Genomic DNA, 72,089 nt, shown 5'->3' with positions numbered 1-72,089 from the left:
TTCTACTTGACTATTACAGCATAAGATGATACAGCAGGTATTCAAACTTCTTAAACCAACAGTGTATATTTTTACATGTGGCAATTCTGGTTTTAACATTAGCTACGTGGTAGTGCAACGCCTATATAAATCTGCCCAACAACAAAAGTGAATGCTACAACATCTGTCACTGTTTTTCCTCAAAAACACTAAGAGCTGTGCAGACCGATCTCATAGGAGCAGACTGATCTCATCCTGTATTTGATGTCCTGAGAAATATCTACTGATCTGTAAAACTTATCACCAGTTACGACAGAGAAAATCTGTCATTAGTTGGTTACTAAGTGTTAGTAGTTAGCTTTTACAGTAAAGCCTAATAGCATTGGAGAGTACATTGTCCACAATTTTTTTAATCAAATAAAATTTTGTCTTAACTTTGCTTACTTACTACTGGAGGAGATCTGATATTCAGACACTCTGTAAAAATTATGCCTACGTTTGTTGATGTCAGAAGCTATACAGATGAATTCCTGTTGGTGCAATGAAAGCAAAAATTATGGCTATAAATTGAATTGGTACTATTTATTTTAAGTTCCATGTGGTTCATCTTCTTTGGTTATGTTATTCTATATCAGAAAAAAAGGAAATGTTAGGTCTGAGAGCTACAGGGACACAGTTGGATTCTATTGTTCTATATCATTCATTTAAAAACATGAATGCTGTGAAAAAAAAAATTTGGCCTTCCTCATGTACTTTATATTTTCTCTGACAAGTAAAAACTAATTGAATGTGTGAAGGAAGGACCTGTAAGTGAATAAACAAACCAACCATTCAGGTAAAAATTATTTTCTTTACACATTAAGAGTTGATTAATGTAAAGGCATCTGGGTGGCCCAGTAGGTTAAGTGGCCGACTTCGGCTCAGGTCATGATCTCGTGGTTCATGGGTTCGAGCCCTGTGTTGGGCTCTGTGCTGACAGCTTATAGCCTGAAGCTTGCTTTGGACTCTGTGTCTCCCTCTGTCTCTGTCCCTTCCCCTCTCACATTCTCCCTCTCTCCCCACCGGCCTCAAAAATAAATAAACATTAAAGAAGTTTTTAAAAAGAGTTGATTAATGTAACAATTACCTTTAGCAATATTTAAAATGTTCTAGTTTACTTAAAAATCTCTTGTTTACTTGATTCTCCTACTTGTTGGGCACTGAGAGGGGTTTCACAGTTATTGAAAATCTATTATGCATGAGATATTGGCTCATAAAATTATTTAAACCTTAAAATGATTGTAGCATGTTAGGCAAAGATGATTAATAGGAAAAAGGCTTTTGGTGTCAGATCTGTGTTTGAGTGTCAGATGGAGGTGTGAGTGAATCCAGAATCTCTGTATAGAAGGGATATTCAATTTTTAGGGGGTCACAAATAAAACTCATCTTGTACATGGGAGATAAAGCGATAGAATGAATATGTCAACTTTATTGTCAATAAAACCTACATTAGAAGATGTGGCCTAGGTCGATGGCCAGATGGTCTGGAAAGCACTCCGTTCTTTATTTCCACTCCCATCCCCACTTTAGACATCAGGATAACCCACTCAAGGAGAATTTGAAGTCTACTGAGGGCAATCCCACTTACCATGATTACTACCACACACATCTCTGGGATAATAATGGAAGGAAATAGAATGAATAGCGAAGCACTCCCCAGTGCTTTTAAACTTCAAATCACTTAATTCCATCTAGTTGAGCACAATGCCAGACGCATAATCTTTAATAAATAATAGTTATCACTACCATAAGGCACAAATATTCTAATTTTGCTATGTAAGAAACTAAGTCTCCAGTAAATGATGTGACATCTTCAAGTATCAGAGAAGCAAGGATTCAGATCTGAGTCAGACTCTGCAGTAGGTGGAAGAGTGCCCCCTGCCCCAAAGATGCCCACGTCCTAATGCCTGCAACCTGTGAATATGTTCTGGTACACGACAAAGGGAAATTAAGATAGCAGATGGAATTAGGCTTGCTCATTAACTGACCTTAAAATAGAGTATCCTGAATTATCTAGGTGGTCCAACGTAACCGCAACGGTCTTGAATATGGAGGAGGGAGACAAGAGTCAGAGTGATGCACTGTGAGAAAGACTGTATCAGCCATTATTGGCTTTGAGGATGGAAAGGGGCCATAAGCCAAGGAGTGAGGGTAGCCTGTAGAAGCTGGAAACAGCAAGAACACAGGTTCTACTCTCAGGACTCAAGAAAGGAATGCAGCCCTGCCGACATCCTCATTGTAGACATGAGACTATTTCAGAGTTCTGACCTCCCAAATTGTGACCTAATAAATTTGTGTTTCGAAGTACTCAATTTCTGGTAATTTGTTACGGCAGCAATAGGAACAAATACAAACTGCAAAGGCAAGCGTGTCTACCCCATACCACACCTGTTCCCAGATGGACTCTGACTCCATCGAAGGCTGAGTTCTAAGGGCTGGGTGAGAAGGTGAGGTGGCGTGGATTCCAGATGTCGTGCAGGACTGGCAAGAAAGATGATTTGATGAAGAGGGGTTATTTGCCACTAATAGACCTTGAGGAACATAATAGAAGAGACTTTGGTGAAAGCAGTATGAAAGAGTGAACCCTCTTACCTCAGCACCGTGTCCACAGAAGCTGAATAAAATGGCAAAGAAAGAGCATTTCTATGGCATTCTTTGTCATGAGACATTGTGCTTCATAGGCAGTTTTAAGCCACACTGTCATTCTGTGGCTCTGTCAGTAAAAGCTGGTTACAAAAATACAGATTACTCCAAAGCATAAAGCTCCAAAACAATGTATCATGTCTATTTAACTCTGCCTTTTAATCTAGCCCTAAACCAAAACATTTTGTGAAAAAATTCAACGGTAAGACTAGCTTGTTCTATTTTAGAAACTAGTGAAAATGGCTATTAATAGTTTAGGTTAGTTATGGCCTTTAGAGCGTGTTACCCTCCTGAAATGGAGCTGCCTTATGTTCATTACATTGAGTAGAAATTGGATATTTTATTTGGGTTCCATCTGGAAAGGGAACCAACGCCACCCAGGAGACTTGACACGACATGGGCTTCGAGTAGGATAGCATTAGGAAATTGTAAAATAGTGTTTTCACCTCTCGGTCCCTTCATAGCGGCTTATAGCAATATATGCTTAAGATGTTCATCTGGGCTATATTTTTTCATTGTTTCTTAAGAACGAGTTTGTGGAAATGTCTAGCTATGCTTTGACCCAGAATTCTGGATCCTCGGGACACATTTTATTTGCTCACTGACCCATCCCTGACCACCTTTGCCTCTCCTTGGTGTCTGGAGGCTAAAAATTAGGAAAAGAATTTCAAAGGGCTTCTGCTCCCTAAGACCACTACCTCTGCTCTCAGACAAACACGGAGTTTTGAAATGATGACTTCAGGATCTGAGTTCACTTTCTCTACCAACGTTTCCAGGAGAAGCGACTTACGAAACACATCTGGAACAGCTCCGATGAAGTGGAAATTCCCTGAAGTGAGTGCATGTGATTAGTGATAAATATTTTCTTATGTATTCATTCAGAATGGCTTGAACATTTTTGAGTCATCATCCAGGAAAAACACATACAGTGTAAATAAAGGTGGTATTAATAAATAGATGTTGTTTTCACAATTTCACAGTTATTTCTGAAGAAGTGAAATTTGAACGTAGATGTTCTCCTGACTCCAGGAAAGCCTCACTTCAGATCAGGCGCATGCTATTTCTAGGTCTTTTAACATGAATTTTATGTTTTCAAAATCCTCAAATTAGGAGCGCCTTGGTGGCTCAGTCAGTTAAGCAACTGACTCTTGAAATCAAGAGCCTGCTTGAGATTCTGTCTCTCCCTCTCTCTCTGCCCTTCCCCTGCTTGCATTCTCTCTCTCTCTCAAATAAAACAGTTTTTTAATAAAAAAATAAAATCCTCAATTTACAGATTTCCCTCTATTTGTTCATATAGGTAAAGTTTGTTTTCTCTTAAACTAATCAATGAGCCTATTGGCAACAGACCCTCTATACCTTTTATTGTCCTCTATCAGAGAACACCCTTCTCTCGTGCATCATTCTGAAAGCTTTTACAGATTAACTAATTCAAACAAATGAAGAATGCCAAGGGTTACTTTTCCCAGAATAAGATTTTCTTTCATTTTAATAATGAGGGCGTATCCTCAATTTTATCTCGGCATACCTGAAAACCCCAGCCTTTTATTTTTTGATGGGGCAATGAGTTGCCTTTATGGCCACGAGAAAAGTGTATCTTTCAGCACTAGCACAAGGCTTGGTGAAGGACAAGTTGATGGGCAATCAGAAGGTGTTCATTTTAGGCAAGTGAGTTAGAAGAAAGGCCACCTTTAGACAAACCCTAGTAGATCGAAGGCTGGATTTAAGCCCTCACTCACACCCAGGGGTATGTACTCGGAGACAGCACCTGCACTGCCCATAGGTGCCCAGGAGCCTCGTACAAAGTAGACCCTCAGGAAGTCATCTCTTTGCTTTGACTTCTGAAAGGACTTTTTAAAAAGTACTCTCCTCTTCTTTGGCAAAGAGCAGTTGCTATGGGCTCCTCAGCCGATAGCCCATTGAAAGGATGGATAGACGGCAGGTGATGATGCAAATGAGAAACAACACAAACACCACAGTAATTGCTCAGAGATAAGTGTCAGGATCTTTGATGAAACTTTATGTACCATAAGGGCTGTGGACTAATACAAATAATCAGTTACTCTTGTGGGGCTCTTTATCATTTAGAAAAATCTTTTCCCTCTGGGGACTCATTATTTCACCAGATGATCATAACGACTGTAGGAGTTTCCTGATTTTTACAGAGTCAGACTATAAGTCACTTGCAGTATGCTGACCATGTTGAAGGTATGATGATGATTGTAATACAAAGCAGTAGTCAAAGGAAAGTTCAAAGGTTGAAAATGGGTAGATTGTGGAGTGTTAGGTTCCTACCATTAGTGTTTCATTTTGTCTGGAAAGTATTCCCAAAGAAATGTGGGCAAACATTCAAACGTGGTAAATTCCACATAAAAATTCTGATTTTTCCACCAGACTGTTGGAGGTGAGCAGTAGCAACCCTTGTAGAAAAGGCGTGTGCCCTTTCAGTGGACACAACCTCTGCCACTAACTCCAAATATAGGTACGTGCATTTACAACCAGCAGGTTTCAAACAAAAAGAGGGTCTTGCCAGTGCCTTCTCTCTCTCATCTGGAAGTTGGGATTTTCCCTGATCATTTACCTAGCGTACATATATTTACTGAATGTCTACTATGTGCATTGTTTTAAGGCTGGGACAGAGCAATACACAAGACAGACAAAGTTCCTGCCCGCACGGAGCTTTCATTCTACTAGATAGAGATCGTGATGGGGTTTAATAAGCTCGTCTAGTTTGTTTCGGTGTAAAGACCATCTGCGATCATTTTGAAAGACAGTCATTCATTTAATACATTATGGTGTTTGGGGCTCTGTTGATGAGTTAGGTGTTCCAGGTGCTTTGACAAGCATGCTGCATATCTTAATGACAGGAGAAAGCCCACAGTAACTCTCTTGAGGTCGGGGTGATTATGATCCTTATCTTAAGCATGATTTTACAAACAAAATCTCAGAAAGGGAATCTTGCCCATAGTTTGCAAGCTATGAAGCAGTGAAGCCATGATTCATAAACAAGTCTGACGAACACAAAAGACATTCTTTCTTGTAGTAACTTGTGCTGCTAAAAGCAATTAGCTCAAGTGTCAACATTTTGCCCAGAAGCCATCTTGCCTCAAAGTACAAGTTAATTGGGTGAATTCACTATCTTTTTAGTTGGAGCCGTACATTTTTACTGTGGGTAGGTGACACGGGGTCCATTTTGCCAATATCCTCTTTTCCTTTCCATTTTTGAATTTTTTTGCAACCTGTTTTCTTGCCTTTCACTATCCAGTCCCAAGTCCAAGAGCCACTATTTTAGGGTTTTGTTACAGCAGCAGCACACTGCTATGAACTGCCTCTCTTGGTTAAGAGTTTACCTAGAGAATATATGCTTAAACACAGAAACTTTCCCCTTTTAACCATGTAAAACCAATGGACGTATATTTGTGGTGCCGAGAAGAGTGTAGGAAAACAGATATGAGACCAGATGAAATAATTTGAGTGGTTAAGGAACATTACGCTCGGTAATATTAACCCTATCACATTGAACATGTAGCTGTCAACAGATTCTGCTTTATTTGCATGAATGTGAGAATAATGAGGCCTTCAAGAAACTAATTGCTAAAACAGTATCTGGCTGAGCTGCTTTATGGCTACAGCAATTTCTTTTGTTCACGGACGGAAATTCTCATAAAGCAAATGAAATACTTTCTGATGCTCTTTTTCTTAAGAGCTAATGCTCTTTTTCTTAAGAATAGAAACAACTTTTGAATTCTCATCTTCTTCATCCACAGTATATAGATCAAGGAAATTTGTGTTTGTATGTTAAAAAACAAAAAGCTGCTGGAGTAATATTTACTGTTATCTTCAGGGTATAATTTAATTGCAAGTGAAAACATGAATGCATCCCTCCATATACATAAAATATGTGTCTCTCTGATTCATAGCCCCATATCCATACAAACATTCTGAGGAAATGTATTTCTTTTAGAGAACAACTGGGCGTGGTCCATAATTACTTACAAAATGAAGCAGTAAGAAACGAAGGCAATCAATTGATAAGAAATTTGGAAATGTTGAATTAACAGTTTCAAGAACATCTGTATAATGTTCAAAACAGTATTATAAAATATCTTAACACATCAATTCTTACGTTTTCTCACTGAAAACTTGGAAATTTTCAAACTGTAAATGTGCATGAATATATATTCATATGTATATGTGCATATATATATATATATATACACACACACATTGATTCATATATGCTTTCATATATGAACATTAAAGCCCATCATCGGTACGAGCTGTATGGTAGGACCACTTAGCACTCCATTTGACATTCACAGCTTTTCAAATTTTGACTTCACCACTACCTCCAAATAATCTTGTACATATAATTTCAGAGATACATTGATGGAATTTAAATGAAATTATGATCATACTTCTTTAAAGACACAACTGATTTTGGGGTACCTGCGTGGCTTGGTCAGTTGAACATTCGACTTTAGCTCAAGTCATGATCTCAAGGTTCCTGAGTTCAAGCTTCACAATGGGCTCAGTGCTATCAGTACAAAGCCCGATTTGGATCCTCTGTCCCCCTCTCTCTGACCCTCCCCAAATTGTGCTCTCAAAAATAAATAAATATTAAAAAAATTTTTTTAAAGATAAAAAAGAGACACAGCTGATTTCAAATCTTATTTTTATATATCCTAATACTAAAAGTGAAAATGAAAGAGATACTGGTTTCTACCAAACTTTTAAGAGACTGATAATGTGGTCTTCTTTAGTGGAGGATTATTTTTTGAGAATACATATATATAAGATCATTTATCCAGTTTTTTTTTAACGTTTATTTATTTGTTTTTGAGACAGAGACAGAGCATGAACCGGGGAGGGGCAGAGAGACAGGGAGACACAGAATCGGAAGCAGGCTCCAGGCTCTGAGCCATCAGCCCAGAGCCCGATGCGGGGCTGGAACTCACATACTGTGAGATCGTGACCTGAGCTGAAGTCGGAGGCTTAACCAACTGAGCCACCCAGGCGCCCCTCCAGTTTTTAAATTGATTTGTATCACAGTCCCAAATTTCTATTCATTCATTCATTCATTCATTCATTCAACAAACATTTATTTAGCATCTATAGGGGTACCCACTGTGCTGATACTAAAGATAATAGGGCAGGGGAGCCTGGGTGGCTCAGTCAGTTAAGCTGCTGACTCTTAATTTTGGCTCAGGTCATGATCTTGCAGTTCATGAGTTTGGGCCTCACATCAGGCTCTGTGCTCACAGCACGGAGCCTGCTTTGGATCCTCTGTCTCCCTCTTGATGCCCTTTCCCCACTATCTCTCTCTCTCTCAAAAATAAATAAATGTTAAAAAAAATTTTTTTTAAGATAATAGTGCAACATTTTTATCCTCAAGAAATATACTAAATGCACTGTATTGTAAGGGGAGAAAGACATATAAACAAACAAACACAAATGTTATAGTTGATTTGAGAAAAGTCTGTCCTACATACATGACATTGTGAATGGCAAAAATGAATTAATAACTTCTAAGAATCAAGACAATGGCACAGATCAAGTTACACTTGAAACAGAATTTATATTTTAGGTATGGTTTTTTTTTGGTGGTGGTGTTTTTTTTGTTGTTTGTGGTTTTTTTTGTTTTTTTTGTTTTTTTTTTTTTTCTGGAGAGGGAGAGAGAGAGTGTGTCCAGCGTGGAGACTTAGAGCTCAATCTCATAACAGTAAAATCATGACCTGAACTGAAATCAAGAGTTAAAACACTTAAGCCACCTAGCCACACAGGTACCCTGAGAAGTTATATTTTAAATGAATATTGAAACTTAAGTAAATTTCACTAATTCACAGAAGAGAAAACAAAGCATGAGCAATGAGCCAGGGGGTATGAAACAATATGATGCATTTGGGGTCCTCTAGGCTATTCACTATGGTTGATTTTCAGATAGGTCATGGAAAGACACATTAAAAGATGAGGCTGGAGACCTAGCGAGAACCTGCCATTGATCTTGTATTTGAAGTAGTGAGATTTGTTTCTGTATTGTTCAAGAAGATAGCCACAGCCATATGTGGTTGTTTATTTTTATTATTTTTTTTAACGTTTATTTATTTTTGAGACAGAGAGAGACAGAGCATGAATGGGGGAGGGTCAGAGAGAGAAGGAGACACAGAATCTGAAACAGGCTCCAGGCTCTGAGCAGTCAGCACAGAGCCTGATGCGGGGCTGGAACTCACGGACCGTGAGATCATGACCTGAGCTGAAGTTGGACGCTTAACCGACTGAGCCACCCAGGTGCCCCTATATGTGGTTGTTTAAATTTAACTTCAATAAATTAAAATTAAATATAATTAGAATTAAATTGCACCACCACCTCAGCCACATTTCAAGTGCTTAATTGCCTCTATGTCTAGTGGCTGCTATTTGGGACAGTACAGATATTGATCATTTTTATCATTGTGGAAAATGATCTATATCATTTACACTGGGAATCCCAAATTTTAATGCCTACAAAGGCCAGACATATAAAAAAATAAATGAAAATCTGGCTATATATATATATATATATATATCATGTAAAATGCCTATGGGACATCCCAGAGGGACTGTTCAGTAAAAAGAGGAATCGAAAATTATAGAGAGCAGAGCAAATGTCCAGACAGTAGTGCAGTGTTTTGTAAATAAAGGCTATTGACACAACAGCATGCACACTTATTTACTTAATGTCTATAGTTGCCTTTTGGTCTACAATGACAGAGCTAAATAGTTACAAAAGAGACTTATGGCCCAGACATCAAAAAAAATTAATACCTGGACTTTTTCTTTTTTTTTTTTTTAATTTTTTTTTTCAACATTTATTTATTTTTGGGACAGAGAGAGACAGAGCATGAACGGGGGAGGGGCAGAGAGAGAGGGAGACACAGAATCGGAAGCAGGCTCCAGGCTCCCAGCCATCAGCCCAGAGCCTGACGCGGGGCTCGAACTCACGGACCGAGAGATCGTGACCTGGCTGAAGTCGGACGCTTAACCGACTGCGCCACCCAGGCGCCCCATTACCTGGACTTTTTCTTAGAAAAAGTTTTCTGACTCCTTCTCTAGAGCAAGAGATTAGTTTACTCCATAGTAAACGCACATTGCTCAACCAAATGTGTGGCTTAAGCCCATTCATTCATTCATTTAATCAATTTGAAAATATTATTTATTAAGAAGTATTTGTGTGCCAGGATTAGATTAACATATGATACATGGAAATTCTTCAGGAAAAGGATGCATCTTTTAAAAGGATGCAGATATAATCATGATCTGGGAAAGGACTTAATAATAAAGACTTTTTTTTTCCTCAAGAAATCACAAGGAAAATCATACCAAGGCAAATATGTGAGTCCTTCCAGTTTTAACAGTCTTCAGTTTTGTTTAGGCTCATGCAAATTTTTACTGGAATGTTAGGTGATATTGGCTTCTCTGTCATTTCATCCAGAGTAATTCAACTTAAATAATCAACAATCCAGAAATGTGAAAAGGATTCCAGACTGACATCTGAAAACTCCAAAAGAACTTCTAGCACAAGTAGGCCATTGATGCTGTGGTTTGAAGAGAGGACTGTTCCTGGCATAACTACAACTCCAATAAACTAGGTGACCATTCACCTATGCAATCACTCATTCATCCATAAATTTATTTAGCAAACATTCTTGAAGTGCCTACTGTTTACCAAGAACTGTTTTGACCTTGCAGATAAAAAAGAAAAATGAACAAAGAAAAACGATTCTAGGAACCAACATAGATATTAACCTAGCTGAGGAAATTATGTCTTATAGAGTCCTAAGGGAATATAATGGTAAAGTTTAAATAGCTGGTGGAAAATTGAACAATTTCATCAACTTCTATTTCTTTACCAGATCCCATTAAGATAGCAATAAAAAGAGACTTTTTAAAAAAATGTTTATTTTTGAGAGACAGAGCGCACATGTGCGCGTGCTTGTGCAAGTGGGGGAGGGGGAGAGAGAAAGGAGGACAGAGGATCTGAAGCAGGCTTTGTGCTGACAGCAGCGAGCCCAGTGTAAGGCCTGAACTGCGAGATCATGACCTGAGCCAAAGTCAGATGCTCAACTGACTGAACCACCCAGGCACCTCAAAAAGTCTTAAAAAATATGTCAAAAAGGATGGTAAAAAGAGAAAATAAGACTGTGGCAATAGAACTTTGGAAGCCAGAAAGAAGGATAAAGCTCACTGACTTAAAAGAACTAAGACATTTCCAGTTTCAGCAACAATGTATAAGAATCTTGGAAGTAACTCCTGTTCCAGTAAGAAAAAGCTGAACAAACTGAGCATCAGTGACCTTCTTGGACTCATAAGAAAATGGAGGTTTCAGGGCAAAATACTATACTGAAATCTGGGTAAACAGGTGAATTCAGAGTCACAGCCAGAATGTGCTTAAGTGGAGCAGAAGCCACTGTAGCCATAAACTGACACAAACACATAAGTGGTACTTTTGAGCAGTCACTGAAGGCTGAATGTGTACTACCACGACAATGAGAAACTTGGTCTTCAATGTTAAGGTGACCTTACATTTTCAGGATTTTTGCCTCTGGAAACTCTACCAGGTTCTCAAGCTGAAGATCTGAGGAAGATCTTCTTGTGGCTTTGGAATGGGAGACGATGAGTAAATACTATGTAATGTACCTGGAATGTTCCCTGTAACAAAGATCTATTTCAGGGAAAAGGCTTGACCGGAGCCTTATCCCAGTTGGGGGAAGGGGGGTTCCTACTGCTCCAGCTTGTCCAGCCTTCATGTTGTACCAAAGCAAGTTTGGGGTTGGAGGGGGATGAGGCTATACCAGGGGACAGATAGTTGTGAAGGTCACAGCCCAGACATATAGGCACACTAAAAACTAAGATTTCATTGTGAGACTATTGAATGCCTCCCCCTTCCTTTTCATAACACAATAAGCTCCATTATTGGGATGCCTGGGTAGCTCAATTGGTTAAGCAACCAATTTTTGATTTCAGCTCAGGTCATGATCTCGTAGTTCCTGAGATCAAGCCCACGTAGGGCTCTGTGCTAACAATGCAGATCCTGCTTGGGATTCTCTTTCTCCCTGTCTCTTTGCCCATCTCTCTCTCTCTCTATCTGTCTCTCAAAAACAAATAAATAAACTTAAACAAATAATATGTTCCATTATAATAACAGTAGATTATTGTAAAAAGAGCTTCATGGCACTCCCTCTGAGGAAGGGTACTTAGGAAAATCCAAAGGCAAGTGAGGAGACAAGGGCATTAGAAGATTTTGAAACTTTTGTCACTTAAAGCCACAAAAAATACACAGTCCAATTCCTAAACATATTAATGCGCATCCTCATGCTACAGGCCTATTGACCTCAGTTCTCGCCTAATACAACATGCTTGGCTCTCAACAAAAAATTATAAGGCAAGCTAAAAAGCAAGGAAAAATAAGAAACAAAGTAATCCTAACGTATATGTTAACGTTAACGTACAACATAGATGTTGGCATATTCACAGGGGATTTTTTAAAACTTTGATAATGTGTGGCAGTTCTAATGGAAAAAATAGACAACATGAAAGAACAGTTGAGTAACAGTAGAGAGATGGAAACCCAGAGGAAAATTACAAAAGAAATGCTAGAAATCCCAAATTCATAACAGATACAAAGAATGCCCGTGACACGTGCATTAGTAAATTAGATATAAGACATGTCTGAAGAAAGAATCAGTGAGCTTGAAGATAGATCAATAGAAACTTCACAAACTGGCATTTGAAGAGAAAGAGACAATGAGAAAAAACAAAACAACAAAACAAAACGAAACAAAACCCAGAACATCCCCAAACTGTAGAATAATGTCAAAGGCTATAACATACTCATAATTGTCATAGCAGAAAAAGAAAGAAAACGTTGATGTTATAATGGCTGAAAGTCTTCCAAAATTTATAATAGATACCAAACCACAGATCCAGGAAGTTCAGAAAACACTAAGCAGGATCCACACCGGAACACAACATCAAGGCAATTTGTATTTAGAGCCTCTCTCCCACCTCCCCAAAAGAGAGAGACAAAAAAAATTCTCCAGAGGGGAACAAATGTACTTACCTATAGAGGAACAAGTAAACAGTGGACTTCTTTTTATAAGAAATCATGTAAGGAAGAACAAGGTGGGATGAATTGAAAATGTTGAAAGGAAAGAAATAAGTACCAGCCAGGAATTCTATATCTGGAAAAATTATCCTTCAAAGTGAAAGATAAATAAAAACTTCCTTAGACAAAAACTGAAGAAATTTATTGCCAGCATACCTGTATGCACACACAAAAATATGTCAAAAGATTTCTTTAGGCAGAAGGAAAATGATATAAGCCACAAACTTGGATCTACGTAAAGAAGACTGTCAGAGGAAAAAATAAAGACAAAATAAAAATATTTTATTTTTTATTCTTATTTGATATAAAATATAACTTTTATAAAGTCATAATAGCTGGGTGCCCGAGTAGCTCAGTCAGTTAAGCATCTGACGCTGGTGGTTTCAGCTCAGGTCGTGATCTGACAGTTGGTGAGTTTGAGCCCCACGTAGGGCTCTGGCCTGCTTGGGAATCTCTCTCTCCCTCTCTTTGTCCTTCCCCCACTTACTAAATAAATAAATAAATAAATAAATAAATAAAGTAAATAAATGTATTTAAAAAAACAGACAAAGCATAAAAGGGGAAAAAAGAAAGAAGGAACAAGTTCGGCAAATAGAACAAAGTTACAAACATGTTAGATATTAACCAAACTATGTCAAGAATAGTTCTCCATGTGAATGGTCAAAACACCAATTAAAATTCAGAAACTGTCAGAATGGATAAAAAAGCAAGGCCCACCTTCACATTGTCTCACAGAAACCAACTTTAAAAACAAAGTCTCAGATTGGTTAAAAGGGATAGAGCAAAATAGGCTAACAATAAGCAAAATAAAACTAAAGAAGTTGTATTAATTGCAAACAAAACATACTTCAGAGCAAGGAAAATTATCATGGGTAAATGAGCATCACATCATGATAAAGAAGTAAATTTTAATTTCTCTTAAATGTGTACGTACTTAACAACAAAGTGCCAAGTCAAGTTAGACAAAAGCTGATAACATTGAAGGCAGGTATGAACAAATTCACCACTAAAGTTGATGCCTTCAACACTACTCTTTCAGTAAGTAATAGATCAAGCAGAAAATTGGAATATATATAACCTGGATATCACTATCAATCAACTTGATCTAACTGATATTTATGGAATGCTCCAACCAATGACAACGGAGGACACATCCTTCGCCAGCTTGCACAGAACAGTCATCAGGATTGAACACATGCGGGGACATAAAATATGCCTTAACCAAGTTAATAGATTAGAAAACATACAAAGTATGTTCTCAAACTCTGTGGAAATAAGAGATAGTGGTCAAAACCCCAAATATTTGAAATTAGACAACATACTTTAAAATATCTTTTGGGTTAAAGAAGACAAGTGTTTGGGTCAAAGAAGAGAAAGTTTCATTTGAAGCAAATGAAAATGAGAATACAAATTATCAAAATTTGTGGAATACCATAAAAACAGTGGTGAGAAGGAATTTATAGCAATAAGTGCATATATTACAAAAGAAGACAGATCTATAGCCAATTTCATCTTAAAAAACTAGACAAAATTCAAAAAAATTAATCTTATAGGGGTGCTTGGGTGGCTCAGTTGGTTAAGCATCAGACTCTTAATTTCAGCTCAGGTCATGATCTCACGGTTCATGAGATTGATCCCTGTGTCAGGCTCTATGCTGATAGCATGGAGCTTACCTGGGATTCTCTCTCTCTCTCTCTCTCTCTCTCTGCCCATCCCCTGTTCTCTCTCACTCTCTCTCAAAATAAATAAATAAACATTAAAAAATTAATCTTATGTAGAGCCAAATTTTGAAAAAATGACATGGTACCTCTAATTTTTATATGCCTGTAATGATCTGGCTTTAGAGCTATTTGTAAATATGAGAAATTGGAGTACAGTGTGTTATAAACTCAATGTTTGTATTCCCCCCAAATTCATATACTGAAATCTGATCCTCAGTGTGAAGGTACTTGGAGGCAGGGACTTTGAGAGGTAGTTACGTCATGAGGGTTGGGCCCTCATGAGTGGGATTCACGCTCCTATAAAAGAGGCCTGAGAGAAGGTGCCGTGTGAGATTATAGCAAAAAGACGATGGTCTCTGAACCAGGAAGCAGGAGCTCACCAAACACGGAATCTGCCAACGCCTGTTCCTGGACTTCCCAGCCTCCAGAACTGTGAGAAAAAAATACCTTGTTTGTAAGCCACACAGTGTCTGGTATTCTATTGTAATGGCCGGTACGGACCGAGACACCATGTTTTCTTCACAGATGTACTAGGAAATGACTGTTGGACACTGTTAGATTTTTATGGGCCTTTTTCTTAGGGATGGGATCACGTGAACATAAAATGTCAGTATTGCCCTGGTTGCAGAGGGGCTTGGGGGAGAATCAGACACCACTTTCCTCAACCACATGGTAGCATGTTTGAAAACCCCTGGATTAAGTTATAATTCATCACACTTTATAACAAAATCAAAAATATAGTCCACTTAGCATTTCTAGCCTCTCAACAATATATAAACAGTTACGTATGAGTCTATTAGCCCATTTCATGACTTTTATATACTATTAATCCATTGTATTTTGTTTAGGGACTTGTGCCAAATGTCTAGTGGTTTAGTTTCGATGATTTAACAATTATGGAGCAACCATATGACCGATACGTCAGGAATGATGAAGTTGAAAAGACATGGCCCCTACATTTAACCAACTCATAGTGTAGCGAGATCAACAATTACAAAGACCTTTTCAAAGTAATGGAAAATACTATGAACTCTCTCTTTTTTTTTTTTTGAGTTTAGTTATTTACTTTGGGAGAGAGAATGTGGAAGGGGCAGAGAGATAAGGAAAGAGAAAGAATTCCAAGCAGGCTCCACACTGTTGGCACAAGGCCTGATGTCGAGCTCGAACCCATGAGCCGTGAGATCATGACCTGAGCCAAAGTTGGACACTTAACTGACTGAGCCACAAAGGTGCCCCATGTGAGCTTGATTCATGTGAAAACATAGCTTGTTTTTCCCTACATGATAGGACTGGAAGCCCTTGTGCCTGCTGTCGTGGGCCACAGACCATCGCCCAGATCTCCTCAGCAGAGATTGAGACACTCACCTTCTAGCTACCAGAATTTTTGAAGACTGACAGTTCACAGCAGGGTCCCATTGGTGAAGGGAGCTACCTTGCCTAAAGATTAGCCCCTTCCCAAGGATGATTCCTCTGGCTGATGTTGGGGAACGGAAGTTCAGCTGCCTTGCCAAAGGAATTCAAGTTAAGTCTCAAGTCCTTTCAGCTTCAGAGCTTCCTGCCTGACCAGCTGAGGCTGAGGTTGTCACTGCAATGCAGCACCAATGCTCCATATGTCTCATCCTGCTTCCTCTCTGCCTTACAAGGGTTGTTTCTGAGCGCTTTCTCCAGTCAACCTCCCGAAAGAAAGCTTTGGCTCAGAATCTGCTTCCTGGTGAACCTGACCTGAGATATCTCTGACTATAGGCACACATAAGCGTCCCAAGTGTCAAGGAAAATCCTGAGGGGCCAGACTGGACACAGGATTAGGCATTAATTAAGGGAATCAGTTAGGAAAGATTTAATGTGGGATTTATAGGGTATTAGAAGATCCTTGAGACTTAGACTACTGACACCTGCTTCAGTAACTTCACCCAGTAAGAGCAGAGTGGCTGATCAGCCCGGGACCCATTTAGAGTAGTTTTAACACATAGAAAATAAGATTATCGTAGCCCTTACACTGCTGCTATTGGGAGTCTCTGTGCCATTTCAGAAACATGAAGAACTAAGGATATATTTCCCACCTGATTCCAACAAACTAAAGCAGCCTTAGGTGGGAAGCCCCCAAATATGTATATGCCTGACATCTATTATGGACTAATCATTACTAACATTAAATTAAATATAAAATATTGGAATTTGATTTTTATTTTATTTATTTATTTATTTTTTTTTTTTAATTTTTTTTCAACTTTTATTTATTTTTGGGACAGAGAGAGACAGAGCATGAACGGGGGAGGGGCAGAGAGAGAGGGAGACACAGAATCGGAAACAGGCTCCAGGCTCTGAGCCATCAGCCCAGAGCCCGACGCGGGGCTCGAACTCACGGACCGCGAGATCGTGACCTGGCTGAAGTCGGACGCTTAACCGACTGCGCCACCCAGGCGCCCCTGGAATTTGATTTTTAAAGTCTTGGATTAGGGGTTATTAAATATTTCCCAAGGAGTAAAACCTCTGCCATTGATAACAGGCGATGCGATTTTAGATGATCCATCGATGAACAGTTTTATTAGAATAATTTCATATTTCCTTAAGCATGTAACAGAAAATACAGCTACCATACAATGATGTGGTTTTTCAGATTTTGTTATTGTTTAGAACAATAACCATTAAGTAAATAAGGAATGATCAATAAGTAACATACATAATCATGGAGGAAAACAGGAGATGATAAAAACTTATGCCATTGGTCATCAGCTGACTGAATTTTGAGGGTCACTAACTTATGGGGGAAATGGCAGTGGTAACGGAAAGTTGCAGTGTGGAAAAGCTTGGGCTTGGAAATGGAAGTGGAGAGGCACATAAGAAAAAATTTAGACAGATGTGATTTTGCTATTCTATGTGTGAGTGCCTGGGTGTCATCTGTGGGGCTTTGAAGGACAAACAGGGATGGTGATGTCTCAACTCTGCAGTAAGGCAGGGAAGCTGGAAGGGCTGAGCTCCTCAAAATTACCCCTCCGAAATGGTACTCGGCTTAGGTGGCACTTTGACTTGATCCTCTGCCAATCTAAGGGGACTTTGTCAGCAAAGACAGGTTCTTCTAGTTGTTTAAGGGCAGGTAACACGGAAGAAATGAATGTGGGTGCCTTGGGGTTTGTGGAACCTTAGGTCCTAAGGGCTAATTTTCAACAACTATTTACCTTGTCCCACTATGTGCTGTACCTGTTTGAAGGATAAGAGACAGAGCAGTAAACAAAAGAAGCACATATCCCTGCCCCAGTGGAGTTTTCATTCCGGTACCCACATCCTGACTGTGGGTATACGTTAAGTATGTATACATTAAGTTATACATAAGTTATACATTAGTATACATTAAGTTTGTGGTGAACTACATTATGGCTCTTAAATGATCACTGAAAGAAACTTCACATCTCCCGAGGTACCTTTGGTCTAATACTGATTTTTTTTCCCTCAAAATCTTTATATGATGCTTAAATTATTTCTCTTGTTTGGAATTAAACATTTAAGTGGTTAGTTGTTAATTTCAACATACTCAATATTTTGAAAGCGCTTTACAGAAATAGATGCTATTCTTTCAGAAAGAACGTGTTTTTAGTACTTTCCTCAAAACAGCCAGCTTGTGTAGAAAATATTTCTAGCAAGACCAAGGTTTATTTGACTATGCTAAGTTGGTCTAACTGTATTTTATAATCACAAAACATGGCCTTATATTCCTGGTTTCACAGAACTGCCGTGACAAGACACAGATACTTTACTGAAGCTCGGTTATCAAGACTGAGCAGAGAACTGAAAATAAATGCCTGGTGATAAGAAGTTAGTACCATCATTCCAAATGCATCAGCTGGTCTTCAGATTATGTCCTCAATGCTTGTAAACAAACACTTGGTGACATTAAAACTTTCTGGGTGAATTGCTTTCTATAGACAATCTGTGTATTTTAATTGTTATGCTCAGTTTGGTGATGATTTTAATTAAAAATGTGAGGTGTCTTTCAATTTCCTCTATGACATAAACATAGCAAGCCCCCAGGCCCAATGACTAGGATTTATTGGTTGAGACCAGGGATGTTCTCCAAGAAAAAACCCTTTCTTTTGAAGAAGCCCTTGTGATAATTTCCTTACATTTCACTATCTTCTCACTTAAATATATACATAGTTTTAAACTAGCAAACAAAAAAAAAAGAAAGCTTTTTTTTGTAAATTAAAAATTTATTGTATGATTTTACTTAAATAAGGTATCTAGAATAGGCAAATCTATGGGGATTGTAGAATAGGGTTTACTGAGGCAAAGGGGAGAAAGAAATGAGTTATGGTTTAGTGGGTACAGAGTTTCTGTGTGGGATGATAAAAAGTTCTGGAAATGGAGAGTAGTGGTGGATGCTTTGTAAATGTACTTAATGCCCCCAAATTGAACATTTAAAATATAAAGTGTAACATGTTATGTATATCTTTACCACACACGTGGGCGCGCGGGCACGCACACACATACACACACACACACACAAATACACACACAGCCTTTGAAACCACCAGATTTGCAAAGGCATCACTAAATACTTCCTAGTGTAATGTGGGTGTCACCATGTATGAAAACATTCCAGCTAGCCACCATCAAGATCTGCAACTGATGAGGTTTTTTTTGGGGGGGGGGTGACAGTGGGGTTTGTGGGTCCAGAGTCGATAACCAAGAAAGAATTCTTGAAGGTGTCTTTGGTGCAAAAAGGTGATTTGATTGAAACACAGGGACAGGACCCATAGGCAGGAAGAGCTGCCCAGGGACCATGAGGAAAGACTGGTTATATACTATGGGGTTGGGGGAGGTAAAGTCCAGGGGAAGTTTCCAGTGAGATTTTCATATGCTAAAGAAGACTTCAGCCATAGTGGAAGCCTAGCTATTGTCAGGCTAAAAAGTTGCTTTTCCCTCTAGCCAATCATTAACATGAAGACAGTAAAGGAGTTCCTGGAGAAACATTTTACTCTGCCTGCCTCAAGTATTTGTCAATGGGCTTCAGGTTATAAGGAAATTTAGTTCTATCTGCCGTCTCCTTCTTTGTTTCCCACATTACTATAGAGGGGTGATGGAGACTTAGGTCCTGCAGGATGATGGTTTCTATCAGTTAGCCATTTGTTTTTCCCCTTTCCTTTGTTCTTGGGCAGTCAGGAGTGCCTGAGGAACATCACACATATCCCGCCTGGGTGGGGGGTTGGGGGTGGTGTTTGCGGCCTGGCCTGTCAGCTTGCCTTATGCTCCCTCATCGCAACTATATGAAAAAAAAAAAGCTCAATATTTCCTATAATCTCTCAGCAGCTTTTGCTATGTGGTTTTACTCTCATCAGAGAGGCACATAATGTTCTTATCATTCAGAAGTTTACCAAATCACCTATTTAAAGTGCTGCTTTGATAACACAAACTTCTATGGTTGTTGGCCTATGGGAAGAATTAAATGCTCTGTTTCTGGTTAGATTTCGTATTGTTTCAGACCATGAGTAATGCTAGGGAAGTTACTGAAAATGGCCTCCAGGAATGAAGATGTTTCATGAGAAGCCAACCTTTTGATGAAGAAAGCTCCAAAGAGATTTAAACCTGATACACCAAATGTGATCATGCCTCAATTTTCTTTTTTATCCCCATAGACTCATAATTATAAAGTAAGTGCTCATATTGGTGATTTAATCCTTTTATAAATGATATGCTTAGACATCATTCTATTAAAAATGAGCATATAAATCATTTGTGAAGAGTAATATTTCCTCAAGTATTTGAAGTGGATTTATTCAAAATACAGGATTGTTTCCAAATATAAAAGCTCTCATATGATTTAAATGGGAAAGCATGTTTCACTTTGTTTGTCATGTTAATATATATCTGCATCAAAAAATTCATCTCATGAATTATTAAAGAAATAACCTCAACAAGGCAAATTACAAGGAATGAATTATTGCTATTACAGGGACAACTTGAATCAAATCAAATAGTTGTCAAGGGACTATAACCATCTCAGAAACAAGTTCCTAAACTAAGTCATTATTGTACAGTACAGACATGAGAACAACACTTTTCATGCGTTTGCCTACTTAAATTCTGGAGGGCTCTATTCTGTGGCGGAGCATTTACTTTTCCTAGGATACAAAGTAAATAGAAAGGAGAATATTTACAGACCAAATAGGTGCCACACAGCCAATACACATTGCACAGACATGACCTGCATTTGAGTGCTCCAAACTAAACAGGACAGAACTTTCAGGTTGGAGTACTAATGAAAAACAAGACGAAGAAGAAAACGATCTCTTAGAGTCCTCAGCCCATTCTAACATTTTCATTACTTGACATAAACTCACAGAGCTTCTCCTCCATGGTTCTGTTCTACCCTCTTTATAAATATAGACTCATTGTATCAACCTGTGAAATAAGGTGTGATCAGGAATGGGGAAACCGCCTGAGGTCACACAGATAATCAGTGGCAGAGCCGAGAATCAAACCTGAGTCGAGAATCAAACCTGAGTCGTCTGTCTGGCCCCAGGGTCTGTGTACTCAATGATCACACGATGTATGCTACCTCCCTGAAAAATGAAGTGATCTCTGTTGAAAGTAATTACAAATACAGGGTGTTCTTTGTTTCTGCAATTCAGGCATTGCACATTATTTGATTCAATCTTATCTTGGGCTTGAACTCAACTTTCATCCTCATCTAGTATATTTTCCTTTGTTTGGAAAGGAAGCATAGCATTGCCAAAGGACTGCTTCAGTGGGTTTATGGTAGCAAGCCTTGTTTCCAGTAGCACCAGTCAATTAGTAAGTAAACAGGCAGGAGCTCGGCCAGGAGGTGGTCTTCCAGGAAACGGGAAGGTCTGGCTTTTATCTCTCTCTTTTGTAGTTTCCACTCACTCCCAAGATGCACATCTCCTGAGCTGATGTCCTCTGCAAAATGTCAACAATTCTGCCTTCGCTCATTGTGGGAAGCCTTCATTCAACATGAAGTCTTACCCTCTGTGAGACTTCGCAGGGTAAGATTCTACATTAATCTTTCCTTTTTTTAAGCCCATAATTCAGATTGCATGATTTCTCCTTAATTTCTCACACCAGAGTCACCATCAAGGCTACAAATCATTTTCGTACCCTAAAAGCTGAATTCATATAAGATGGTCAATTCCTTATGAGTTTTGCAGACATCCAGAGCTTTACGTAGCTTTATTTTGATTGTGACTCTTCTCCATTTAAAGAATGTTCTCCCAGGAGAGAAAGATGCCTGTAAAGAAGTTGACTCTGTCTTTGCTTACATGACAAAAGCATCTGGTTAGGATGGCAGAGCACAGCGAGGGGAGGGCATGGCTTCTTCAAGCCTCAGCTCTGTGCTTTTAGAACTGATTATTCGAAGGGCTTCTAGGTGGTTCAGTCAGTAGAACATGTGACTTTTGATCTTGGGGTTGTGAGTTCCAGCCCCACATTGGGTGTAGGGACCACTTAAAAATACAATCTTACAAAAATTGATAACAAGAATTGATTATAATAGTGCCTCAATGATAGGGTTATCATGAGTCTTACCTGAGATAATGCATTGAAAGAACACAACCAAGAACCAGTGTTCCAAACATTCATCCTTAATATATCACAGCAGCTTCCTGGGCAGTGGGCCTGTTTTCACCATGTCCATCTGCTTGTTACTAAGGTATTAATACATCAAGACTAAAGCAAGAACTTCCTTACTAGTTTCCTTGATTCTAGTTTCACCACCCTGCAGAAACTTGTTAGCGTTTATTTGCTAAAATAAAACTTTCATCATAGTATTATACATATATTACCTCATCCAAATACCTTTGATAACATCCAGCTGACAACACATTAATTGGTAGATATTAATCACCAAGTGTGTTTGGTGAGCAAATGAATGAGTAAACGGGTGCCCTATGGGAGACTTTCGAGTCTTTTCACAAACCCTACCTTCATTTCTTACTTCAGCTCCTGTTAGTTATGACCATAAACAGGGACATTCATTTACTGCGTGACTTCAACATGTCAGACACCATGGCAGTTGTTGAATATTCAAGGATGACAAAAGGGCCCATGGCTTCTTTGAAAGAAAACATCCACTTAAGCCCCATTGATTTATTTATTGTCTCTTGCCTTCCCATTGCCAAGATTTTGATAGCGTTGTTCTGTCAGACTAAAAAGCTCTCTCTCTTCTTTCACATTCTTTTTGGCCTTCAGGATTCAGCTCAAATTGTACCTTGTTCTCCATAAACACTTACCTAACTATCCATGTGTAAAATGATCTCTCCCCCACCCCTCCTCTGCCTTTCTAAGACAATTATTTTTAATTATATCATACTTTACTTTGCCTAGGAATTATAATTATATAATGCATTATCAGTTTCATGGTATGATAACTCTAAAATGCTATTAAATATATATATTTAAATAAATATATATTCAATATATATAGGTAGATTATGTCCTATCTCCTTACCGATGTGAGTTCTTTAAGGTCATGCCTTTCACATTGCCCTTTTTATTTCCTGGTATCTTCCATAACACCTAGTATTAATATTTTCTCACATGGTGATCCCTCAGTCAGTATTTGCTGATTGATTGATCAATTATTTGCTAAGTTATGGGAAATTTCCTATGTAACAGAAAGGTATGTTCTTTGTTCACACTACCAGATATTTAATCAATGTTGACTTGTTGTTTCAGTACAAACTACTTAATTTATGAAAACAATAAAAATCCCTTGACTGCCATTGATAAATGAGATGCTCCTGAGTGTTCAAGAAAAGAGGCAGAGAATTCAGGAATTGAATACATCCCTGTGGTAAAAGAGAGCTACATATCTCCATAATTTTTCCTTATCGTCATTCATAACTTTCCATGTCCCATGTTTATTCCTATTACCGTTTCATTGCTCAAGTAGAGATTCTTCACCTAGTCTCTGGATCCTTATGAAGTCCATGAATGCCTTTCAGCAGGACATAGAACCCAGAAAGATGTTATACCTAAGGCAAAGCAGACAGTTATTTAGCTGTATGTACTAACCTACTTTAAACCTCCCTGCAAACCTATGAAGTAGGTAATACTATGCTTATCCACATTTTATAGATTAAAAACCTGAGTGTCAGAGAGGTTTGGTTATTTATACAAGGCACAAGTACACTGAACATGATGGTGAGGGGTCTGGGGAGTGGAGGCTTGTGGGAAAGAAAGATGGCCAAGGTCATAGTTTTCTACTACCAGATTGTGTTTCAAGCCACCCGGCATTCAAGGCTGTCCTGAACTTCACCTGAGGCTTCTTTCTTGGCTAAAGAAAAAATACCTGTCCTGGATGACAAAATAAAGCACCCGATAGTCCATTCCAGCCCCTGACCTGACTTTGAAGAGTCGGTCTAAGAATAAACCAGTCACATCAGGTTTGTGAAGATAATCACTTGTTTCCAGACCTCTTAGAAAATAAAAGGGTGTCCAAAGGAGACCTTTCTAAATTCTGGCATGTTTCACATCTTTAATATACAGGTACAATTTAAATCACTTGTATTTGATGTTGGTGAGGAAGAGTGACTAGCCTTGAAATGAACTTTGACAACATGTAGAATATAGTTACCCTGTTAACTAGTGGGTTGTCAGTAGAAATCATAGTTTAAGGGTCTTTAACAGCAGATGTGGTATGTGCTCTGAATTTGAATATTTCGAATAATTATAAGGCAGCCAAGGTTTCAGTAAACCCTACCCCCAAGCATTCCAAACCAGGGTAAGTTTCGGCTCCCTGCACAAGCACTACTTCTAGCCTCAAAAGTGTTCCATTTCCCACTAGATTGCAAGATACCTGGATTCTGATGATAGCCCCATGGCATCTTTGTGACTTAACTGCATATGACTTTATTGTGTCTTAGTGTCTCCTACCTAAAAGTGGGTGTGACAGTATGCAACTTAACATCTAATTAAACAACAAATATTATATTTTAAAATGTTTATTTATATATTTCTGACATAGAGAAAGAGAGAGAGAGAGAGAGAGAGATCGTGTGAATGTACAAGGGACAGAGAGGGAGAGGGAGAATCCAAAGCAGGCTCCATGCTGTCAGCATAGAGCCTGACGTGGGGCTCAATCTCATCATGGTGAAATCATGACCTGAGCCAAAACCAAGAGTCAGATGCTTAACCGACTGAGCCACCCAGGCACCCTAGAACAGATTTTAAATCAGATGATGTTGGTAAAATCCTTGGGGTTTTAGAAGTGGGGTTCTTACTGAAATTTAAAAAAAAAAAAGAGGAAAGATTTGTTCTTGCACAAATACAAAGTGTAGAAAGAATTGTAACTTGGTCACAGATCTTAAACTAGTCTGCAAAGACATGTTGCCCAAGAATTTTGCTAATTAGTTTTTTATATCTTAAGAGTTTGATCTTTCTTAAAATCTAGTCCAATAATGGAAAGCTAGATTAGGTTCAAGAAGAACGGGGCATTAGTTTCTGTTGTGCTTCTTACCAGCTCTGTGAACTTGGGCAGATCATTGGACTTCTGTTTTTTAATCTGTAAAATGGAAAGAGTAAAGACTATTTCCCTTGCTCATCTCAAAGGATTGCTGTGATGTACATCAGAACAAAAAAAGCTAACATTTATGGAGAGTTTAATTAACTGGGACATGTTCTGAGTTGTATGCCTTATGTATATTGCTTTATTTAGTTTTCTCTCCAATGTTTCTCTCCAATTTGAATTAGGTAATAATTTTTACCTATCATACAGATATGGGAACTGAGACTCAGATGTTAAGTATTGTCTGAATTTATACACTTACCATCAGAAGAAAGAACCCAGATGTGAACCATAACCAAAATGTCTCTGCTTTATGAAAATATCTACATATCGAGATAATGTGTCATCTTTTCCATTGCCTCTCCTACTTCTTCTTAATATCCTTATCCTCCCACCCCTTTCTCTCTCTTCAGCAACAATTATCGCCATTATTCATTATATACTCTGTGGTAGGGTTGAGTTTTGATAAGGAGCAAACCAGGACTGGGCAAAACAATAATCATGGTGGAATCCATAGCCAAAGATCTGACTGACTTTATGTGGTCACTCACCAAGTGTTTCTTGAGAGTTTACTGTATACCATGACTGTGCTTGGATGCGAGCACTCTATAAAAGAAAATGATGTGCTCCCTCCCTTGGGGTAAGACACATACATAAAAAGCTACAATACGAAGAAGAAGGGATTACCTGTCATATGAAAGAAATAGATACAAGAGGAGTTCAAGAGGAAAATGTAATTGATTCCACATAAGAGGATCATGGACTTTGCACCAATGTCCAGGGAAAATAATTCTTGGCTTTTTTCTAAATGATCCAAATAACTGGGTATGTGGTTATTAGATGTCAAAGAGAGGAGGTGTTGGGCAGGGAGTTGTAAAATTAAGGGAGGCTGGTCTTGGGAAACAAGGAAAAATATCATGTGACAGCACCCCTCCCCTCCTTTAGATATCCACTCAGGAATTTAATTCCTTCAAGTTTCATTAAGGCAGAAGTATTTACTGTAGAATTGTGTAGTTGGATGGCTAAAGGAGGGGAGGGGAAGGTGGAGGAGGGGAGGGTTAACCTCTCATGTTTCACAGATGTGGATTTCAAGTTTCCACCTGGTAACAGCCTAGGGGCCATGGCGTAAAGATACAAGTCAAAACATAGAGACACAGAGGAAAAGAATTAAAGAGCATCCAGCAAGGGAATTAAGAAAAACTCAAAAAAGCTTTCCAGTGGCTAAATAAATATCTTTCCTTGTGTTTACATTTCCTTTTTGCTATTTACTGAAATTTGAAAAGAACCATAGACTCTGTTGCCTTTTCAAAATTCTGGATTATATAAAAGTGTGGTCCATGAAAATCAAAATTTTCATATACAGGCTAAATTAAAATGAAACCCATTTCTGGTATGTATGTGTTTTATTTAGAAAAACAAAAAGAAACCTAAAGCTGGTAAACAACAAGAGAGATTATAAACTATGAGTAAGGAAATAATAATAACGTGATATTCTTTTCATAAAAAATCATGACTTTTTTCCAGGACACTAGAAATATGTTCAAAATACACAGGAAAACTCCACAGCAGAGTGCTTGAATTTGCGCAAACAGCCCAAGACAAGTAAGAATCTGAATGAAAATTTTCACATAAATCTACTCATTTATTTCTGCAGACCACATTTAAAATAACTACAAGATTAATTTCGTTCCATTTGCTGGATTTACACATCCTGATAGCAAGAAAAACTGTCATTTTGAAAGTATAAATGCTTCTTATAAACAAGACTAGAAAGGGTGGCTAGTGCAGTGAGGTTGGGGGTGGGGAAGCAAACCCTTTAGCTACAATGTTTTAGGGAAATGAATCCACACACTAAAACAAATTTCAAATCAAGTTGCCCCTCGCTACCACATAAGCAGTTTAGAATCTTAAGCAGATGCAAAAGGAATAAAGCAAATGGGGAGAAAAAAGGTCGATAAACTTTCTGGCTGCAATACAAGAGACATATCATTACCATATGATCTAATGTGGGTGTCAGCCGGATTGTGTTCATTGAGGGAAACCTTATTTTTTAACCGTGCTATGGAGTAGAAGCAGGAGGTTTTCAACCTAGTGACAGTCACAGAGCAGCACCTACCCCCTCCTCCTTTCCACACCTGCAAACTCTTTTGCTGGGGCTGAATATTTAGTGTAATTACATCTCAGCTTTGAGGGCTCCTGTGGCAAATCCCCGGATTAAAAGGTATGGTTTTCAATAATTGTCCTGAACTCTGCTACAGACTAATAAAACTTCGATCAAGTTGAGAGCAAAAAGGAATTGTTTGGTGAGAAAAAGGAGAGAAAAAAAAATCGTGCTAAACTTTTGATAATCTTTATGCAGCATTTTAAACAAGTATTGCTTGAAGACAGAAGTTAAATATTTGGTAAAATGGTTGAATGCATTGTTTTAGTTCTTTCTGTTCTTGCAAAGATGTTTATTAAAAAAACTGTAACCTAACACCATGAGTATCTATATTGATATATTTTGTATTTGTACTAATGAAATGTTTTACCTCTTTAGAAAGTATTTATAAAAAAAGTATTCTAGATCAGCATCGAATTTGTAATTGGGTTATATGTATGTACTTAAGGAGTTAGTCCCCTCCTGAATTCTTGCATATGTTCAGAACTTTTAAAACCTCAGTGATGTGAACTCTAGTGATGAGCTGCAGAAGTTAAATGTATATTTCTACAACCTAGAAAAGAACAGAAATTATCATCACAGAGGTGAAAATAAATATTGCAAATATTATGCTGTGTATTAAAGAAAATCTCACAGTTAGCTACATAATTCCTTACAGGGAAAGATAAGACCCAGTCAGTATTCTCAATGCAAATGAAATTGTATTGTAAGATACATCACTAGGGTGTAGGTTATTTTTCTTGCTAATTTCAAAAGAGGGTACCACCGATGACCACTGGTTAAGTGGGCTCCCAGTGACATAAATTCCTGTGGTTTTGCTTTTCCTATTGCTATTTTGACCAGAAAAAGAACCAAATGCCTCCTATAGCAGCCCTTATTTGTGGATAAATGCCTTTTTTATTGTCTATTTTTAAATCGTTTCTGTTATTATTGAGGTTTTCCATTCACCTAGTGCTGGGGGATTTTTATTTTTGTCTGTAGTTATAGTTTTACTAATCTCCTGAGGGTTAAATTTGGATTTTGAAAGTCACACCAAAGGCATAAATGACATCCTACAAATGGTGATCTGAATTACATAGTGAATTTAATGGGGTGAAGTAGTTTAAGGAGACAGAAATTATTATTTTTGATGAAACACTTAGAAAGTGGGGCAAGTAGCTTTAGTGCAGTAGTGACATTATACCTAACAATTAGCAGGTAGGAAGGAGTCATACTTTTTGAGAATGCTTAAAACAATTTCAAAGAAACTTGGGAAATATAATATGTCAGTAAATGATCTTCTGGTTTCCACAGGGCAACTGCTATTTTGTGTTTATTTTTCTTATATACTAAGGAAGGAAAAATGATGAAAAATTATTAATATCAATAGCCCCCACTAATTGTTTTAAGATGCTGCATCTTCAAGTATGATGACAATAATTTAAAGAAATAATCTCCTGGGGGAATTTGTATAAAGTTTCTTGACATATTCTTCTCCAGGACATTCAGGGTTAAAATGAACAGAGAGACACACACACACACACACACACACACGCACACGCACACGCATCAAAGTGATATAATATAAGTAATGAAAGCTATAAACTTCCTGTTTGTGTTCAGCTTTAACCAAGAAAAATATTGTGTAGAGAATTTGCACCATTTTAACAAGAGGAAACACATATAAATGATAATATTCCTCTGAGCTCATGTTCAACATTTCTGTTTTTGAGTTAGTGAAACAACCAGGCGTTCTCTGCTCTGGAGAAAAGATCACAAGGCAACATCTGCGTTAATTCGCATTGCTATTTATTAAATCTGCAATTACTTTGCTTCATTTTTCTCTTAAAATTGTAAGATATTAAATATGCAAGGCTAGCAAACTGTGGTAAACCGTAAACATTGCATTTTAATGTGAAACAGACCAAAAACCACTCCCTGAGATCCAGTCCAAGGAAACACTGCCAAAACAATAGGGTCTCCGTAAAAAGGCTGTGCGGTAAATGAGTGGGAACATACTCCTAGAGAAAACCTGATACCAAATTTAAAGGGGCAGCGTGACTAATAAACTTTGTGGTATTTTTTAAATGAAAAGCCACGACCCGTTCTGTATATGTGCTGCCTTATACACACCTCAGTAATAAGTAGAAACTAAGAACAAAAGTGTAAGAAATCCAAAAACTGTTTTTCCCTCTCTAGTGGACCTAGCCAAGATTTTCCAGAAGATCCTTAGATACCTGAAGGTCAGGGCGTACAAAGTTGCTTGTTTTGTTGTTGTTTGTTTTTTTGGGTTTCTTTCTTCCTTCTTTCTTTTTTCTTTTCTTTTCTTTTTTTTTTTTTTTTTTTTGCATATGCTACCATTGACTGCTGATGAAAAAATCATTCTTTAAGTCTAGTTATGAATTTGCAGCTTTAATATGTTCCTTGTAAGTGTACAATTCAACGTAGATGTGGCAAAACTAAAGATAGTATCTACAATGTGTTTTTGGAATCCTTAGAACATTTCCAGTGGTGTTTTAAAATATATCAGCTCAAAAATAGATTGTTTATTCTCCATATGATCAACTACTTTTTGTCAATTAAGATTTAGTTCACTTCAGCTAACAAAACAACAAATTCAACAACAGATATATAAATCTAAAGGGCTTATTGAATGAATGGAGAAGTACATGGATTTGTCAAAACTGTACTTTTGTTTCTTTACAAAAAACCAGGTAACATGGGAGTCATATAAAAATCAGTAGGATTTTCCATAGATGTTTATTTGTTTTTTTAAAAAATGATCAGTTTGAGAAACTGGTCAATAGATTTATTTTGAAAAGTAAACTGTGCTTATACCAAATTTAAGTTTTGGATCGGTTACCTTCCTCATGCTAGAAATTTGCTATTGAAAAAATATAACTTTGTGTTTTAAAAAATCAGACTGGTTGCTTGGAACAAACCGAATAACGTGTATTGTTAATAAATTGATGGTCAATTGAGTCATTTTTGTGCTAAATATTGTGCAAGGCCTGGGTACAGAACAAAGAATAATAAGACACGCCCTGAAGGAGTGCATCTTCTAGCTGGGGGGGACAGACCAAGCACGCCAAACAAATTACAGTATAATGTGATAAGTTCTTTAAAAGAGGTAAGAGCAACGTGCTTTGGGACACAGAAGAGGGAGGAAGCAGCATCCTGTGTGGATGAGCCAGGGAATACACAAGGGAAGTCCATTATCTCATTCAATCTTTACAACTCTCTCCCAAGGTAGGTATTTTAAAGGGCAATTAGCTTTGAGTGTCAGGGCTGTGGTGGGGGGTCAGGAGTGGAGGAGTGGAGAGGAAATGGAGAGAAACAGGGCTTGAAACATCGGCACCAAATTGTGAATGGTCTCACTTGCAGCAAAGGGGATGTGGACCTGATGGGCAAGCCTTGAGAAGTCAACAAGGAGTTTTCAGTAGAATAGAAATACAATGAAATCTGATTTTCTGAACATGACTTGGGCAGCAGAGTTGAAGATGGCCTGGAGTAGAGGAAATCTTCAAGGCCAAGGCCGAGACCAGTTGGAAGCTCTTGTGAAAGTTCAGGGAGTGATGAGAAAGGTCTGGACCAAGATAAATACAGTGGGATGGAGAGAGGAGATTGGCTTCCAGACACAGGAATTGGAGATCTCTCATGTGTATAGATAAAATTTTATTTGACCGTAGCATGGCTTATGTTGAATGAGCATTGAAAATTCCAACGTGATCTATCATCTTAAAGATTTTGCAAATGATGTGAATATATATTGCCTTAATTCAGACTCCAAATTCAAGCAAGCAGATTTCGAGAACATTCACATTTCTTTACATAAGTAAATAGCTGTGCCAGGTAGTCTATTGTGTACCTTTCAAATCCATTTCAATATTCGGCTTCCTAACAATAAATGAAATATGTTTTTTTTTTATGCTTTACACTCACTCTACTGTGGGGTGTCATATCAGAGATAACACCGTAACCAGGCAGTACTACTCCTCTAAACCTTTCGTTTGTTTCCCAGGTTCCTTGGCAGTGAAAATACATGAGATAAATCATGAAGGCAACTATCATCTTCCTCCTGCTTGCACAAGTTTCCTGGGCTGGGCCGTTCCAACAGAGAGGCTTATTTGACTTTATGCTAGAAGATGAGGCTTCTGGGATAGGCCCAGAAGAGCACGCTCCTGTTGATGCTGAATTAGAGCCTCTGGGGCCAGTGTGTCCTTTCCGCTGTCAGTGCCACCTTCGAGTTGTGCAGTGTTCTGATTTGGGTGAGTAGGTGCAGGGGGCTCTCTTCCCTTACCTTGTTTTATGTTCTATTTTTTTGTTACTGTTTGTTTCAAATAGTTAGTTAACATATCCCCTACCCTGTTGTGTTCACAGGAATGGGCTTCCTTGAGAGTTAAAATATTTTCATTTTGAATCCCCGCAGTTCCAAATGTGAGAGACAGTGCCACCTATGGAGAAGCAAAGGAAGCGGAATAGCATAGAAAGAAGTAGCCTTGAAGTTAGGAGACTGTTTTCTTCCCTTTTTTAAACTAGGGGCTCCATCACTTGCACAATCTTGGACAAATCACGTTTTGAAAAATCTTTCTGAGCTTCATGGTCCCCCTTCTTTGAAATAAAATTTTGAACAAATCACTGTCCTATGATTCCAAAGTGAAGGCTCATTTTAATTCAGTGATTTGCTTTCAAGAAATACTAGATATTAAGACGTGGGTGATGTCTCTACTCTTGGCTTAGCCCAGATAACGGTGTTTGAACATTACTAAATTGTAAAGTATGTAGAGTTATCAGAAGTAAAACAAGTAAAGTTTTAGAACAAAAAATTATCTTTCAAGGACCGAACTACTCCCTTAATCTCTGGGTCTTAGTTTTGGCTTTACATTTGGCATTCTGTAATCTAGCTATTTATATTCTTTAGAAAGTTTCAAAAGCAATCTTTACAGCCAAGATATGGTGTAAATATCCAATATAATCACGAGACATATAACTTTAGCCCAACACTGTATACACTTTGATTTATCATGTTTCAGGAAAAATTTGGCCTGGGAATTCCAAGAGCAATACACTCAAAAGATAAATCTCCAGAAAGTTTGAGGCCCCAGCAGATGGGCCAAAGGGGAATGAATGTGGTTGACATGACAGTTGATTTGTATCTCTCTCTCTCTCTCGGTTCATTTATTATAAGGAAAAATAAAGAAAAAAAAATCCCCACAGAATGACTTTACCATGGGGTATGGAGTATTTCCTTACAGGAGAAACTCCATAGTGTAGTAGGGTACTTCTTTTCGACACTCTATATTTATTCAGAACATGCTTTCTAGCAATATTTTGCAGGGAAATTTGCCACTAATTTCTATAGTTGGAATAAACTACAAACTAGAACCCAGGAAAACATAAAACATGTTCAATACTAACAACTGAAAATCAAACACTTCAAGATAGCTTTTTCAGTGCTGACGTATAGCCATTTAACCCCCTCCCCACTAAAGTGTGTAGAAGGCTTTAAAAAGGCTACAGGATAATTCCACTGGATTCATGTATTCATTCAGCAAATACATTGTGACCCCACAATGTTGTAAGCCCTGGGAAGAAAGGAATGAGGAAGACAAATATGGTCCTTATTCATGTGGGTCTGATATTATATTAGTGGTGATTATTTCTTTTTTGAATTGTATATTCACTACAAGGGGGATTAGATTGCTATCAAATTCTACAGAAACTATTATAAGCATCTAGAGATTACCTGCCTTACTCATATAGGCAGAAAAATAATGGAGATGAAAATATCTGAACAGAGGAATCATCATATGATGGATATCCTAGTGGTAAACTTTTGTTTTTTTAATGTTTATTTATTTATTTTTGAGAGAGAGAGAGAGAGAGAGAGACAGAGAGACAGAGAGAGACAGAGAGAGGCAGAGAGAGAGGGTGACAGAGAATCCCAAGCAGGCTCCGTGCTACCATCACAGAGACTGATGTGGGGTTCAAACTCAAGAACCATGAGATCATGACCTGAGCTAAAATTAAGGGTCAGATGCTTAATCAACTGAGCCACCAGGTGCCCCAAGTGGTAGACTTTTAAAAAATTTATTAAATGGCCAAGTTCCTAAGACATGTGATACACGTTAAATCTCACTTGGCCTCTCGTAACGACGTTAAAAAGATTCATGATTATTCCCACTACATATAATACCAACAATGAGCAGTTGATAATTTTAAGGAGCAAAGACTTGTTCGGTCACTTCACTGGTTTTATTTTTCCATAGATGTGGCTTTATTTTGCTCACATGATAAATAGTTTATAAAGCTTGACTCTGATGAAAGCATTGAAGACAGTTTTATACTGGTCTTTCATAAAAAAGGCCTAAGGCTATTTCTCAAAACTAAACAGAAAAATCCAGTCTCAGGAAACATCAAGTTCATTGACTTGGGCGTCTCATGATACGGCTTTGTTGTTGTCCTTGTTATTATTTTGTATTGTTTATCTTGAGTTGTTTTTTGATAAGGAAATTTTTTACGTGTTACCTTTATCTAAGAGCCCAGAGTGCACGTCTTTCCTGTAAAAGGTTTACTGACATTATATACCAAAGAAGTAGCCAACATTGTGATAATGATTTGTTTGGGGAAACCCTATATAATTAAGAGAACTGAGTTTCCATGAGCAATGGTCTCATCTAAGTTACTTTTAGTTTCTGTTAAATTCATATTTAAATATATTGTAAATAATTTTGGTCAGATATTTCTAAAACAGAAAATACATTTTTAAGTGTTTATTTATTTTGAGAGGGGGGGGGTGGGGGGAGGGGCAGAGAGAGGGGGAGAGAGAATCCCAAGCAGGCTCTGCACTGTCAGCATGGAGCTCAACCTGGGGCTCGAACTCACGAACTGTGTGATCATGCCCTGAGCTGAAATCAAGACTTGGGCGCTCAACTGATTGAGCCACCCAGGTGCCCCAATATATATTTTCCAAATGAGGATTCTATGGAATAAAGGCTGAAAGATATGTAAAAAAGAAAAAAAAAGGAAGGAGAAATAGGCAACCTTGTTCATAGTAAAGGCAATGCAGTTTATTTTTTGGTTTAAATTTTCTAGTGATCTGAACATGAAGCTTGAATTATTATAACAGAGAAAAAAAATGTAATGCACTTTGGAACGAGAAATGTGAATGCTTATCTGCATCAAAGGCTAATGTTTTCTTAAGGATTATCCTTGCCAGAGCTTCTAATGAGGGAGAGGACCTACAGTGTTGAAGGACAGTAGGCCTTTGTCATCTAAACAATGTTTAACAGAAGCAAATATTTCTTATTAAAACATTTGACTATTTTTGCCACTAAGAAGTATTTTTAACAAAGTTAAATGGCATCAAATTTGTAAACAGTTCTTTCAAAGCTGAGATGTTAAAACTGTGAAGTTACAATTGAATAATTAGTCCATGGGAAAATTCGAGGTGGTTCAAGAAGACACATTGACTGCTTTCATCCTTCATTCGAATGTATCTGAATAGCATTATGATATATTTTCATTCGCATGTTTATTATTTCTATAGCATCCAGGATTGAGAAAGTGAGCATATTTCAACCTGTCCAAGAAATAATGAATGCTCCATAGATATTGGCCAAGTTGTTTGGCTGAATTTCTTGTACTTTCTTGTAATTGCAGTTTGGATCAGAATTTTATGAAACCTCTATCTTCCTTCTTTCTTTTTCCTCTTAAGACATAAAGCAATTTACTCTTAAATGTAACATTTATTACAAAAATAAAATAAACATAAGCTTAGCAAATTTGAAATCTGTGAGTTCCCTTAAAATCAAAAAGGCACCAATGTAACTCATTTTAGTGAAATCTTTTCCAAATGTTCTAATATTGATCCTGTGATTGGAAGTTCTGTTTTACGCACCTAATATCTTGCAGGAAAACAGTCCCCTTACTTATACGTATCCTCTTTGGCCCAAGTGTTATCAGGTAACCATTCGTCTTTGGCTCACATGTTACCAGGTAGCATTTTTTGGTACTTTCATCTTGCTGCTAAAAGGCAGATCGACCCTGGCAGGTAAAATAAGAATCAGCATTGTTTTTTGACTATTATTCCAAACTTAAATAATACTTGTCGATGCATTTCCTATAGGCAAACTTGAAAAGAATTTAAATACCTTTTAAAATTATTTAATAGTTGAAAGAACTTGGGTTATGCCGTTCAATACCTCTGAACTCAAGTTCTGCTTTACCATTTACTACCTGTAACTTTGCAACTTTCATTGGGTAAGTGGGAATAGATCCCATTTCGTTAGGTAAGAATAGAAATGTTTGTAATAGTGTCTACCATTCTGTTGTATTTAGCTTACCATTTCAGACAAAGTTGGCTAGTCACATGAGGCCATTCCTCATAATGTTCTTGTATTTTTCTTTGAAATTGAGAATCTCTAAGAAGTACCTGGCTTGTCAAGATTGATATAAAATAACACCTTCTCTCCCCTGCCTCCCAAAGGGACTGTATCACCTCCAGCTATAAGCAGACATGAATTAGAAAATGCTGCAATTATCAAGCAGTTCACTCTTCTCCAAACACTATTCCTTTGAATAAAAGGGGTTTGGTTAAGTGGAGAACAATGAAACATTTGGCTATTTTATAATCATAAATGATTCACAACCCACCTAGTTAGCTCTCTAGAGATGATGTCAGAAGATGTAACATTTTATTTTTCCCTGTAAAAGCAGTACAAATAGTTACTGGTTCCTAAAATGTACTTCATATGGCAAAGGATATTTTAGTTTAAAACAAATCTTAGCAAAAAAAAAAAAATACAAGCCTTCAAGTTGCATAGAGTTACTTTTCTTCTTTTTAATCATTTTGCTTCAACTGGTGAAAATTTTGTTAGTGGCCACCACTTGAGACATATATGCCATATCTTGTTTCTTGTCTGGGGAAACTGGTTTTCCAGAAGCAATTTTTATCCATGAGGTAAAGGAACCATTACACTTACTCTGTGAAATCAACTCGGAAGAATAAGTTAGGGCTGTTTTGTAGAGGGGCAGAGAGAATGCTGGAAGTTCAGTTGCTTTTATAGTTTTTGTTGCAGCAGCAGGGACATGGGTGACCCTCACTGGGAGTTTCAGATGCAGCCAAAGCGTATGTCTAAGACATGGTGCGGGAAGGAGGCTGTGCACCGAGCATGCCCAATGGGTTGCCTAAATTATTATTGGGTAGGGTGGAGTATGGCAGATCTTTAGATGCAGCAAGAGGAATTCTCATGCGACTCGGATGGCCGAGGTTCCTGACATCAGGGGTCAAAGATGGGGAGGAGGAAGAAAGGAGTCCGAGAAAGCCACAGGAAACATCTGTCTTCTTGAGCTGACTGAGAACTGACACATCCCTGGTTTCATTCTCAGTCCCAGGAGGGAGAGAGAGGCAGCTGTGTGAGATCAAGGCATTTGGTCAGACTGCAGCTGTGATGTGTTCTCCTCTGCAAGATCATCCTGGCTCCAGAGGACAGGCTGAGAATAGGTTACCGGAATATTAACTCCCTGAGCAAAAGAAATGCAGGGGACCCTCTAATCTTAACTTTTCTCCTTCAGAGAATAGCAAAGAGATTATATATTTCCTTGAAAATAAGGATAAAGGAGAATTAATCCACTTTTCATTCCAGTCTCAATAAAAGGAGAAAGCCCTGAAGCAACTACACTATAACACTCAAGGTTCAATTAATCCTTGACTTAGTTGGCGGATTGCTTTCCTGTAGCTTGTCTACTTCTGTGCTTTCACTATAATCTACATTTTCCTTGATTATTCTTATATATTTATATATATATATATTATATATATAACATATATATAGTAGTTATTCAGTATATTTTATTTATTTACTGAAACATTTCCTTCCAATACCCTAAGGAAAGTATACTGATAACTTACTTTGTATACCCTGTACTCAACAAAATGCCTTATACTTATTAGGCTCTCAAACATCAATAATTGCCTGACGAATGAATAAGTGAATATATGCATGACGCTAGTGCTTGGATGAGTGCATAATTCTACAATATTCTTGATTCTATCAAGCTGGAGAAAGGAGAAAACATGGCTGACTAGGGGTCCTGGAGCTGTGGGGCTCAGCATTTTTGTTTTTTGGTTGTTGTTTTGTTTGTTTGTTTGTTTGTTTGTTTGAGGATGGCCATAGAATCAGGAAGCTTAAACCTTCCTTGAGTTTATTTGAAAAGAGAATCAAATTAAAGGGGGAATCTCCTATTTCTGAAACCCAATGCAACTGCCATCACAATCAAATTGCTGTTTTTAAGAGGGGAATCAGGAAACATATATGCCTTGAACAGAAAGGTTTTTGGTGGAACTGAGACTCCAACCTGTTGTATCTGTCATGTGCCAAAAACTGAAGTGTATCACTATTGTCTTCATTATTAAATTGAAGACAGCATTATTAAAAAATATTGTTGGCAGTCAACAAGAATAAATTGTGGAGTTTGGACCCCTGCCACAGAACAGGGGAGGGGGGGAAAGCATGATGTCTTAGGGCAACCTGGCCTTTGTCCAACGTGCAGTTTACCAGATTGCTGACATTTGCTAAGAGAACCATGCTATTCATCACTGGGGCAACTAGAAAAAAAAAAGTACAATTTGTCATTAGCCTTCATTTCAGAAATGATTTTCTGGTAATATCTTAAGTAGAATCTTATTTACTTTAACAAATAGCCCTATTTTAACGAAGATAAAGTTCCTTTTACAGAATTTGGGAGAACAAATAAATAATTCAGACTAGCCTTAGAAACAATTGCATTTCAATGGAAAATTTAGAATCACATTAAAGGAAGCTTATTGAAAAATAATTGAGGGGCGCCTGGGTGGCGCAGTCGGTTAAGCGTCCGACTTCAGCCAGGTCATGATCTCGCGGTCCGTGAGTTCGAGCCCCGCGTCGGGCTCTGGGCTGATGGCTCAGAGCCTGGAGCCTGTTTCCGATTCTGTGTCTCCCTCTCTCTCTGCCCCTTGCCCGTTCATGCTCTGTCTCTCTCTGTCACAAAAATAAATAAACGTTGAAAAAAAAAAATTAAAAAAAAAAAAAAAAAAAAGAAAAATAATTGAATGGAGAGAATCACTCTGTCCCTGTTACTATTACTGAATAAACACTATCTCAAAACTTGACCACGTAAAAAGATAATTTTGCTTTGCTCATTATTTAAGGACAGGAGATTTGACTTGGGGTCTCTCCTGCATTTCAGTCAGGTGTTGGCTGGGGCCGGGGCCATGGGGAGTCTAGCACACCCAAAACAGCTCACTCATAACTGGCAGTTGTTGCTGCTATTGCCTATGAGCCCAGCTGTTCTGTCATCTGGAGTGCTTCAGATGGCCCCTGCAGCAGGGTGGTCTCAGCTTAGACAGGCTTTTTACATGGCCCCTGGCTGCTCCCAGAGCAAGCTTCCCAGAAGAACTGGGTAGCAGCTGTACAACCTTTTTTGACCTGGCCTCAAAAGTCACGCCATGTCTCCTCTGGCCCATTCCATTAGGTCATAGAGACATTGTAAGGCCAGCCCAGGTTCGAAAGGAGGGGGATTTGACTTCATCTTTTTATTGTTATTGAATAAGAGCATATGAGATGGGAGAAAGAATTAATGTCATCTTTGGAAACTATGACCTTCTACAAGCTCACTTGGATTTATATATGTTTCTAATGAGAAACATAGGCATAAGTTATGTATTCTATGTGGAAAGTCCACAGATATTACATGTCCCTGTGAAGGTCATTATTTAACTACATAAGAGGTCAAGTCAATGATAATGAAAATTAATTGACAAGTTTACTTCATAGTTACTGAAACTTTCTACTTGAGTTTAAGAAAGGCATTGAATCATATCTTCATAGTTTTTTTTTTCCATCGTAGAAGTATCGTTTTTAATAAAATGCTTATTTATTCATTTTTTAGAGAGACAGAGAAAGTGGGGGGGGCAGAGAGAGAGAGAGAGAGAGAGAGAGAGAATCCCAACCAGACTCCACGCTGTCAAAACAGCGCCCAACATGGGGCTTGATCCCTCGAACTGTGAGATCATGACCTGAGCCAAAACAGGAGTCGGGTGCTTAACTGAACCCCTCAGCACCCCTGTAGAATATCTTTTTTGAAGCAAGTTTTACCTTGAAAATTGGTATTTCATTTAAAATGCCTAAAAGGTTAGAGAGGGAGGGAGCCAAAACATAAGAGACTCTTAAAAACTGAGAACAAACTGAGGGTTGACTGAGGGGGTGTGGGGTGATGGGCATTGAGGAGGGCACCTGTTGGGATGAGCCCTGGGTGTTGTATGGAAACCAATTTGACAATAAATTTCATATGAGAATAAAATAAAATAAAATAAAATAAAATAAAATGCTTAACATCTTACTTTCCATATAGTTTTAGGAATTAATATAAAATTCATCAGTATCAGTAGGAATGGTTTAGTTAAAATCATAGACGGTTAATAAAATCATATATAAACGTTTATTTATTTTTGGGACAGAGAGAGACAGAGCATGAACGGGGGAGGGGCAGAGAGAGAGGGAGACACAGAATCGGAAACAGGCTCCAGGCTCCGAGCCATCTGCCCAGAGCCTGACGCGGGGCTCGAACTCACGGACCGCGAGATCGTGACCTGGCTGAAGTCGGATGCTCAACCGACTGCGCCACCCAGGTGCCCCAATAAAATCATATATAAAGACAGAATTTGAGGGGTTTTTTTAATTTAAAAGCTTGAGATAAAAATATACTTAAGATTGAACAACTGTCTGCTTGTATGCTATCTGAAGATTAGTTTTAGTTCAAGTAAACAATTTTTAACTAAAATAAAGTTTTTTAATCACCTCAAAGTAATCTTTAACTTTAGGATTTCCACCCTAGTCTACTTCATGCTCAGCGTTTTAAGATCAAGAAGTAGAAGCGTTATATACGTGAATATAATGAGTTAAAGGTCCCAGTTATCTCTGGTTGGCGTCTGAGTTGATGTTAAGACGAAGTCGCTCTGACTCTAAAGATGATAGTGTTGACCAAAACAAATAGCCCAATGCAAAAATGACTGAAATTTTCCGAATTTGCCAAAGGAGTGTAGCATTTGCCACTATTAAAATATAGTTAAATGGACCAGCAACAGCTTTGGGGAGGCCGAGTTAGTTGTTGGAGAACATGTGCTTCCTGAAATGAGGAGATACCAGCAAAAGGCAGAGCTTTGTAGACAAGCTCTCTAGAGACCTTGAGCATCAAAGACCGTGAACGTCTTTAGAGACTTTGAACGTCACGGGAGCAAGGATGAATGCAACAAGACCACACGGGGTTTGGTAAGAAGAGCCAACCCAGGAGTAAGAACTATAAATGAAAAATGTGTGTGTGACACATAGGCAGAGCGGATGTCAGCTTCCAGGATAATACGTGTTATCATTGTATTGATTACAGGGAAAAACCCCTGAAAAACAGTCACTTTGCCACAGATTTACAGACTAATAATCAGCAAGATAATCGGAGCGGCACCCTTTTGTCTCCTTATTGAAAATACTTGTAGGTACCAGTAATTGAGGCCCTGCTCTGCAAGATGGTAAGAAATTATGTTGTAGGACAATTTAGTGAATCCTCACATAACTTCTTTGAAAGCTGCAAGAAAACTGAGGCATAGACAGCTTAAGCAACTTACCCAAGGATGTTAAGGATCAAAAAAGAGGAACCAGGATTAAAATTCAAATAACAGCCTTATTTAAAAGGTTATAGGAAGATTTTTAAATATACAAAATCTGCAAAATAAGAAATCTTGTACATTCATCACCAAGCTTCAACAACTGTCAACTAATGCCTGTATTTTTCTACATATCTCCACCCACCTTCCCCCTTCCATATTATTTTCTTTAATTTTTAAATTTTTAATTTTTTAAAATTTATTCATTTTTGAGACAGAGAGAGACAGAGTGTGAGCTGGGGAGGAACACAGAGAGAGGGAGACACAGAATCTGAATCAGGCTGCAGGCTCTGAGCAGTCAGCATGGAGCCCAATGCAGGGCTCGAACCCACTGACTGGGAGATCATGACCTGAGCTGAAGTTGGATGCTTAACTGACTGAGCCACCCAGGCGCCTCTGCCTTCCATGTTATTTTTTTTTTCAACGTTTATTTATTTTTGGGTCAGAGAGAGACAGAGCATGAATGGGGGAGGGGCAGAGAGAGAGGGAGACACAGAATTGGAAACAGTCTCCAGGCTCTGAGCCATCAGCCCAGAGCCTGACGCGGGGCTTGAACTCACGGACCGCGAGATCGTGACCTGGCTGAAGTCGGACGCTTAACCGACTGCGCCACCCAGGCGCCCCCTTCCATGTTATTTTAAAGCAAATTTCAGTTGTCCTATCATTTTATCCAACAATGTATCAGTATGTTTCTCTGAAAGATTAGAGCTCTTAATTCATACAATCACGACAACCAGATCACATCTAAAATTTAAGATCATTTCTTAATATCATCTGAGATTCATTCAGTGTACACATTTTCAACCATCGCATAAATATTACAAATGTTTAATTTTACAGTTTGTGTGAATTAGGGTCCAAATGAAGTACATACACTGCAATTATTTAAATAGTTTTCTGGGGCGCCTGGGTGGCTCAGTCGGTTAAGCGTCAGACTTCAGCTCAGGTCACGATATCGCGGTCTGTGAGTTTGAGCCCTGCGTCGGGCTCTGGGCTGATGACTCAGAGCCTGGAGCCTGCTTCTGATTCTGTGTCTCCCTCTCTCTCTGCCCCTACCCCGTTCATGCTCTGTCTCTCTCTGTCTCAAAAATAAATAAACGTTGAAAAAAATTTAAAAAATAAATAGCTTTAAAGTCTTGTAAACTATAAATGATTGAAAAACAAGCCTTTCTTTACTTGCCCTGTGGTTTATCTGTTGAGGAAATAGGGATTTTGTTGAATCCATTTCTTTATTTTTGTTTACGTTTTTATTTTGATTCTAGTGAGTTAACATACAATGTTATATTAATTTCAGGTGTACAATGTAGGAATTCAACAGTTCCACACATCACCCTGTGCTCATCAAGACAACTGCACTTCTTTTTTTTTTTTTTTTTTTTTAAATTTTTTTTTTCAACGTTTATTTATTTTTGGGACAGAGAGAGACAGAGCATGAACGGGGGAGGGGCAGAGAGAGAGGGAGACACAGAATCAGAAACAGGCTCCAGACTCCGAGCCATCAGCCCAGAGCCTGACGCGGGGCTCGACCTCACGGACCGCGAGATCATGACCTGGCTGAAGTCGGACGCTTAACCGACTGCGCCACCCAGGCGCCCCATGACAACTGCACTTCTTAATCTCCATCTCTTATTTAACCCATCCCCCACTCCCCTCCCCTCTGGTAACCATCAGTATGTTTTCTGTAATTAAGAATTTATTTCTCTCTCTCTCTCTCTCTCTCTCTCTCTCATTTTTGTTCCCTTTTGCTTATTTGTTTCTTAAATTCCACATATGAGTGAAATCATATAGTATTTGTTTTTCTCCGACTGAATTATTTTATGTAGCAATATACTCTCTAGATCCATCCATGCCATGTCAAATGACAAGATTTAATTCCTTCTTATGGCTGGATAATATTCCTTTGTGTGTGTGTATGTGTGTGTGTGTGTGTGTGTGTGTGTGTGTATACACCACATCTTTTTTATTCATTAATCACTGGACACTTGGGCCCCTTCCATATCTTGGCCATTGTAAATAATGTTGCTATAAACCCAGGAGTGCATGCTTCCCTTGAATTAGTGTTCTTGTATTCTTTGGGTAATTACCCAGTAGTGTGACTGCTGGATCCTAAGGTAGTTCCATTTTTAATGTTTTAAGGAACCTCCATACTGTCTTCCACACTGGCTGTACCAGTTTGCATTCCCACGAACAGTGCTTGAGGGTTCCTTTTTCTTCACATTCTCACCAATGCTGGTTGTTTCTTGTGTTATGGATGTTAGCCATTGTAACAGGTGTGAGGTGATATCTCATCGGAGTTTTGATCTGTATTTCTTTGATAATGGGTGATGTTGAGCTTCTTTTCATGTATCTGCTGGCCATCTGTATGCTTTCTTTGGAGAAATGTCTGTTCGTGTCTTCTGCCCATTTTTTAATTGACATTGTTGAATCCATTTCTTTAATAGACTTAAGCGTATACCTTTGACTTCTGTATCTCTTGTAAATTGGGAGTTACATCTACAGGCTTAATCAGATTCAGTATTCATTATTTGCTTGATTGTTTTTGATAATACTTATATATAAGTGAGGGTCTGTTCCTCCATCCAAGGGTTTACAATTGATCTCTTCCCTTGAGAAATATATGTCATACAAAGAAACTGTTACCATTGTATCAGTTACCACGTGGGACAGAAAAGGTGGTATACTTCAGACATATGTGAACAAAGGTTCCTCACAAATATGTCATAGACACAGAAGAAATTGAGAGCAGTTTTCAGGTGCAGATAATGGGGACAGCATATTTGATGGTAGTGTTCATTACTAAAATGTTTCTAGCTAAACCAAGAATCAGAAAGAAAATTCTGATTATTATAGCCAGTTGTATTCTAGTACTTCCGAGGAAAAGTAAGAACCGTTATGAAAGCAGGATGCAAAGAGATGATTGTTAACAAAACATAGCAGAAAAGATCTTGAAGTCATGACCATGAGCATTTCACCAAGGACAGCAGGACAGATAATGATTTTCCAACTAATCAATCAACAAGTTACCTTCATGTGTAAAGCAGTAAGACCACAGCTCTCATGAAATATAGTCATTTGTTCCTGCTTGCCCAGAATTTACAGAAAAGAAAGAAAACTAAAGTGCAGGACAATACCTCATAAGATTATACATAAGGACTTTGTGGCAGAGGGGTCACTGTTATCTGGTGTGGTTAGGATGAATATTATAGAGGAGGGGGTGAAGGGCACACTTTAAGGGGTTATTAGAATGAAGCTAGAAGGACTTGAGTGGGTGGAATATTCCATAAAACATAAATTGTAAATAAAAACAAGTATTTAAGAATCAGCACAGTATGTTTAAGGAAGTATGTTTAAGTATGTTTAAGTATGATTAAAAGATCAGCATCTTTTAAAAAAACATGTACCGTTTTTACATACATCTATGGCACGTCAGGTAGATCTAAAGTGAGGACTCATGTCACCTTGTTCTTGGTTTAGGTTAAACATGAGATGCCTTAGACAAGCCATATAACTCCATTAAATTTAAATTACCTATAAAAGAGAGCCTCGGTCTATATTAGAAGTTTCCTAATTTCTGGGACAAGTCAAGTTTTGAATGTTGAACAAGTTAATTTCTTGTAAGATCAAAACCAAATTCAACGAAGTAACAACAACCTGCCATCTGCTATCAGAATTATTTTTTTAAGAAGGTATATTTGAAATGGAGGCAGATGCTAGTCTCAGAAATGTGTGTGTGTGTGTTTGTGTATATGTGGGTGTGGGTGTGTAATTTACATTAAAAACAAACTCAGTTGCACTTATTTTTGTCGAATTTTGTTTGATGTAGACTGGTAGGAATCTCATTGTAGTGTCTCTCTGATCAGCATTTGGGAATCATAGACAAGCTGTTACTTAATGGTCCTTTCCTTTGTGACATTTTAAGAAATCATAACTGGGATAATGTCCCCATTGTACTCTGCCTTTAGTTGTTGAGCAAGTTCAGTGCCCTGTCTAGACCTTAAATGTACAACATGTGATTGCATCTGACATCAGAATAGTTCTGGGGTGCCTGCGTGGCTCAGTCTGTTGAGCATCAGACTTCAGCTCAGGTCATGATCCCCGGTTCATGGGTTTGAGCCCCATGTCAGTCTCTGGGCTGACAGCTCCCTCTCTCTCTGCCCCTCCCCTGTCTCTTTCTCTTCCTTTCAAAACTAAATAAACATTAAAAAAAATTTTTTTTTTAAAAATAGCTCTTGTTGGGGATACAGGAAAATTGTGTTCTAGTCTGCACTTTGACCCTCTTATGTGAGTTGTTCACGGCATGAAGCCTTTTCTAAAAATCATCTGGAAAAGTAAAATCACCCTACAGCCTTACCTATCTTGCCAGATTGATGTAAGTTAAATAAGATAACATATTTTCAGTTTTTATAAAGTATAAAGCGACATCAGTAGAAAGCTTTAATAAAAATACTGATCTATAAAATCCTCCAAATAGATATAAATTTACTAGTAGCTCAGAGTAGATGGTAGAGTTATGATTTTAATCGAGAAAATGACTTTCTAAGCACTAAAATGCAAAAATCACAAGCCTGAAGATTTTTTGACATTAAATCTTCAGAAAAATGACGTATATAATTCACCTCAAGCAGTTCCTAAAATTCCAGGACAAAATAATCAAAATTGTTAGCCAAGTAGATATATCATTTTTTTCCTCTCCACATCTGACATTTATCTGCACTTTGGCATTAAACAAATGTTAAGAGAGTCACTAGGATTTAAGTTCAATAATATATAAACGTAAGCATAAGTGGAGATTAAAACTTTGACAGAGAAGCCCACAGACTAATAATGAAATGTAGATGGGAACTTTTTTCCAAAGGAAAGGAAATGTGTCTTTTCTTGGTTGGAGAACACTAATTATCAATGATTTGGCAGAAGCCTACCACTCCTAATTGCATGAAATTATCAATCTGACATTTCTGAAAATGGCAGCAATCATGACTGCATAGAGCAGTTAAATATCCTCCTACAAGATAGCTGTTCATCGCTGAAAACACTTCACTCTTGTTACTTCTCTGTGAACTGTTTCTGTAGTGAGTTCTTGGAATATATTTATACATGTTTAGCATCGCCTGCATTTCGCTATTTAAATTTATAATGATAGTTGATCTCTGATAATGTGACAATGTAAGTAAAAAATTATTTGCAGAGAACTTAGAAGGTAGGTGATTTCAGGAATATTCTCTGCAATTTTCATGGAAGACACGAATATAGCACTATGACTGCAATGGTAATTCCACGGTCTGTACTTCCGTAAAATTCAAAATTGGAAAGATACCTTTGCAACATAGCAGTTGTAGTCCCTGTAGAAATTTTCTTTGTAATTGAAAACATTGAATTATATGTTCTGTGGGGATGTGGACAATTTCTGTCTTGTTCCTGCTGTGTCCCCCGGGCCTAATAAATTGATGGTGTCTAGGAAGTATTCCGTAAAGCTTTGTTGAATGAATGAAAGAATTCAAGTTTCAGATATGATGGAGAGGTTAAACAACTTTTCTGATTTATGTGATACAACCTAAAATATAGAAATGATCACATGAATTTGAGTCAATAGAATATCAAATTTTTGCTTAACGACCTACACCAATATGAAACAAAGCCAATGGAAGAGAGAGAGGCATTTTAATTTTTTTAATCTTAATTATTTTTGAGACACACAGAGAGAGACAGAGTGTGAGCGGGGGAGGAGCAGAGAGAGAGGGAGACACAGAATTCAAAGCATGCTCTAGGCTCTGAGCTGTCAGCACAGAGCCTGATGCAGGGCTCAAACTCCCAAACCATGCGAGATTGACGCTTAACCAACTGAGCCACCAGACGCCCCAAGAGAGGCATTTTAAATGTAGATCTGTGGCAATGTCATGTTAGGTCTAAAGAATCTTTGATGATTTGGCTGAAGCTCTTCTCTACTCATGGTATATATATTTTTTTAAACATATTTTTTTTTCAACGTTTATTTATTTTTGGGACAGAGAGAGACAGAGCATGAACGGGGGAGGGGCAGAGAGAGAGGGAGACACAGAATCGGAAACAGGCTCCAGGCTCTGAGCCATCAGCCCAGAGCCTGATGCGGGGCTCGAACTCACGGACCGCGAGATCGTGACCTGGCTGAAGTCGGACGCTTAACCGACTGCGCCACCCAGGTGCCCCTACTCATGGTATATTTATGTAGAAAGTATAGATTTAGAGGTCGCTTGCACTTAACATTTATCAAAGGAATTGATTGTTAAAATAAGAACAGTGAGGTAAAACAATGTGCACTGAGAAATTTGAGCCACTCGCTTAAAAAATATAAATTTTACTTTTATTCAGAAAAGTAATTACATGGGGAAGATGATGTGTTTATTTATACTTGAATATACATATATGTAACCTTTATATATATGTATCCTTTGTATACATCCTTTGACTTCTTTGGGAAAAATAAAGCAGATATTTTAAACTACAATCGGTATAATTCCTAGAAGAAGAAAATTATGGTACTGGTAAAATTTTCATTGTAACACTGATTTCTTTGCAAACACATCCTTCGTGATTGTGTAGTCATGTGCCCCTTTTACTGACTATACACCACTTTTACTCTCACGCAAGGTTTGGAAAAAGTGCCAAAAGAGCTCCCTCCTGACACTACGCTGCTGGACTTGCAAAACAACAAAATAACCGAAATCAAAGATGGAGACTTCAAGAACCTGAAGAACCTTCATGTAAGGACTCTTTGTGTATTTGTTTGTTGGTTGGTTTGTGAGTTGTAACAAGATCTGACTCGGGAGATTTTTCAAAACAAAACTCAGGTAAGGCCTGGAGTACTATATGGTAATAAATCAACACATAAGTGTTGATTAAATTCTCTGTTTAGGGAGCGATAGGGGAGCAAAGCATCGTATTCATTAACCCCTAAAAGTCAGCCCGTTTTCTTGCATATACCCCATATATCTTTAGTATTTGCTTCCTAAAAATATATATCTTAATCTTCTCTTATGTTTCATGAATAAAAGTCTTTATCTCCCCAGTTAGATAGTACTTCATTAGGCGAACAAAATGGACTACTGATCTTAGCATTCATTTATTTCTTTTTGTTTTCTTTCATTCATTTTCTAAGAGGTGCAAGTGTTTTAAAGGCTCAAAGATTGGCACCAATAGAAAAAGGGATAAACATCCATGTTTTACTTAGTAAATATAATTCTATCTCCAAACATCTATATCTATATATCTAGATCTTGCTTTGTATGCAGGAGTATGCATGCTTCATTCTTATCTGTATCTGTGCTTTTATTGTCATTATTATAGTGTCACACATCCAGTGTACCGGATAGGATTCCAGCAGAAAATTAATGGCACTCTCAAAAGGGTTCACAGAGAAGGCTTTACTGAAGGGACTATTTACAAAGGGATATAGGAGCCAACAAAGTGTTATGAAGTACGCAAGCCCACCTTGAGAGAAGTGGGGAACTGTATTCCCACCTCCTGATTTCCTGTCAGTGTCTCCTATGGATGAACCTAATGAGAGGTCAGAGGTTAGGGTCATCTGGGTTAGGCAGTTTCCAAGTTCACTTCCCAGGACATAGAGGAAGGTCACAAAGAACAAAGAATGAGTATAACTGTAGTTGGGAGAAAGTACGTTATAAATGGAGAATGACCAACCCAATCAATAGGGTTAAGTATTGCTAAGGCAGCCTTCTGTAAGAGAAAGTGCATTGCCTTTTCAGGTAGGTCATCAGAATCCCTATGAACTGTATTTTTAGTCCAGCTCTCTACCTGTGGGATGAGTAGAATGTAGTCTCCCCTCAGAATATCATTGCATGTTTATTATAAAGAAGCTGGGTTTCAATGTCCATAATAAATGCCAAACACCTCACTGTAGGCCCCTCTTGAAGTATTGAGTCTGGTCCTGGGCAAGACATTTTTAGAAGGGCATTAACCTTTAAGTATCTTCAGAATGATCATCATGGGGATAAAGAATCTGGAAATCATCTCTTATAGGCACAGTTGACAGAGATGTGGATATCTAAATTGAATGAAAAAAGGTCACGAGTGACATATATGAAGGGCCATATTGGAGAAGAGAAATTGAACTTACTTACTTCAACTACAAAGTGACAGAATTGTCCTATTGGCAACTGAGTGGAAATTTCAGGGGAGCAGAGTTTTGCTTAACATTAAAAATACAATGTAAAGCATTAGAATTTTCAGAAAAAAAAGGGAGAGAATTGCATAGTTATGAGATGTAGAGATAATGTTATGGGTACTAAGAGTCAAATCAGACATATCCTACATCAGGTTACCAGTTAGTATTTGAGAGAATATTGGACAAAGGATCTAGAGGGTTAGCAGAATTTTGAAAGGAAGAGAAGAAAAGAGGGTTTTCTGTGTGAAAGGACAGGCAAGGCAAATAAAATAAGCAGATACAGGAGTTGGCTGGAGGGAAAGATACAGGCTGCAAAGAGTGAAGATAAGGCATGAGCTAGAGATCTGAAATCTTGAAGCAATGGGATCCATTTCTACTGATAAGATACGGACCTGAGCCCCAACTCACGTTTTCTCTGCCTTCATGGTATGTTTTCACTCGGAGTGAGCTGATGGTGATACCAACACAGTTTGCCAATGACTCTTCAAACTGTCACTGAATATGTTAGAAGATTAAGAAAAATTTAATGTTATTTCCAATGAGCTAAAATTTAAAGGCGTCATTTTATTTTTATAACTTCACCCTAAAGGGACTTTTTTAAGGAAGGAGAATTCTCTTACTCTAATCTCAAATTACTGTATGTTTAAGTATAATCTGAATAATTTGTTTGACCTCCTTATAGCCTTAAATAAGAGATATCTAGTTTCTGTGACACTCTCTTTAAATCTGGCATTTGTAATAAGATGTTCTTTCTTTTCCATGTCTCCTTCTCAGTATGTTTTAGACAACTACTATCTTGGAATCTCTTTCCTTCTACTTCAAAGTATACATTGAAGAGAGGAAGAGTTTATTAGAGCTTCCAACTGTTCAGGGAATGTTAACCGGCTATTTTTCTCTTACTCTTTCATTCATGATCATTTCTAAACTTGTTATTTTGCAAATAAACGTTATAATTTCAGCCAGGAAAGGCACGCTTGAATGAGAAGGAAGAAGAGAAATGAAAATTTAGCAAAGATTAAAATAGAAAGGATTTAACAGAAAGCTTCCTTTTTTCTCAATAATTTGATCAATTTAAACTCTGTGTCTCATAATGAGTAGTATATGCTGTGCAAGAGTAGTTTTATACTTACAGAAATGTAATATAATACTTTTCTATGTAATAGAAAAAACATAATTATTCTGTGAAATAATGGAAAATTAAGTATTACAATGCCAACTTTTAATATATTTCCTTTGAATAAATGCTTAATAAATCTAGTAAGGAAGTTCTTTTTAATTAAAAATAAAAAAAATTGTCAAAAGTTTCATAATAACGAACATTTGTGTATCAATTACTACATACTAGGCTTAATACCTATATACAGTCACTTATGTAATTCTTACAACTCTTCTTATGAGGTAGACACTCTTGATAACTCCCTTATACAGATGAGGACACTCAGGCACAGAGAGGTTACTTATTCAGTTACTTGTTCCTAGTCACACAGCAAACAAGAGCCAAATCTTGAGATCTAAACTTGAGAGCATTCTGAATTGACTCTGTACATTTATTGCCTATAAATATGATAGTAACCATACAGTCCCTTAAAACGATACCTGGTACAGAGTAAACCTGCATTAGTGGTTTTGGGGAAATAATACGAAGTCAGGCTTTAACATTTTTTTGTTTCAATTGTGTTGAAATATAATTGACACACAGCACTGTATAAGTTTAAGGTATACAGCATAATGACTTCATATATTGCAAAGTGATCACCACAATAAGTTTAGTTAATATCCTTCATCTTGGACAATATATATATATATGTGTGTGTGTGTGTGTGTGTGAAAAGAAAAAAAATGTATTTTTTCTTGTGACCTTGCGAGGAGACCTTTTAAGACTTACTGTCTTAGCACCCTTCAAATATACCATACCCCAGTGTTGGCTGCAGTCGTAATGTTGTACCTTACATCCCAGCCCTCATTTAACTGGAAGTTTGTAACTTTCGATCACCTTCTTGGATGAAGGTGGTGAAAATGCTTTTATTCTTTCTTCCACTCCATTTCCATTGCCTGTTATCTTTTCATCACCTCTCCCATACCTCCCAGGCTAGATCCCTTTTTATTTAGTTACCAAGGAAAGGAAGTAGGTTGTGCTGATTTTTGAGGCTGTGCTTCGATTTTAGTTTATGTGATGCTCAAGTCGTTTCCTGCCCGCAAGCAGCAAGTTCTCTTCTCCTCTGACTTCTCTCACCTCTTAGCAAAGTCTTGATGTGTCGATTCTACTTTTCTTTCTCTCTCTTTTCTCTTTTTTCTTTCTTTTTTTCTTTCTTTCTTTTTTTTTCTTTCTTCTTTCTTTCTTTCTTTCTTTCTTTCTTTCTTTCTTTCTTTCTTCTTTTTCTTTTCTTTCTGTTTTCACTCTTGTTTGCATTTATCTTATGCAGAATTGACTCCGGGCCATAAGTTTTTGTTTCTTCAGTTTCTTCTGTGATATCTTTTTGTTCTGTGCATCCTCCTCTTCTGATTTAAGAGGAATCTGCTCTTTTACAGTAAGGATTATCTCAGGTAGGGGTTAATCCAACCATAAGCCCTGTAAGTTTAACTTCTGCATCTTGGCTTTGTTCACTTGGATGTGCTCAATGACCAGAGAATCTACATCTAAACCCTTAAGTTCAGCTCTACTCTCTGCATTTTTTAAGCATATTCAGTAAAAACTCGGCACTCTTTCTGAGCCACCTGTGTCCAGCTTCACTCTCTGGCCTGGGCACAGCTACCAACTCCACGATCGTAGTGACAGGATGGCACATGTGGCTTCTGCAAAGTGACATCCTTCAGATAATCGGTGGCTTTTCCTTGATGTCCTGGGAAATCTCACGTGCGTTTTTAAAGTGAACACAAAGATTTGATTGTCTCGACTTGCATGATTTTGTAGGATTTTCTGGATCAAGTGAGAGGTGAACCATTTTCAGAGATCATCTCAGGCTGTTTATGGGAAGAGGTTCCTTCTTTTCATTAGCTGATCTCCTGATGACTACCTGAGGTTCACCTTTGACTCTTTCTCTGCTTTCGCTGGCCTTTGGCGTTAGCCAATGTAATTAGTTTATTCCTATCTTACAATCTTGTCATTGCCTGTTATTTTATGAGTGTGCTTTCTTAAATAGGTATCAGCGTGCATGGAACTAACATCAACCATCTTTACCAATACTGTATATACACAAATAACTTTGTTTTCGCTTGTGGATCTGTTTTATGTGAAGTTCTAGCTCATATAGCTCTTAAAAGTTTACCTCATTATGACCGAAATTTTCATAGCTTATATTTATTTTTCAAATGTATTTTAATTTGAAAGCAGGTGTGATTTCTACTGGATTAAAACATTCAACCGGCAATGCCATTTGAAAAGTGCTTTGCAAAGAAGTCCATATGCATCACTGTGCTTTGACTCTCACAATAACCCCCTGTAGGTGCTATTATTATTCCCAGTGTACTGAAGAAATAATTGGGGCAAGTGTCCTACTGCCACTAAAACTTAAGGCAGATAGTACTATGACGTGCTCACAGGTAGAGGTGTTATTTAATTATTACCTAGTGAACAAAGTAATATTTTATTGGCTGAAATAACAGGTAATACATCATCAGGGTGATTCTGCATAATAGGTTTTGACATTTAATGTAAAATAAGCAGATTTTCAGACCATGTTTAATATATTTACTGATGCCAAGCTTTCAGAGTTTTCTTCCATAGATGGCAATAGATGCTCTCCTCTTTCTTCATAATTAATTAAGCAGCTGCCATGTTGGGTGTCTTTCAATGATGCAGCTCCTCTTAGACCGCTCTTCTAGCTCTGCTTTTACTGATTTCCTGGACATTTTGCTTGTAAATATTAATATCCTATGACTTGAACCATGGCGAGTGTTTGAATTTTTTATAATACGCTTTGGGATTTCCTGGGATTTTGTCTTAACCAACCCATGCATCTTTTAGGATCAGTTAAAAGATTGTTACTTGTGATAGGTTTAATTAGTCGAATAATGGGAACAACATGAGGATGTACATGGGTTAACCTACCAGCTGTTACCTTCAGAAAGTATTTCTGCATTTCTGATAGTATAAGTTCTCATTGTTTTATTTTTTGTCCCTGTGCATTTTCATATATGCACAAAGTGCACTACAACTGAAAAGCAAGTTTCTCAGACCTGGATAAAATTATCCCGAATCCCATAGGATTAGTTGACAAGAAGACTTGGAATAATAAGAAGTATGGTTCTATAGATATACATATCATTGGAAAAGAAAGAAGTAGCCCAAAACTAAGTTTAGCAATAGCTATATGTGTAACAATAAGGAATGAGAAGTAATTTTCTATATTAGGAGAAGGCAGGAACAAAAATTTAAGAATTACCAAAAATATTAACATACTTGACTATATAAAACCTTACATGTAAAAAGGACAAAAACAGAATAAAAAGTATTAAGGCTCTGCATTTCATGTTAACTATATCTTTATTTTCTATAAACCAGTTATTAAATATATGAAAATGTAATATAAATGAGAAGTATTGTGATCATGCAAATCTTTCTTTCCATAAAATACCGAACAAAAGGAAATTGATTTTACCTTTCAAGTGACCAAGAAATCCAAAGAAATTACAGTGAGCTACAACATAATATACCAATTTGGCAAACTTTTGGGGAAAAGTTTTATCTAAATTTGTAAGGCTGCAAGAAAATTTTATGTCTTGCATTGCTGATGACGGGACAAATCAATGCCATCCTATTGTAGTGGAATCTGTGACAGCAGTCAATGAATATGGATTTTTAGGTTAAAACGTTGACTGGGGGATGGATGCCCGTGGCATTGGCTTGTTTTCAGGCATTTTGGGTTACTCTCATAATTTCAATCTTTAGGAGTATTTACTGTTGAAAAATTAAGTGTCTCTGTATCTGTATTATAATCTATATTTCATCACCTTAATTTCTGATGTTCAGATCCTCATTACACTTCTGAAATGAAAGAATCACATTTGGTTAATTCTTTTCTGATCTCTTGCAATTTTGTAGATTTCTCTGCTAGTCTCATGAATGAAATAAATAAACTACACACCTATTATATATATATGTTGTTTTTGTTCACTATCTACAGACGTTGATCCTTGTCAACAACAAAATTAGCAAAATCAGCCCTGGAGCATTTACACCTTTGTTGAAATTGGAACGACTTTATCTGTCCAAGAATCATCTGAAGGAATTGCCAGAAAAAATGCCCAAAACTCTTCAGGAGCTGCGTGCTCATGAGAATGAGATCACCAAAGTGCGAAAAGCTGTGTTCAATGGCCTGAACCAGATGATCGTCGTAGGTACAGATAGTCTTATAACTCTAAGGCCAGGATTGAAGGTTCACCTTAAAAGATTCCAAGTAAGCTTTAGCTGCAGGAAGGGAAATTAGCTAGAACTGGCATGTCTTTAGCCTATACCAGGAACAGTAGCAAGACCAGCAGAAATGAGATTTTGAATCTGTGCCTTACAATGTTTTTGTTCCTCAATCTTAAGGATCTGGGAGTGTGGAGAAAACTGTAGGCCCAAAGTCACCCTCATGTATGGCCAAGATGCAATGGAATGGATGGAATTAAGTAGTAATTAATTAGAGATATGTGGGGGATACCTTTCCACTGTGGGGATTGTTTCTATTGTGAACATTCATAAATCATTTGTTTTAACAAATGTGTTCTAATCGTGATAACAAATGGCGATTTTATAATTGGCTTACAAAATGCTAGTTTCAGATTATTTAGCGTTGTAACTCATCTCAGGAAAGTAATAGCTCCATCATAAGTGTGACTTATAAACACTTGTGTTTGTTGATTTCCGGGTAAGCCTATTGCTTTTACCATAAATCTTTGTGTTTTATTGTTATTGTTTGGTTTTTGTTTGTTTTAATGAGAGAAAATTTTACCTTAGTTTGCCATCCCTATGAAGAGCGTGTTCATTAATTTCTGTTTTGTTTTTCAGTCAAGCTGTTATTGACCCAAATTTCTCTTAAACTCCTTGTTGAAACAGACACGACTCTGATTTGCAATATCCTAATATTGTTCTCTAAGAACTTTGCACTTTTTGCATTTGTAGAACTGGGCACCAACCCGCTGAAGAGCTCGGGAATTGAAAATGGAGCCTTCCAGGGAATGAAGAAGCTGTCCTACATCCGCATTGCCGACACCAATATAACCACCATCCCGCAAGGTGATAGAAAATTCTCCAAAGCAGTTTGAACATCCAAATGTAACAACTTTAACATTCAAAAAAATTGTTTTGGAAATTTAAACGGTGACTGAAGCAGCCAACGTTATTTCCAGTAAATTGTCTACCCTTGTTTCTATTGAGCCTGGACGACCCCTGGGCCATTTAGGCTCATTGTAGAGATGGCGAGACCTATAAAGTCTCTTCTAAGATATAACTTACACATAATGATTTCATATTAAAGAATTGTGAGAGCACAGGGGAAAAAGTACAGTTATTTAAAGAATAGAATCCCTTGCTGGTGTTAAAGGAAAAAAGATACATGGGAACACCTCAGAAATTGAGCCAACTTTTACTTTGAGTCTCCAATCTTTTAGTGAATTCCTTTCCATCTTACTCTCTGAATAAGAGGATCCATAGTGGCCACTTATATAATAAGTCTTATATAATAGTGTTGTAGAGAATATGGATTTTGGTCTATTTGGTCTGTTTGTCCCTAACTGGCTCTAAGACCGTGGACAAGTTATTCAATATTTATGCCTTAACTTCTTTATTGGTAAAGTGGTAATAACACCAACATACAACTCCATTAGATTGTCTAATGATTAAATAACTAATTCGAAAAATATCAGGCATGTAAATAAATAGTGGATTAATATTACCTTTTATTATTTGTAAAAATGTTTTAACACTCATTTTGCTTAGGCAAAGAACCAAACACTGGAGACAGGACAGTGAATAGGGTATACTGCCTGCCTTCATGGACCTTATTACCTACAGCAAAGCCGGAAAATAAATAGCAATCACTACACAGCCATGGGGTTAAGGTATTGTGCTAAGGGCTACCTGGGAGAGACACATAAGCCATAAAGAAAAGAAATCTAATCACCATAAAGAAATTCCTCTAATTTTCACATTTTACCTGGCCCAGGGTTTTAGTCTTTCAAAAGCCCAGCTGTATTCTCCAAGTTTCCCCTCCATCTGGCCCTTTCTCAGCTTAGATATCTTGTTCTTGGACTGGGCACAAAATGTAGGTTCTTGCCCACAGAAAACAATTACCTTTTATTGTGCTTCCACAGAAACGTCAGCTCCTGTGAGTACATATTCCATAGAATGGTTTCTTACTACCCCTTGCTCTCTCCATAGTCTTTTTGCTACAGAAGATGTTTTTATGCCCATAACAGCAACTACTGTTATAGATAGATAGATAGATAGATAATAGATAGATAGATAGATAGATGATAGATGCTCATTTATAGTTTATAAAGCACTTTCATATTGAGCCTCCAACTTGTTGCATGTAACGAGTGTCATTCTTTAAAAAAAATATTTATTTACTTTGAGAAAGAGAGTGTGAGAGTGTAAGACAGAGAGGGAGAGGGGCAGAGAGGATCCCAAGCAGGCTTCACGCTCAATGTGGGGCTCGATGCAGGGTTCATTCCCATGACTGTGAGATCATGACCTGAGTGGAAGTCAGATGCTCAACAGACTGAACCACCCAGGCACATCAGTTTTAGTACTATTTTAATTATTTAATTATATTTTTGTATAGAATATATACACATACATTTTGCCTAAGGCCATAGAGCTATAGAAGGCTAAATAAAAAAACTGGAACCAGTCTTTGATTTTGCTGTCCTTTTTAATGCATCCTCCAAAATATCTTTCAGTGACACATTTCATCACTTAGGGATCTATATTCCTCACATCTTCTCCCTATTCTATGTACTCTCTTCTCACCATTTCTAGCTTACTTTTATTTATTAAACACTTACTATAAAAATTACAGTAACTAAATTTTGTTCAGCCCTTATTTAGTAGCAGGTATTGTGCCAAATGCTTTTTGTGGATTTTTCTATATGAATCTCAAACCATTCCTCTCTAGGAATATTATCATGCCTGCTTAATAAATACGGAAAACCAAAGCTTAATGACATGAAGTAAATTGTGACCAAGGTCTTGGAGTTTGGAGGTGGCCAAGCTGGGACTGTGCTGTGCTGATGTCAGAGCCCATGTGCATGACCACTGTATTCTGCTGCTTACCTAAGTCCTCTCTCTTATGCATATTTATGCTGATGAAATACATGAGTCTGCCTTTCTTAGGCTGGATTCTTACACCAGAACATCAGCTGCCTCTGGGAGGCTTAATGTCCACATTAATGGTCTACCATCACTGATGGAAACACAAGGCCGTGGAATGAAGTGATGAGTTATGGTTTCTCCACTTAGAAAACACGAGTGAGAGGTCTGGCTCAGCCACTTAGTCTTTCTGTGACTTTAGGCTAGTTATTGCACATCTCTAAAACCTCAGTTTTACTATCTATGGAGGTATTAGTGACACCTATCTTCTAGTATATTTGTGAGGATAGACACAAATAAGACTTGAATGTGCATGCATAGTATCTGGCCCAAGGTAAGCTCTCATATTTACCTTAAAAATGAAAAGGGAAAGGAACAAAAAAAGTAACTAGAGTATAGGTTCCTTAGCTCAACGCTACGGTGGCAAAGATTAATGGTATTCTTTGCAAATTTGCCTCTCTCTATCTTATTGCAAAGTTTTCTTCCACAAACTTTCTCCTGGCTACCTTAACTTTGGGGAAACTGACATTGCAAAAGGGAAGACACTTAGAACCTTGGTAAGAGTTATGGATGTGATGATAATTGTTGTTCTAGAGACACTACATTTTAATACTATCTTTTCATGGTGATAGGGAAGAAAGGATGTGTATTCAATATGGTTCGTTATAAAGTCACTCATTAATTACATATGGGAGTATTTTAAAAATCCACACTTGTGTATTCTAAAGAGACTTGAATGGTTAGAATCCCTTCTTCCAAGAGTTTGCATGATATTTAGTCATAAGAACTGTGCAATTGTGATTTTGTTACCGGACCCCGGAGACTAGGTTCTTGAGTCTCAGTGTCATAGAAATGAACACTGAACTGAAGGGAAAGAGTGTGGGTGGAGTTTATTGGAGATAACTTGTGTACAAGGGAGCCGACAAGAAAGAGAACTGTTGCTCTCTGAAAGGGTATTGTGCAAGACTTGTAAAGGCATTTTTCCTAGGGGAGAGGGGCTAGGATTTGGGAAGCATTCTTCAATCCCACGGTCATTATCTGCGGTCGTTAGTTTTCAGTGGACAAGAGACAATCCCAGAATGCCTTTCTCTATGGTTGACATTCTTTTAGGGCCCCTGGAAAATAGAAATACTTGTGCAAGCAGGCTTTAAATTGTTACTTCTAATTTTGCCCAGACAACCATTACTCGTAATGACTATTATCTCATTTGTTCGCTTTCCCAGAAGGAGGTATTTGTCTCTAAGTATATGGAAACTTTTAACCTTTGCCTCAGACCAGTGGCTTTATGGGAGTTAAGTCCCTCTTGCTTCTCTCATACTGTCTCAACTTCATTTCATTCAGTTAAGAGCAACTATAGTTCAATTTAACTCCTTTTGACTGTCTGGGAACATTTTACCTTCCCTACTTAGCAGCTAGATAGTCTCCAAATTTGTAACTTTGAGTCTCTGTTTCTTCGTCTATGAACAGGGATTAACAAAAAAAGTTTGTAAACTGAAACAAGTAAATGAGCTAAGTTAGGGAAAGTGCCAGTATCAGTGTTGACCACATTTCAGACTTGCAGGGAGTAGAAATTCCTTCCTTAGCAGCTCCCACACAAAACATAGAGAAACTAATACTAACGTCAAATCAAATATGGACTAAACTTTTACATTAAATAGACAGTACTGATAGAATTCACTGACACGCAATGACAATTTCATGCCGAACATAACCTGCAGTTTTCCAATTTTGTTCTTTATGGACAAATAACCGACACTCTCTGCTAAGCAGATGTTAGTTCTACATGTAACCAATTTGCTCTTTTCTTTGTGGTTGGTGCTATTCTTGTAAGTGGAACAATATGCCCTTTAAAAAGCTGTATAAAAGCATAATGCATCCTCAGATGGCAGGAGGAAATGAAAATAAAATATTTAAACTTTTATATTAATATTACTAAATTTTTCGAAGTCCTAGCCTTTCAAGAAGCACTATCCAGAGGTTTTGTGGATACTTTGGATCTGAAATTATTTCCCCAGGTGTTCTACATATGGCAGGTCGCTTGATTATAGGCCTCCACATTCCTCTTGTGTAGGGGAACAGTCTTGATTTGAAAGGTCCAAGTAATCGTTAGCTCTTTGGACACATCCGTGTTGCAGAGGAACTTGATGTTGGGTTTGTTTTTGCATTTGATTTATTTAAAAGTTTTTCTTGTTTCTTTTTTTATTTTTGAGAGACAGAGAGAGAGAGAGAGCATGAGTGGGGGAGGGACAGAGGGAAACACAGAATCCGAAGCAGGCTCCAGGCTCCGAGCTGTCAGCACAGAGCCCAATGTGGGGCTCGAGCCCATGAAACCGTGAGATAATGACCTGAGCTGAAGTCAGACGCTTAAACCTACTGAGCCACCCAGGCGTCCCATGTGTTTGATTTTTAATGCAGAAAAGCTGATTAAGACTGAAGCCAGCACAGTGTATCAGCGACAATTATTAATAATGCCCATGAATGAGATACTTAGTTAAATTTGCCTATAGGTTTAACTTATACATGATCTCTTTATTATAGCTCAAATGCTATAATAAAGCATATAATAAAGAGTTGTCATCTTGTATCCACGGTAGTGTTAACTTATTAACAGAAGTGTAAGAAACTAATGAGATTCAGGGTTTGACCTCAGTTCTACAATTGTATCCTAAGAATTCCTGAGACAAAAATCTACTATGAGAGAAACCACAGTCCATGTTTTTATTTAAAATCAAACTACGAGAAAAGGAAAAAGCCCCTGTACTACTTCTAGAAGTGTATATTGTTATGAAAGGGATGAAGAAAAAAGATAAAAATCAAAACCAATGAAAATGATGTAAAGCAAATCCTTTGACACTCTGTCTTTTAGAAAATTGGTGGCCTTTGTCTTCATTAATTCTTTACATCCCATCATTACGTTTACCTACTAATGTAACATTTTGTATTTCTGTATTCCAGGTCTTCCTCCTTCCCTTACTGAATTACATCTTGAAGGCAACAAAATCTCCAAAGTTGATGCAGCTAGCCTGAAAGGACTGAATAATTTGGCTAAGTAATAATATTCTTTCATAACCTTATGTCTGTAAAATGGCTAGATGTATAGGTGCCCACATGCTCAGAACTAGAAATGCCATGGGCAATTTCTGACCATACCACGTTTTTTGCTGTTGGTCCCAACAATCTCAGACCTCAGCATGCTCAATTATTTCTTTAAAAAGCCATGAAATAGCGTACTTAGCATAACCATGACATATCTCATGTACAATGTACCTGATTAAATCAACATGCTTATTCAGTAGGTTCTAACTTAATTGAATTCAACAGAAGGTTGATTACGTTATAACCCAGTGTTCAGAATTTGAAAATGCCTTAAAATGAAAGCTACCAGGACATGGAAATACTGGGCATCCCACACCATTGTATCTGGATGATTATGATGAGATTCTCATATCTCTATTCTCTGAAGAGTTTAAAATGTCTCTGGACATTTAATGTTGTCTTACAAAAGTCATTGGGTCGTGTGTGTGTGTGTGTGTGTGTGTGTGTGTGTTTCTGGGCCTTGTTAACTTTTTTTTTTTCCTGATAGATAATCATTAGTTCCTTTCCTGACTTCTAGCCTAACTTTAATCTTTTTACGTTTGCAATCTGGTTAAGTAATAAAAAGAGGAGAAGGCTTGCAAACTATTTGCTTTATCTTCAAAAAACACTGTGCTCTTGAACTGTGTTGCTGAATGTTCTTACGAAGGAGCGTAGTGTTATGCCAAATTGACTCACTTCTCTTTTTTTCTTTATAAATTTTATGGGAGACAAATAAAGTATATCATTTATCCTTGAGAAATAGCTAAGACAAGATGATATATAACACAGCTTTTCCCATTGTTGTGGATATTCCCCAGTGAGCTGGTGGGTGGTGAGAGCTGACGGTGAGCATATGGATGTGACTGTAACACAGTGTATTACCCTAAGTCTCAGATGAGAAGAAATCTAAAGTCATTTTCATTACAGCCTCTAATATAGAAAATATATTTTGAAATAGCATTGTGCATCACTGACCTTTTTTTGTTGATTTGGTCCCTCTAGCTGCAGAAAAATGTAGGAAGATCAGTTGCATTGCCTATTGTATAGAACTGTCTTTAGGACAGCTGTTAGTGGTAGCAGAGGTAGAGATGTACAATAGTCTAATTCCAAATATGGTAAGCCACTAATAATATCTTTGCCTTTTTGGAATAAAAGTTTATTTTATACTGAAAGTGGTATGGAATTTTTTTTTAACTCCATTCATTAAATTGGAGCAGATTGACCCATTGGCCAAGCAAATTTTTCCAATTCTTGAATTTATCAGACAAATTTCTTTTTGGAATCAAGTCCAGAAAAACATGTCTATGAAACCATCAAATCCTCATGTTGTTTACTCTTCACTGATGTTGGGACATGAGAAGTATTTTGGTATTGAAAATCAAAACTGGGAAAAGAAGGAAAAAAGCAGCCACTGATCTCAGAACGTTGTGGGCCAAATATTCCAATTAGTTATTAGGAACATGTGGGGAGAAATAGTATATGCCTCTCTCCAAAAATATAAGATGGCTTTGGGGCACACTTTCCTTTTTGTTACATATGTATACATATATCATCATCTCCCTTATTTGATGAAATACTCTTCAATGGAAGGAATCATTGGTTTTGAGCCATGTGCCCTCTGCCTTCATAAGGCTAGAATAATATCTTGAACATAACAGGTCCTCAAAAATATTTATTGATTGAACATATAAATAAATCACCATAAAATTGAAGTTTCTTTGAATCAGTTATTAAGAATATTATATTCTAATGTATTAGCCCAAAATTGGATATGGGATTTGGAGTGTTGTAAGAAATAGGAGACCTGACTCTGTGATAGAAGAGAGAAGATCAGAAACAAGAAATAAATGTCTAAGACTGGGGAAGCTGGGGTGGTGGGGAAACAACGTGTTCTCTGCCAAGATGCCAGGTTAATAATCAATAGCTAAGATAAATCCACTGTTTTATTAATAGCTTAGAATTAACATACTATAATCTCAGTTATTTCAAATACCAAGTCATGATTAAAACTGAGAGACTTGGGTTACATAAACCAGAATCTAAATCTCAGAAGGGCTCAAAAATCAGAACTAGCTGAAGGCAAGCTAAAACGATCCTACAGAAAGTTTCCAAGCCTATTCCACATCATGTGAAGGAGCCCGATAGACTCCTCCTCTTTCTCTCCCTTTGAGTTTGCTGGTTCTCTTTCATTACCTTGTTGCCTCATCCCAGGTATCTCCTCTCTGCCCTTTAGGATTGACAGCACCCTAGTTTGACAGAGTCATTCATCTTTAGAATGCCAAATACATCAACCTTGTCTCCATGTTAACCTCTTCTGACTTTTGAATCCCATTTACTAGGAAGGGACCGCACGGCTGCAGAACTTTCACTTGTTATGCACTTAATTTAAAAAAAGCAGCCCAAAACTTTGAGTGGTATTGTAGAAGAAATGTTAAAGGGCCAAGAAACAGACATGTAGGTCAGAGGTCAGGGTCAGAAGCCAGGAATGCTGGCACCAGGCAAATTCTGATAGTAGCAGATGATCACTGATAAACTCAAACGAAAGCAAAATGCTAATTCTGTTAACCTTCCTGGCAGATATGTTTACTGATTCATTGGAACCTTCTACCTTTTATTTCCAATGAAGAAATGTATATAATAAATATACAATTGTTTGATTTCTAAAGTGACCCAAATGATAATAGTACTCCTTTGAGTCTTCTACGGAGTGAATTCATTATATGTATTATACATAGAATCAATTCAGCAGCGACTCATTGATCATAAGAAGTTTTCTGTTAGGACTGGATATGCTGCAAAACAGTCACTTTTCTCTAGGAGAGACCACAAGTACACAGTCCCTTGAATTTTTTAAGAGGGTGCTAACAGGATGCTATAGGAGCATTTACTAGGGGTACCTATCTAGTTTGGTAGGATCAGACGAGTTTCAAAGAGAGTAAGTTGGGGTGCCTGGGTGGTTTAGTCAGTTAAACCCAAGACTCTTGATTTCAGCTCAAGTCATGGTCTTTGGTTCGGAGCCTAAGGTTGGGCTCTGCACCGACAGTGCAGAGCCTGTTTGGGATTATCTCTCTCTCTCTCTCTTTCTCTCTCTCTCTCTCTCTCTCTCTCTCTCTGTCCCTCCCCTGCTTGCACGCATGTGCTTTTGCTCTCTTTCTCTCAAAATAAATATTTAAAAAAAAAGAGGAAGTGACTCTATGGTGGGAACTTTGGAACAAATGGGCTTTATGTAGGCTCAGCAAGTTTGGAAAAAAGTACTCTAAGCAAAGGGAACAGTAAATGCAAAGACAAAGAACGTCCTTGCTGTTGACTTGATAAATCACACAGCACCTGTGAAGAAAGCATCCATGTGTCCTGAGCAGAGGACATGCATTCATTTCCGCTTCCTTTTGCAGGTTGGGACTGAGTTTTAACAGCATCTCTGCTATTGACAATGGCACTCTGTCCAACACTCCTCATTTGAGGGAGCTTCACTTGGACAACAATAAGCTTATCAGAGTACCTGGTGGGCTGGCGGAGCACAAATACATCCAGGTAATGCAACACCACTAAACCTGTAAGGGGTCTCTAGGGAGCAAACCCTCCCTACTGGGATGCTAGGAGGCAGGTAGCTCTGCCTGGCAATATTTTTGCAGAAAGATATTTTTCATGTTTCCACATCAGTATTCATTCTGGTTTCCTGAAAAATACAGGCTTGAATTATTATTTTTTTAATAGGACTCTTACCTTAACCTTATTATAATGCTATCTTCCAGAATAGAGTATGTTTTAGGAAGCAGGCAAGGTAGTTTCAAGCCATAGATCAGTGTAACAAAAACATATTGGTTGAAGAAGATGAGATCATTTGTGATGAATAGATATGGAATAAAAGAGAAGTTTTAAATTTTAGCTTTAGCACATGCAAGCTGGTCAAAAGGAATGTTCTGTGACTGAGTTAACTTCATGTCAGTTATCAAGCTATATATAGTACATGCATAAGGATAAGAAGATATGGTCCAATGGCCCATGGTGATAATAGAGCTTTGTAGTGTGTAAACCTATAAATGTAAGGCATGCTCATCAGTTTAAATAGTGATAATTTTTTTTCACATATAACAAAATAATATTTCCACTGTTACTCAGGAAATTGCACAAATATGTTATTCAAATTTTATATTCAGAAGTTAATGTGGTTATTCATAGATTTTATGTATTGGCTTATTTTATCTAATTTTTCAGCTTCAATAAAGGTCAGATTTAAATTGCTTCTGTCAGATATTTACCTAGGTATTTAGTTGAACCATGATGATTCAGAAATTATATCTTGATATTGATGCTCTATTATAGATAAAACCTTTTTATAAAGTTGCCATTTTGGTAATCTAGTATCTCAACTTTTTTGCTTGTGGTTCAAGATAGGTTTATCCCTTACTCTGCCGTCAGTTCTGTCAAAATGTGATGGACGTCTTTTTTTTTTATTGGTTTGTGACAAAAACTCCAAGCAAAATAGCTATAAGGATTCACGTTAGCTAGATTTCAATAAAGTATCTGAATTATAAGTACAAAGATGACACTTGAAAACACTGTATTTCACGCGGATTCTTTTTTAGTGGGTCTTTGATGGTGATAGGATAATGAGTAAGCAGATCTGAAGGCACAAGCAAAAGCAAGACACTTAGAAGACCAAGTAATAGCTACCATTGTTACTATTAAGATTTCTGTTGGTGGTGGGCATTTTTGGGGGGCTGCGGGGATTGGTTTGTTTTCATTTTTACATCCCAGAATAATCCGTTTTCTCTTCTTGATTGCCATTTTTCAAATTTCAGTCTGGACATATTATTGAGTTCATAAAATAAGTTTGATGAGTTAATTAACATGTATGGGATAAGAAAGGATAGGATAGGATGCATGGAAAGAAAATATCACTGTAATGGTAAGGATTTCGTAAAAATGTTGTTTAAATGCATAGTTGCATATATACTAAACCTTAGTGTATAATGTGTTCTTATTGTGAGTCACAGAGAAAAATTTATAAAACATGCTATTTTGAAATCTTTGTTGAATGTCAGCAAATCTCATGGGCATTCACACAGGGTCTCACGTTCAGAAGGGTCTCATTCTTGGTTTTTCATCTCTAATTGGCTATCCGTGCACCCATTTCACATCCCTTCTTATAGGCTCTTAGAGATTTCACCCATATCACTGCCTTTTTCATAAGCATATAACTCAGTTATTTTTAGCGAAATTATATAGTTGTTCAACCGTCACCACAATCCAGTTCTAGCACTTATGTTACCCTCATATCCATTTCTGGTCAATTTTCAATCTCATCCCCTTTCACAGGAAATCATTAATCTACTTTATACCTCTGTGGATTTGCCTTTCCTGGACATTTCATATAAATAGAATGACTTATTGTAATGATTTTAGGTCACCCATAACAACATGTATCAGTAATTCTTCCATTTTTATCAGTGAATAACATTCCATTGTATGGATATACCACATTTTGCTTGCTAGCACTATGCTTTTTGATTACTATAGCCTTTGGTTGTGTTTTGAAGTTGGGAGTGAAGGTCTTTTAACATTGTTCTTATTTTTCAAAAATAAGAACTATTCTTGTTTCTTTGCGTTTTCATATAAATTTTAGAATCAGCTTTTATTTAAAAAATTTTTTTTTCAACGTTTATTTATTTTTGGGACAGAGAGAGACAGAGCATGAACGGGGGAGGGGCAGAGACAGAGGGAGACACAGAATCGGAAACAGGCTCCAGGCTCTGAGCCATCAGGCCAGACCCCGACGCGGGGCTTGAACTCACGGACCACGAGATCGTGACCTGGCTGAAGTCAGACACTTAACCGACTGTGCCACCCAGGCGCCCCTAGAATCAGCTTTTAATTTTTGCAAAAATAGCCTGCAAAATAGGGATTGTGTTGAATCTATAGATCAATTAGGGGTGAATTGTCATCTGAACAATATTGAGTCCTCTAATTCATAAACATGGAATATCTCTCTATTTCATATTATTTAACTTCTCACAGAAATGTTTTGTCATTTTTAGTATACATGTCTCACAATTATCTTACTAAGTTTATTGTCATTTTCTTTATTATTTTTGATGCTGTTGTGAATGGTTACCTTAATTTCATTTTTGCTTTTTTTTTGCTAGTACAGTAAAACCTTGGTTTGTGAGTATAATTCATTCCAGAATCATGCTTGTAATCCAGATTAATCAAAGTTAATTTCAAGAACAATTGGCTCAGTTGTGACCATGTGACATTTGTCATCACATACTACTCGTATTGCGAGACATCATGGCTCATTTATCAAGTTAAAATGTATTAGAAGCATTTGCTAATCTTGCAGAACACTCGCAAAGCAAGTTACTTGCAATCCAAGGTTTTACTGTATATGTAAATATAATTCATTTTTGTTTATTGATCTTCTATCCAGGTACTGTGCTGAAATTTTTTTAGTTGCAGAAGTCTTTGTGCACGTCTTTGGATATTCTGTATTTGGGATCATGTCATTTGTAAATAAATACAGTTTTAGTTATTCTTTTCCTATCTGAATTATTTTCATTTATTTTTCTTGCTTCATTGCACTGGCTAGAATCTCCAGTACAATATTGAATAGAAGTGATGAAATTAGACATCTTTGGCTTGTTTTCTATTTTAAGAGAGGGTGGACATTCAAGTTTTTACCATTCAGTGTGATGTTAGCTACAGGTCTTTTGTAGATGCTCTTTGTCAAGTTAAGAAGATACTTTTATTAGTTTATTGAAAGTTTTTGTAGTGAATTTTTCAGATGCTTTTTCTGTGTCTGTTGAGATGATCACGTGGTTTTGGTTGTTTATTCTTTTAATAGAGTAAATTAAATTAATTAATTTCCAGTTAAAGCAATTTTACATCCCTGAGATAAATTATGCTTCATCTTGGTCATGGTGTATAATCTTTTTATATTTTGTGAGATACAGTTTCCTAATATTTTGTTAAAGTTCTTTATCTATGCTAATATGAAATATTTGCAGGTAGGTTGTGTGTGTGTGTGTGTGTGTGTGTGTGTGTGTGATGATGATGAACATGATTTTTGCCTGGTTTTAATAATAGAAATAATGACCTTATAAAATGAGTTGAGAATCTAATTTTCTTTTTTACACAGACTAATACTTGGTTTATGTCTTGACATTTTCTTCTCTCACCTTCAGTATTAGCCCTAAATTCTAACCCAACATGTGCCCCCTTTATTGCTAGTCACTGCCAGGAAATAGAGAATGGCAAATGAGAAGAAATTTTCAAAGTTTGAAAGTTATGAAAAAATACTTATAGCTATTGTTTGGCTTTAATATCACTTGTTTCTGTTTTTATTGTCTTCCTTCTAAAACCTTTCTTAAACAAGGCCTTTTTCACCTGCATATAAGTAGGAGTGTTCTGGGTTAATTATTTTAAGGAAGCATCTCATAGGCTTTATAACACACTTTAGAAACTGTCATGTTACTATTATATTTTAATTTAGGTTGTATGATAAGTCACTTCTCACTCTTCAGAAATCACATCTACATGAAAACCCATTTCTAAAGCCCTTTCATAAGTCTAATATTTAATATCCCTGAGAAAAATTTAGGAACAAGTTACCATTATCTTAAACATAATCATAAAATACATTTCAGAAAAAATTCTAATGAACTATAGAATTCTATTCATAAGATAGAATTTGTAACATGGAATAAATTTTTATTAAAAATTTCTAGGTCTGGGGTGTCTGGGTGGCTCAGTCATTTGAGTGTCTGACTCTTGATTTGGGCTTAGATCATGATCTCGCAGTTCATGAATTTGAGCCCCACATCAGGCTTGGTGCTGACAGTGTGGAGCCTGCTTGGGATTCTCTTTCTCCCTGTCTCTCCGCCCCTTCCCTGCATGCTCTCTGTATCTCTCTCAAAATAAATAAATAAACTTAAAAAAAACTTTCTAGGTCTATTCATTCCAAATGCTATGGCACTCAAGTGTTTCTTAGACTTTGTGATTATTTTGATTCAAATACTATGCACACTGTTCTTGTTCATTATATATTACTTCCTCATTCTGCATAATATTGTTCAAAGGTCCCTCATTTTATCTTTGCCTTGAAAACAGCCCATGTAGACACAATTTATGAAATAACATAAATTTATTCATGTATTCATTTAATGTATATTTATTGGACACCTACTGTGTTTAATAGACACTGAAGATACAGTCATGAACAAAACAAAACAAGTTTCCTTCCTCATGGAGCGTTTATTCTAGAGAAGGAAAACAGGTGAAACAAACAAACAAATATATAATATGCTGTATAGTGATAATTACTGTGAAGATTTAAAGTAGTGTGACTGGGATGGAGAATGAATGGCAGCATTGGATAGTCAGGGAAGACATCGCTGGTAAGGAGAAGTTACATAAACTACATGAAAGAGTAAGCCTTGTAGATATCGTGGAGAAGATAAGGCCAGGTAGAGGAAACAATGTGTGCCAACCTAAGGAAGGACCTTGATCTTTGTAATAGAGGAAAAGCAGGTAGGCCAGTTAGATTGAATAGTGAGGGGAGATGAGGTCAGAGCAGAAGGATGGCAGACCATGTTGGATTTGTGGGTCATTGTGAGAACTTTGGACTTTATTCTGCATGAGATGGGAAGCCATTGGAGTGTTGAAGCAAAGAATATATAACTTGGCTCAATTTTTAAAATAATTGTTCTATGGGCTAACTTACAGGGTTACAGAAAATAAAAAAGAAAAAGGAAGGAAGGAGGGAGGGAGGGGAAGAAGGAAGGAAGGAAGGAGAGAAGGAAGGAAGGAAGGGAAACTGACTTCAGAGCAAAAGAGGAAGCAGGAAAGACAACAATAAAGGCAGCTTGAATCATCCAGGAGGAGATAATGGCAGTTTTGGACAATGTTGTAGAAGTCGATGTGGGGATACGGACTGGGTTCTGGGTACATTTTGAAGATCAAGCTAGCAGCATTTGTTGATGGTTGGGCAGAAAGTGTAAGAGAAAGGATGGGTCTAGGATAAAGAGTAAATAATAAAAGAAAAAGAATAAGGTATTTGCATGAATGGCTTAGTATATTTAGAGGAAAATAATCATTCTCCATTATTTCATTTTGCAGGTTGTCTACCTTCATAACAACAATATCTCTGCAGTCGGGTCTAACGACTTCTGCCCACCTGGATACAACACCAAAAAGGCTTCTTATTCAGGTGTGAGCCTTTTCAGCAACCCAGTCCAGTACTGGGAGATCCAACCATCCACCTTCCGATGTGTCTATGTGCGTTCCGCCATCCAGCTTGGAAATTATAAATAACTCCCAAGAAAGCCCTCGTTTTCATAACCTGGCAAAATCCCATTAATATCGTTGCTCAAAAAAAAAAAAAAAAAAAAAAAGAAAGCTAGATACTGAAAACCTAACTGCAATGTGGATCTTTTCCCCACATGATTTATAATGCATATAAAGCCAAATATGCAGTTTAAATAATTGCCTACAATAAAAAAAATAATTTGCCTGCCATTTTCAGAATTCTTTTTTGAAGCTTTCTGTTGATGTTAACTGAGTTATTGCAGATATTCTTATTTCCCTAAACGTAAAATTTGGAGTAAATGTGTATATATATATATATATATATATATACACACACATGTCAACAATTTAGTAAATCTTTTCTTGTCTAATTTTCAGAAGGAATCAAATAAAAAATATTGATCTTCTGTAACTCATAGGGTCTTAGATTCTTTGACATAACGTTGAACTTCAAATTCTATCTAGCTCTGTATTAAACCCCATTATTACTGGTAAAGCCTCATTTGAATATGTAAATTCAATACAGGCTATGTAAAATTTTTGCTAATGTCGACATTTTGAAACAAATAAATTTACAAATACATTCAAACTTACTATTGTATAGAAGTGTAATTGTAATCTTCCCTAAACTCAATTTTCTGAAGAGAGCAGACATTGTGTTCTTGGCAAAAATAGCACATCTTTTCAAGTTCTCAGATATTTCGTCTCCTCCTGTTTTTTGACCCTTGTGTATTACAACTTACATTACCTATATTCAGTGCTGAGCTGATAAAGCGCAAAGCTGATTTTTCCTGATTGGTCTAGAAAGCTGGTATTTTCAGTTACTAAGATACTAAACAGGTTTAAAACATCATGTGTATAACCAGGGCGCTCGCTTGAATATTTCTATAATTACTCGATTAATATTCTAATATGGTAAATATTAGAAACATTTCTTGCATTTAGTTAAATCTTCAAATTTAGATTTATTTTCTGCAGGGTTTATAAAGACCTATCAAAGCAGACCACTCAGCAAGCCTGGGGTAATAGGCTGACTTACAAAAAGTAGAGATTTATCATAAACTACATTTATGCTCTCCACATCCAATAAGCAAATATGTGAGAAGAGTTGTTTTTTTTCTACAATGTTGCATCTTTTGTGTTTGCAAATCCTGACAACCAAATCCAAACTGGTTTAAACCGCAAAGGAAAACTCAAACCGTCCTGCCATTGGAGGAGCCCGTAGGTACAATTTGATCAGAGTTCCAAACAAGTTTCTCTGCATCTCTTTCAATTTTGTCTTCCTTCATTACCTTTTCAGGCTGGCTTCCTTATGGTCAAAAAAATGAGTCTCCCTCATCATTTACCACTCAGAACACAAAAGCTTATCAACACAAAATTTCCAGGAGAAGTCATGAGATTCCCTCTCATTATTACATAGCAACTTCACAGCCTTACAGAGTATACATGAGTCAATACTAATGTTATTCCCATTTTGTAGAAAAGTCAAATACTGGTAAATACGTGGCAACAGAGTGTTCTCTTTTGATCTTTGTGTAAATCAGCGCCTGATAGAAAACGGAATTTACCTCTGAGAGTTCCAATGAAGGGACTATTATACAGTGTGCACAGAGTTCACTGCACCAAGCAAGGGACGACAAAGCACCAAAAGATGGCAGTGGTGAAAAGCCATTGTTACCCCAATGGCTACATGGACAGGGGAAGAACTGAGTTTCTGGATCCAAGCAAGAGAACAGCTTTGGAGGATTTCTGTGCTCAGGGAGCTATGGTTCTGGAAGGTTGCCACATCTGCCAGAGGTGAGGTCCTGAAACAGGGTCTCTCTCCTCACCTTTTATGTCAGATCCTCCCACTGATTAAGCCTAAACGAAAGACAACCGTCAAGAAAGCTAGAAAGATGAAAGCTCTTCTTGGGACAAGACGGAGATGGGAGAAAAATAGATCTGGTCAGGGCACTTGGAGAACAACTAATTAGCCCAGGCACTATAATTTTATCTGTAGGATTATTACACAAAATTCACCAGCTACAGAGAAACATTATATTCCCCTCCTATGTCATCCCAGGTGCCTTTTCTGAAACCCAATTATTTTTAGACTTTTCTGCATTGATCGGAGTTGCTAACAAAACAATATTTGATGAAACTTTGTCAAGTGATTAACTGAATCTGGTTTTCCATTAGGAAACACGGGCTATTTTTATAATGGCTTTGACTAAAGCAGCGTTTACTTCTTTAAAGAAATACGGCCAGTGTTAAAAATCAAAGTGCAAACATAAAATTTACACCGTCAATATTAATGGACGGTCAATTATATAGTATGCATAAATTTGGCAGGAAATAAAAATAATATTTGGATAATCCTGAGAATCAGAGCTTACA

The 72,089-nt window shown here is 37.4% G+C and overlaps 1 protein-coding gene across 3 annotated transcripts; it reads left to right on the top strand.

The window, feature by feature from the left end:
• The first annotated feature begins 21,418 nt into the window (after positions 1-21,418).
• On the top strand, positions 21,419-70,306 carry DCN (decorin). Of its 3 annotated transcripts, none has more exons than XM_047866871.1 (8): positions 21,419-21,524; positions 31,204-31,450; positions 47,506-47,618; positions 54,163-54,376; positions 55,143-55,256; positions 60,288-60,381; positions 63,800-63,938; positions 69,525-70,306. In XM_047866871.1, exons 2-8 carry the CDS (start codon positions 31,237-31,239, stop codon positions 69,717-69,719), a joined length of 1,083 nt encoding a protein of 360 aa, XP_047722827.1. In that variant the 5' UTR covers positions 21,419-21,524; positions 31,204-31,236; the 3' UTR covers positions 69,720-70,306. The 3 variants fall into 3 exon arrangements, with proteins under 3 accessions (XP_047722827.1, XP_047722826.1, XP_047722825.1); XM_047866870.1 differs by lacking the exon at positions 21,419-21,524 and adding an exon at positions 27,005-27,263; XM_047866869.1 differs by lacking the exon at positions 21,419-21,524 and adding an exon at positions 30,275-30,431.
• The last annotated feature ends 1,783 nt before the right edge of the window (positions 70,307-72,089 follow it).

Source organism: Prionailurus viverrinus, chromosome B4, assembly GCF_022837055.1.
Source record: "Prionailurus viverrinus isolate Anna chromosome B4, UM_Priviv_1.0, whole genome shotgun sequence".
NCBI lineage: Eukaryota > Metazoa > Chordata > Mammalia > Carnivora > Felidae > Prionailurus > Prionailurus viverrinus.
This window is presented reverse-complemented; position numbering and strand designations above follow the sequence as displayed.

What these genes read in the sequence shown, in the direction of transcription:
- DCN (XM_047866871.1), top strand. Translation starts at nt 31,237, where the DNA reads ATGAAGGCAACTATCATCTTCCTCCTGCTTGCACAAGTTTCCTGGGCT. An exon ending in AGAACCTGAAGAACCTTCAT is followed by an intron (nt 47,619 to 54,162) that starts GTAAGGACTCTT and finishes CACTATCTACAG; the next exon opens with ACGTTGATCCTTGTCAACAA. An exon ending in GGACTGAATAATTTGGCTAA is followed by an intron (nt 60,382 to 63,799) that starts GTAATAATATTC and finishes TTCCTTTTGCAG; the next exon opens with GTTGGGACTGAGTTTTAACA.